The sequence below is a fragment of the Acinonyx jubatus genome, chromosome A2 (assembly GCF_027475565.1).
Source record: "Acinonyx jubatus isolate Ajub_Pintada_27869175 chromosome A2, VMU_Ajub_asm_v1.0, whole genome shotgun sequence".
Classification (NCBI taxonomy): domain Eukaryota; kingdom Metazoa; phylum Chordata; class Mammalia; order Carnivora; family Felidae; genus Acinonyx; species Acinonyx jubatus.
Genome location: NC_069383.1, coordinates 146,881,304 through 146,944,215, shown reverse-complemented (window position 1 = coordinate 146,944,215; position 62,912 = coordinate 146,881,304). Strand labels below are relative to the sequence as shown.

General features: G+C 57.2%; 2 protein-coding genes across 7 annotated transcripts; both read left to right on the top strand.

Annotated features, from left to right (window-relative positions):
* The first annotated feature begins 21,428 nt into the window (after positions 1-21,428).
* SEMA3F (semaphorin 3F) lies at positions 21,429-50,796 on the top strand. 2 transcript variants are annotated; one of them, XM_027038769.2, is made up of 19 exons: positions 21,429-21,566; positions 25,521-25,680; positions 39,605-39,765; positions 39,850-39,912; positions 40,029-40,148; positions 40,856-40,948; positions 42,494-42,587; positions 44,373-44,492; positions 44,686-44,825; positions 44,939-45,053; positions 45,217-45,286; positions 45,456-45,600; positions 46,712-46,934; positions 47,538-47,626; positions 47,763-47,804; positions 47,957-48,114; positions 48,307-48,374; positions 48,667-48,800; positions 49,449-50,796. In XM_027038769.2, exons 2-19 carry the CDS (start codon positions 25,569-25,571, stop codon positions 49,857-49,859), a joined length of 2,358 nt encoding a protein of 785 aa, XP_026894570.1. In that variant the 5' UTR covers positions 21,429-21,566; positions 25,521-25,568; the 3' UTR covers positions 49,860-50,796. The 2 variants fall into 2 exon arrangements, with proteins under 2 accessions (XP_026894570.1, XP_026894572.1); XM_027038771.2 differs by lacking the exon at positions 40,856-40,948.
* A 1,688-nt stretch (positions 50,797-52,484) lies between these two features.
* GNAT1 (G protein subunit alpha transducin 1) lies at positions 52,485-57,495 on the top strand. Of its 5 annotated transcripts, XM_015077117.3 has the most exons (9): positions 53,272-53,405; positions 54,579-54,621; positions 54,729-54,870; positions 54,964-55,121; positions 55,211-55,339; positions 55,607-55,736; positions 56,003-56,156; positions 56,281-56,472; positions 56,857-57,495. In XM_015077117.3, the coding sequence occupies exons 1-8, from the start codon at positions 53,300-53,302 to the stop codon at positions 56,469-56,471; spliced, it is 1,053 nt and encodes a 350-aa protein (XP_014932603.1). In that variant the 5' UTR covers positions 53,272-53,299; the 3' UTR covers position 56,472; positions 56,857-57,495. The 5 variants fall into 5 exon arrangements, with proteins under 5 accessions (XP_053075310.1, XP_014932603.1, XP_053075313.1 ...); XM_053219338.1 differs by having other exon boundaries at positions 55,211-55,736; XM_053219335.1 differs by adding an exon at positions 52,485-52,738 and having other exon boundaries at positions 53,260-53,405; positions 55,211-55,736; positions 56,003-57,495.
* Positions 57,496-62,912: the final 5,417 nt, after the last annotated feature.

Genomic DNA, 62,912 nt, shown 5'->3' with positions numbered 1-62,912 from the left:
TCAGAGTGCCCTGGGTTCTTTCCTACTTCGCCAGAGTCAGGAGGCATCTCTTACCTGCCTGAGGGCTGCTTTCTCCTCCATTCTCCACCCACCCCAGGGAGTCCCAGGGGCGCCACAGCCTCCCTGGTGCTCCAATGACTCTGAACTCTTGTGCCCAGGCCATGCTCTTGAGGAAGGGTCTGGAAATCTAGATTGTGACAAGCCTGCTTGAGGCTAGCAGGCTGGAAAGGTAGATACCCCCCACCTCCTTTGCTGACTATCCCTCGCATGTGCACACACACACAGACACACCTGCTCACAGAGCCACATCTCCAAGGCCACAGGCGGCTCACATAATCTCTTGGCTACACTAATGCATTAATGGAAAAGCCGAGATGCTCCCAGGTGTGTCTAACATGCATCTTATGGCGTCACTGGGATCCCCAGAGACTGACTCTGATGGTAGGATATCAGGCCATGGGGCCCGTGAGCCTGAATGTCCAGCCCCTTGCATGGAGCCTGTGAGTGTGAGAGGGTCAGTTAGGGGGCCCAGTGGCTGCACAAGTCAGTCCTGAGTCTTTACCAGGACGTGTTGCATATGACCGACTGGGCTTCTGGCTGCCAGGCTCTCCTGGGCCTCCTGACAGTGTCCTCGGTGGTGACTGAACAGGAGTCTTTCTGTCCCTCCCTGGATCTTCACACTCAACCAGGGTCCCAGTGATAAGTCTAGAGGCCCAGAGGCTGTAGGCTCCTGGAGGACAGGACTACCACCTTGAGGAGCCATCATCCAGCTATGTGCGGTCATATTCCAGGTGTGTGTAACTGTCCTCCGGGTATCACACAGTTGTCCTTCAGGCCTCACAGAGCTGATTCCTGTCTGTGTGCTTCTCTTTCTCAGGACCAGTAATTATAATGGTGACTCTCAGACTTCCATTTCCTGAGGTTAGGGGCTGACTTGGATGATCTCCAAGCCCCAGGCCCTGCCCAGTTTGGTGCCCAGTTAAGCAGGCTCAGGGTCCCACTGGGGGCTCCTAGGCTGGAGCCATGTGAGATAGGGGGTGGGTGGTGGGGGCTAGGAGATTTCTCCCAACAATCTGTTCTCTGATCCCATGACTAGCTTTCTGGTCCCTGGAATGGGGTGGGGGTGGGGGGTGATCCCAGGCTGGATATCACCCCCAACTGCTCTAACTCAGGCCCAGCCTCCTTTGCCTACCCCCTCCGGCCACATCCCAAATCCCCAATCCCAGCAGCAGACCTTGGTGTTTGCCTGTTGCCATGACAATGGGATGCACCTTTCTGTTACCATGGCAACCAGCCAGGGGTTTTTAAAATTCAGTTGAGGTAATTTCCACCCCTCAATCCTCATCCTCAGACACCTCATTCTTCTTTTTTCTTCTCTGAATCTTAGAAGGTTGCAGGCGGCGGGGGGGGGGGGGGGGGGGGTGGGGGGGGGGAGGGGACACAGCCACCAGCCAGAGGTGGAGGGTTAGAGGGGCTGGTGGGAAGACTCAGGCCCCATTCCTCCCTGACTACCCCACCCAGACTGGACCCCGGAGAACAGGGCAGCCTCTTCCGCCTTCCCTCTCCAGGCCCAGGTCTGTGCATGATTGGACGGGCAAAGGCCAGCTCACCTGGAAAGCCTGGGTGAGGATGCAGCCTGTGTGGCCATGTGCCTATGCAGGAGCAGGGAGAGTCAGCAGAGACCCTCCTGGACCTGTGTCCCTAAGGCTCATCTGAGAATCTCAAGGCACCAGGGCCCAGACCCCAGGACAATAGGGGCAGATGTTGTTTATACTGTATCCTGGTGCTAAGGAGCTTAGCTTAGTGGAACCCTGGGCCGGATTTGGGCAGAGGGCATCTGAGAAGGATGGAGCGAAGGGGATGCAGATACTGTCCAGTACCTGCCTCTCCCCCTCCCTACTAGGGTCCTCTCTCTCTAGGCACCTGCTTCATTAGTCTGGTCACTGTAAATCCATGAGGCCCAACATCCGCTTCCTATCTCCACCTGCCTACTGGCTGGGAGAAGAGAAGCCCTACTGGGCTCCAGGATGGACTGAGCAGAGTAGACTGGGTCTAAGGGATAATGGGGCTCCAAGTCCCATGCACTGTGTGACCTTGCCTCATCTTCATGTAACTCTTTCACACCTTGACTTGTGTCTGCAGCAGGCTTGTGCTCCCACAGGTGGGCCCCCCAAAAGAAGAGTTTTCAAGGAGGAAGAAGTTGGGGAGAGCCCTGCAACAGGGGTACCCCCACCTCCCCTGTTCTCTCCGTAGGCCTGTTCTTCCACCCCATCAGTCAGTTTGGGGGAGACCCCCCCACCGAGGATTGATGCAAAGTGACACCATAACTCCATCAGCCTGGGGCTTGGTTCTCAAAGCCAGGGACTTCCAGGGCCATCAGGTTGGTGCTAAGGCAGAAGGGAAGTCACTTCTGGTTTCCCAGTCCCTAGGGCTCAAGGGCCAAGATCCCATAGCAGCAGCCCTCCTGGGGGCACAAATGGGCAAACTGACCTTAGGGGGCTACAAAGAACCCCCAGATTGAGGCCCAGGCTGTCTGAGGCTCTGCCCACTCCTGCTCCTCCCTCACTCAAGGCAGGAAACTCCCAGAGACAAGAAGGTTTGTTTGGGTAAGGATTGCCCTCACCAAACTCCTTTTTTTTTTTTTTTTTTAGTTTTTTTAAGTTTATTTATTTATTTTGAGAGAGAGCAACCGAGCAGGGGATGGGCAAAGAGAGAGGGAAAGAGAGAATCCCAAGCAGGCCCCATGCTGTCAGCACTGAGCTCGATGTGGCACTTGAACTCACGAACCGTGAGATCATGACTTGATCAAAACCAAGAGTCGGACGCTTAACTGAGCCACCCAGGCGCCCCACTCAGCAATTTCCTTTATTAAATAGCAGTTCCAGGGGCGCCTGGCTGGCTCAGTCTGTAGAGCTTGTGATTCTTGTTCTCAGGGTTGTGAGTTTGAGCCCCACGTTGAACATAGAGATTATTTAAAAAAAAAAAAAAAATAGCTGTCCCAGCCTGAGTCCACTCCACTTGAGGGAGGGGCTCCTGATGCCCTTCCCACCAAGGACCCATAAGACGTTCACAGAGTCCTCAAGTACTGAACACCTGGGTCTGTGGCCCCTCATGTGCAGGATAATAAAGTCTGTATTTGAAACTTTTCATGAGTTATTATTCCCACCAGCCCTGTAGGCTCCATTGGCCCAAAGTCACAGAGTTCTCCATGGCAGGTATGGTTATCTCTTTTCTGTTCTGCCAGCTGGTGGAAGGGCTGGGGGAAGAAAGGTTAAACCAGAGACTTCTGGGAAGGGGTTATGGCCACCCCCCACCCATCTGCCCAAAGTTTCTTTAATCCCTACTACTCCTAGGCTCCCAGACCAGGGAAGCCCCAGGCCAGTCTGGGAAAGAGGGAGACCAGACCAAGCCCTAGGTGAGACCGGGGATGTCCTAGGTGGAAACACCCTGTTCCCTGAGCCTTCCCCATGCTCAGCTGCTAGGCACCTGTGAGTATCCCTGTTTATCTCCCAGTCACCTCTTCTCTACTGGCACGACCCTTCCCAGGGTTATGAAACCCAGGGAAGGACAGACCTCTTCTCTCTCCCTAGCAATCTGTGGCTCTGAACCATACTTCAGCTCCGTCAGGGCCTCCACACTTAAGACCCCGAGGCTGAACTACTGGGGAGCAGGCCTGCCAGAGGTTTCTCATGTGGGCAGCAGGTGGCTGGCTGGCAGGCCTCACTGATGGGGGCTTGGCATCTGGGCACTTTCCAGCTGGGTAGACCCTCCAGGAGGGTCTGCTGGCTCTGGTGGGCTTGTATATCACTGGGGTCCCATGTGGAGTCAGAGGAGGGTGCAGGATAGAGGCGGACCAGCAGGGCAATGCAAAGCTGATGCAAGCCTTCTTCAGGGGCAGGACTAGTGTCAGCAGGATGGGAACATAGACCACCTCATTCTGGGACACCTGAGAGCCTAGATTCTGGGCACCATGGAGACTCCTGGCACCTTCTCTCCTCTAGGGCCAGAGCCAGCACCCTGTCTCTCACACCCTGTGTGCACACGTCATGCAGTGAACAGGCCTCCTACTGCACTGCTGGTATCCCTGGACCAGACTGATACATGAACATCAAGAAACACCAAGTTGTTCTGCCTCAGTGGAGAGGGGATCCCTGGGGGTCCAGGACCAGGAATCAGGGCCCAGAAGCCTGCCTCCCCAGAGGGCATTTAAAAGAGAAGTTGGGGAAATGCCAGCGACTGTTTATAGCCTGTGTGATATGCCAGCCCGAACCCAGAAGGCATGCCCTCATTCTCTTGCCAGCCAAAGGGTAGGTAGGCATCCTGCTCTAGAGCTGGGAGACCCCAAAGGTCCAGAGAGAGCAGGAGACTTGTCTGAAGTCCCACAGCTCATGAGTCGCATTGACCTGGAAGCTAGATGGTGGGGGAAGGGACAATACCTCCTAACCCAGGGCACAACGTCATGGGGCAGGGCCACTGGGATGGGAACACTTGATCGCCAGAGCAGGGCTCTCAGCCCAGGACAAGGGTGGACAGGCCTGGTCAACAGGAAAGGGTGGTTAAACAGGCCTCCTGGTAGGGCAATGAAGAGTCCAGTTCCCCTGCATGGAGCTAAGGTGTCTGACGGTCTGTAGGGGTGGGTGTAAGGGTGGTTGCTAAGGAGTAGAGGAAACAAATTGACTTGTCAGCTGTGTAGGCGACTCAGCCACAGGGCAGGGAGCAGATTAGAGCCTGGAGTACGGGGGGCACTGGGTATCATTGAGGCTCATCCCCACAGCTGCTTAAGCAGACTGGAGATTGGAAGCTTAAGAAGCCCTCCCGCCCGGGGCGCCTGGGTGACTCAGTTGGTTGAGTGTCCAGCTTCAACTCAGGTCATGATCTTGCGGTTTGTGAGTTCAAGCCCCACATCGGGCTCTGTGCTGACAGCTCAGAGCCTGGAGCCTGCTTCAGATTGTGTCTCCCTCTCTGCTCCACCACCTGTTTGCACTCTGTCTCTCTCTCTCTCACAAAAATAAACATAAGAAAAAAATTATTTAGAAAAAAAAGAAGCCCTCCCACCCACCTACCTGATGACAGTACTCTCCATGGAGTCCCTTCAGGAAACACTCTTGACCCCTGACCCCAACAGACCATCCTCTCCTGATGCTGTGACAACCCATCCTTGGCTTCTCTGGGGCCCAGGGGCATGGCACTTACTTCCTTAATCCCAGGCCTGACTTCTTTTAGGAAGATTCTGAGCTCTGGGCAGGCAGAAACCATATCTGGCTAATGTCCGCCCACCACTAGGGCTGAGAAAGAGAGGGGCACACAGGCTATTCCATATTCAAGGCAATGAATGGTTTAAAAAAAATTGTTTTTAAGTTTATTTATTTTGAGAGCACAGGAGGGGCAGAGAGAGAGGGAGAAAGAGAATCCCAGGCAGGCTCTGTGCTATCAGCCTGAGATCATGACCTGAGCCAAAACCAAGAGTTGGACCCATAACTGACTGAGCCACCCAGGTGACCCGAGGCAGTAAATGATTTTGCCTTAAAGTCTTAGAAATGTACTGTACCCTGTGGTCAGTCAGTCAGTTGACTGAGCTGTTACCCAATGCTGCCAGGAACTGGGGACCCTGTGTGACTGAGACAAATGTGGTCTCCATCCTCCCAGAGTTCAAAGTCTCATGGGTAAGGAGGACAAAGCAGAGTGGTTCAGCCTGTGATGAGGGCCACAGGAGACATGGGTTGCCAAGGAAGAGGGACTAGGGTATCTTCTTGGAGGAGAAGTATCTGAACTGAGCTGGCCAGGCCCAGCGTCTCTCTCCAGTCTACAGCCCAAGGCCGGAGGTATGTCAGGACCCAGGCAGAACCCTTCATGGCTGGAGCTGTCTTGACAGGCCTTCCCTCAGATAGGTCTCAGGGGAGGGATATGGGAGGGGAGGTCAGAAGGGAGTGCAGAGAGCACCTCTTGTCCACATGGAGAGCCTGGGAGACATGGAGCTAGGACAAGTCACTACCTGTCAGTTACCTGAAGGACAGGCCAACTCGGATCTCCTGGCAGCCAGTTCCACTGATCGATCAGACTGGAGACTGATAACCCAACCTGGAAGTGACCAGGGAACATTCAGGCCTGGAACACTGGGGAGCACACTGTGGGGATACTTGCAACCTTGGCTTTGTCTGGAATCAGCTGTGTTCCTTCCCAGGAGGCACAGCACAGCTATTGTAGCCGGCACCTCATTCCCCAGGGATGGGTTTGCCTCCCCCAGGGCCTGCCAGGATGACCCCTGATGCACCAGCCAGGCATATATCTGCCCCCCTCCCACAGACACAGGGGTCCGGTTTACCACATCTGGACGGGTGAAGCTGATTTTCATCAGCCTCCAAAACAGAGCTAGCCTTCTTCCTGGGAAACCATCTGTCCAGCTCAAGTCACCTGAAATGGGCATCAACATCTGAACAAACAGCGCTGGAAGCAGGTTGCGGGGTGGTGGTGGGAGGCAGGCAGCCCACCCAGCCCAGCTCTGGAGCTCACATGAATTCCCACCACTGTCCATTGCCCCAAGCTTGCCTGACCATGGCCACATGGACCTCCAACTCCTCAGCCCCATGGCTGCCCACTGCTTGCCCATATCCTGCCAGGCTGAGCTCTCCCAGACCCTCCCCAGACAACCTGTCTTCTCTTCCTGGCAAAGGAGTGGCCTCTGCTTCCCTCCTGGAGAACTCCTCCCATAACCCTCCACTCCTGGCCACTGGGCCAGTAGAGCTGGGCTGTCCTTCCCAGCCCCTACCACTGCCCCAAGGCCAAGGACAAGCTGACACATAGTGGGTGCTTGGGAAGCATTGTTGCCCCATAGTCATGACTCTGGGGTGGGTGCTTCCAGGGATGATCCCTGACCAATTTGGACTAACTGTTCTTCCTGTTCCTCCAGTCCATGTGGCTTTACCAGGCCCTGGAGGATTGACCTGGACTCAGAGCTGGGCCCCTGGGCAGGAACTGTCCCTCTGAGGTCCACACTCAGCCTAGCTGTCCCTGTCCCTGCTCACCTGGGGAAAGGAGGAACTGCTATGACCACCCCCATCCCCCTCACATCTGGCACTGGCCTGTGGAGAAAGAGCAGACTCTCTGGGTCGCAGAGCTCAGCAGATGATAATCCCCCCAATTGTGGGGTGTGGGGCTGCTATGGACACAGGATCTGGGCGAACCCTGTCGGGCACACCTCAGAAGGCTTCAGCCTCCACTTTGCCTGCTGCCTGGGGCTGGGGCTGGGGGCGGGGTAAGGGTGGGGGTGGGGGGGTGGTTTGTATCGACCCTTAATGCATCTTTCTCCCCAGAGGGACTGTCGTGCTCTCTGTCTCCTGATGGGGACTTCCAGATAGTGCAGGGGTGGGGCTGTGGGTCCTGGGCTCTGCAAGGACCCAAGGGCCCACAGGCATTCCCAATGGCCATACTATATATACCCTTGTGATGAGACCTTGAGCCAATGGGGAGTATGAGGTGTGCCAGCCCCTTCCTCTGGGGACTCTAAAAAAGCAGTAAGTGCATCCCCCCAAAGTTCATTTCCCATTTCCTGTAGGTTGGCTCTCAACCTGACAGGCGTCCCCTCTCACCTCCCAATCACCGCTCCTCCCGCCCCTTCCCCTCCCCTCTCCCCACTTTCTATTCCTTCCCCCTCCCCCCTACCTAATCAGAATGCCCCTACCCCCACAGATTGGCTTCCCTCACTGTGTCTCATTTCCACCGCAGCAGCGAGAAGGGGAGGCCATCACCCCTGCCCCCTGCCTCCCCACAGTCTCTGTCCTCTCTCCCCTCCACCCTTCAGGAAGCCCCCACCCCATCCTGAAATACCCCGCCCTTCTGTTCCCTCCTCCCCAACCTGGGATTCGGTGTCCCAGGCCCCCACCCTCAGCAAACTTGGCTCCTTTCAGCTCCCCTCCCTCGCGGGCAGAGGCAGGGCGTTCAAGTCCATTTAATCTTGGCAGAATGCAATTTCCTGCTTCAGGGAGCTGGCGGGTTTAGGAGGCTTAATGAGGGGGGAGGGGGGAGACGGGGAAGAAGGAGGCTGAGCCGGGCTAGGAGATGGAGACAGAGTCCCTGAGAGGGGTGGTCCAGGAAGCCTGGGGATGTGTGTGTCTGGGGGTTGCCTGGGGGGTCTTTGGGATCACACAGAGGTCAGCTTTTCAGCTTCAGGCTCCCACTGATAGGTCAGAGGCCTTTTTGTAAACCACCCCACCCCCAGCTAGGTGGGGTGGAAATGGGGGGAGGGGAGGGGCCTCAAAGTGGCCTGCCCTCATCAAAATGGGGAGGGTCGGGTGTGTGTGTGTGCGTGCGCGCGCGCGCGCGCGCGCGCGCGCGCTCTGTTCATGAGGCACCTATCTGCTTGGCCAACGCGGTGGTGGGGGTGCAGGTCCAAGTGTGCAGATGGGAGGGGTGTCCCGGGGAAAATGTGCAGCTGGGAGGAATTCTAAGTGGATTGTACACTCTGGTTGTGTCCTGTGGAAAGTGCAGCTGGCAGGTCCCAGACCCCCAGGTGGGGGAGTGGGCAGCCAGTCTGGAATTTCAGTCCCCAATAGGATGCTTATCTGGATACAGCCACCACCAAGGCAGAGAAGATAAGGCACAAAGAGGCCTCTCAGCAGCCGGAAGCCCCACACCTGGTGGGGGCAGGGCAGCCAAGAGGCCTGCCTGACACCCAGAAAGACAACGCCCCGGGAGAGACCCAAGCTGGGCATCTTCTGAGCGCCCCTGCCCTGAAACCTCATTTGGTCTTTTCTCCCCATCCTCTCCATTTCCCCTGACCTGGTTCAGCAGATCTGCCTCCTGGAGAAGCCCTTGGAGGAGCCACAAGCCATCAGACAGGGAGTCCCCAGGCAGGGCTGGGGGCGGGGGTGGGGGGTGGGTAGCACAGGACCCTTCCTCAGCCCACAGGAAGCAGGCAAGGGGATGGGTAGAGGGTCTCTCAGGGAAAAGCAGGCAGCTGGCATCCTCCAGGTGCAGTGCCCCACATGGGGAAGCTCTAAGGGCCTTTGGGGAGCCAAGAAGGGAGTATGGAGCAGGTTTCAGGGCTCTGGAAGGCAGGGCTAAGACTGCCAGAGGCACCTCTAAGCCACCCTGCAGTTTGTGCTGGGATTTCTTATTTATGGGGGCCTGGGAGGAAGGCCCATAGAGACAACGGAGGGCTGAAGCTGGGCAAGGCCCTCCTCTTCTGGGCCTCAGTTTCACCATTTGTGAACAAGGGCCCTGGGATAGGGTCTCTGAGGAGTAGCCCATGGCTCCTTGGAAGCAGATGGGCCTCACCCCAGCCTCCATTGCAGGTGTGCTTGAATGGCAGCCCGGTGGTGGAGAGGACACCAGGATGCTGGGGAGGGTAGAGGCGTGTGAGGGACACATCCTGTGGTCTTGTGCCCTTCTGGAAGCCTCGAGGCCCTCCCAACCCCCCAACCCTCATGACAGCAGTATGTTCTCCAGAGGAGGTGTCCTGTCCCTTTGGGGAAGATAACTCATAATCTGCCAATAGACTGTGCTCAGAGCCAGTGAAGGCCCCACAGGCTGGGCGTCTCCAGGAGCCCCCTGCCCCAGCCCCTTGTGTAGGGTTGCCTTAGCTCCTTGCTCCCCTGCTTCCCCTTCTGACTAGCCTGCCGGTTCCCTGGGACCAGCTTTCAACGTTTATTTATTTTTGGGGGGACAGAGAGAGACAGAGCATGAACGGGGGAGGGGCAGAGAGAGAGGGAGACACAGAATCGGAAACAGGCTCCAGGCTCTGAGCCATCAGCCCAGAGCCTGACGCGGGGCTCGAACTCACGGACCGCAAGATCATGACCTGGCTGAAGTCAGACGCCTAACTGACTGCGCCACCCAGGCGCCCCCCCCCCCCCCACCAGCTTTCACTCACCACTTTTCATCTGGCTGAGACCTCCCCAAGGACTATGCCAGGGCCCACATCTCCCCTTCCTCTGCATCTTTGTTGATCTCAGCCCCAGGCCCTCCTGGCTCTTGTAAGCATTGGTCAAAATAGAGCTCCTAGGCCACTGCTCCTCCCCCTGCCCCCACCCCTGCCCCACGCCCATCTCTAGTAGATTCTGACAGTGTGTGAGTCCCACTCCAGACAGCTCCACAATCTGGCCTCTAGGACGCAGTCTGGCAGGTCACACCTCCAGGCTCTTGCCCATGTTGTTCTCTCATCCTTCAAGCTGGGAGATTTCTAACGGGTCCTTTGAAGGTCGGTGGCAGCATCACCTCCTCTACACAGCCTTCCTTGAGTCACCCTCCAACCCTCTGGGTACCCTACACGTATCCACCAGGAGACCCCCGCTGACCTGGGGCTTCATCACCATGCCAACTTCTAGTTTTTAAATGTTTGGAGGAATTGTGGGCTGGACGCTGGGGTCATGGCTGAGGTGGAGCAGGCCTGTTTAAGGAGAAGGCAGGTGCGTGGTCCACGAGTTCCAGGCGGCTGCTCTGCCAGCACTGCATTCCCACGGCAACCTGCATGTAGGTCCTCTTCCAGGGAGGACAGCGAGGCCATCTTTGTGGTGAAGGCTCGAGTGGGTTCTGGGTGTCTGACAAGCAGGGGCAGCGGCAGGATACGGGGTCAAGGTGCCCCATCCTGAGCAGACCCTTATGCTGGCTGAGAGAGCAAACACCTAACCACTGTCTCCCACGCAGAGCAGTTCAGGTGAGCCCTCGTGCTCCCAGTGATGGCGCCTGGGTCTCTCTGTCATCCACTGAGGAGAGACGATGAGTCATAACAAAGATGACACGAGCAGAGTGTGTCCTACATATTAGATATCACTCCCAGCAATCTGCTCTTGGTAGCAGCACCCAGGCGGGGTTGAGAGGGTGGTAGGGGGAGGGACTTGCTCTCATGTCCCAGATGAGGAAACTTGGTCTCAGAGAATGGGTGGCTAAATGCACACGGGTAGGTCAGAGCCGCATGCATGCAGCCAGGCTCGGACTCAAGGGGTCCTTGGTGGGGCCAGTGGGCACCTTCCCATGCATGCATGTGTATGCATATATATCGCATCGCAGTCTCGCTGCCCTAATGTTTGAGTAGGTAGGAGGAGGCACGGTGAAATCAGAGCTCAGTGGCCCTGACTGCATCTGCCCATGTTCCCACCTCCACAGAAGCTCTCAGGGCTGCACAGACAGCAAGGCCGGAGCTGCACGGCTTCTGCCACAGCCCAGGCTGCACCCTGGTTTCCACGCTTCTGTGGGACCCAAGCTTGTCTAGATGACAGGACAAGGACTCCTTTCCCTCCTGGAGTCCATCTCCCAGACCTTATGGGGCCTTTCCAAGATGTAGGGTCTGGGTGAGGCCTGGGCCCTGCAGGGACTTGAGCCCCCCCAACAGTGTGCTATTAAGGTTTCCCGAGGTGGCCCCCACCCCTCAGTCCCAGGCCTATAAGCCTAGGCTACAAGCCTTGGAGACACTTTTGTTGAAATTTCAGGTCACACCGGAGTAGAGAACTAGCAGTAGGGGATGGGAATTTGGTGGCTTCCTTACCCAGTGAGCAGGAACTCAGTGGCAATCTGGCCCATTTGGCCATCTTCTCAGAACTAGCCCTGCACCTTTAGGCCAGTGAAGACTCCACCAGACCCTCTGGAGTTCATGTCCCATAACGAGGATGAGATGTGTAGAGATGTCAGCCTCTGTGGCCTAGTACTTGGCACAGGCTTGGGCACACATGATGTCTGCAGAATGAATGAATGAACGAATGAATGAATGAATAACATTTGACCGAGACACAAGCAGAGTGAGAGGCTCTCTCCTAGAAGCTCAGAAGACAGACTAGCTGGGCAAACAGGGGAGGCTTCTTTGGGGAGACAGAATTTGAACCAGGCCAGAAGGACTAGGAGAGCCTCCTCAGGGAGACAGAAAAGACATTCCTCGTGGGAATGTAGCCTGGACAAGGGCTCGGGAGCAACATGGTACTATGTGTGATGAGCTGATGACCCTCCAGGAACCCTGTAGTGACCTGAGGAACAGTATGGCCCGTGGGGACCTGGCTACCAGGCACCAAGAAGGAGACACCTCTAACCAACAGGCAAACTGGGCCCTGCTGGTTCTGCCTCAGACTTTCTGTGGGACCCTTTCAGGGCCCTCATTCTCTCCCATTTGTCAAGTGATGCCTTTGCCTGAGATCTGGCCTAGTAGAGGGTGAGGGGTTCCTGACATGGGAAGGTATAAAGACACCATCCTGGAGCCCTGTGGGGAGAATATAAGGGTACAGATGTGTTCTCTAGAACCCAAGACCTACAGGATGGGAGGCAGTGCCCTTGGTTAACAAGTGACAGAGGGAGTAGGCACTGGTACTTCCCAGGAGAGCTGGGAGCCCCCCACAACAAACCCCATCGTGAGAAAACACTGGGTCCAGGGGAGCAGATGAGGAGGGGATGGTACTCAGGAGCATTCAGCAATCAGAATTTCTTATTTATTTATTTATTTTTAAGTAAACTATACCCCCAATGTGGGGCTCAAACTCATGACCCAGAGTTGCATGCTCTACCAACTGAGCCAGCCAGGTACCCCAGCAATCAGAATTTCTCCCAAATCTCGTTTGGGGACTCTTGTGCCTTGTGCCCCCACCAGCTCAGCCCTTATCTCCTCCTCCGGGCCCCTTCCCCAACTGAAGATCCCGGGACGATGTGGACCTAGCCTGGACCACCTTGTGTCCACAAGGCTGCAGAACTTGACATCTGAGTAAGCCAAGAATCCAGGACTGGGTCCCCTCTCTGGGTGACTAAAATAGCGGGAAGAAACACTGGTGTTGGGGCGCCTGGGTGGCTTAGTTGGTTAAGCGACTCTTGATTTCCGCTCAGCTCATGATCTCACAGTTCATGGGATTGAGCCCTGTGTTGGGCTCTGGGCTGACAGTGTGGATCCTGCTTGGGATTGTCTCTCTCCCCCTCTCTCTTCTCCTCCCCTACTCACGTGCACACTCTTGTACTCTCTCTCTCTCTCAAAATAAATAAATAAACTTAAAAAAGAAAAAGAAACACCAGTGTTATCCAGAGAATGGGCCCCAGCCAACCTTACTTGACCCAGCCCGGGGAATAGGGCCCCTCATAGCCTAGCCTGGGCCCAACCAGACTCCTGACTGGAACACAGGGGCTTCCTGAGGCTCTGTGTTGACCCAGGGTTTTGGGTTGTTGCCTCAGATCCCATCTTTGGGCTACCCCAAGCGACAAGACCTCTCTCAGGCTGGGGTACAGATGTTCTTGGCTGGGAGAGACCAATTTTGGGGGGTACTCAAGTGTTGTGGCAGCTGCAGAGAGGGTAGAGGGATACCTGAGATGGCCCTCAGTTCAGGGAGGGAAGTGAAGACGGATGGTCTGTGGAACTCGGCCCTCAGGGGAATCAGATGCAGGCTAGGTCTGGGAGCTATAGATCAGCCCTCCCCACATGCCTGGCTCTGCCCCCAGAATAAGTGCCCTGAGGCAGAAGGAGCTAGCAGAAAAGACTTGGAGTTTCCTTTTGGCTCCAGCCACCCAGCTCTCTAGGTGCCTCCTCTCCCCTATAGGCAGGAGTTGGATGCACAGAGGGAAGAGTGAGAAGGCAGCCTGTGGCTGAGGGTGGTGTGGGAAAACCACAGTGAGGAGTTGGTGGAAGAAGTTGGGGTACCTTAGGCTAGAAGACAGGAATGGGGGCACTTCAGGAGAGGACAAGGGCCTGGGCATGCTGTGGGCCTCAGTTTCCTCTCAGGGATTGCAAGGTACCCAGAAATCAGTAGGGAGCGGGAGGGCAACTGCCTCCTTTTGGGAAGGCAGTGTCCCTCTGTGCTCCTGACCAACATCCTCAGGAGTCAGAGCCTGTTGGGGCTAGGCTGACTGGGGATATGGCTTAAGCCCCAGAGACTCTTCTCTCTGAGCCCTGGGGCCATGACTGAGGTAGAGGGGGCACACAATAGGTCCTCAGATAGGCTGTGGACACAAGAATGCATCAGGAGGCAAGAACAAAGTCCCTGAAGCTAGTCTGGAGGAGCTAGAGACAGGCAGGGCAGAGGGTGGAGTGTGGATTTCTGATCTCTCCCCGCACAGGCCCTGCTCCCTCCCTTCCTCCATATATCACCCCCTTTACCTCTCCAACTAGGCTGGTGCCTGCTCCTTCCTTCTGGCAGCAAACAGGAGCTTTGCAGAAACTTGTCCTAGAGTTAAAACTTCAACCACTGTCTCAGGAGAGGGGTGCAGGGAGGCTGGCCAGCCGGGCCACACGTGGAGAGTATACAGGCAGGGAAGGAGGCCTCTCTCCCCACCTCAAAATCCCAGGTCATACCCTATGGATGAGCTCCAAGGGAAAGATGAGGGAACTCTGGCTGAGTTTGAGGACAGCCAGCAGCACTCCCAGTGATCCAGCCAGGCTCCTGCCCTCCCTCCAAGATGCCCTCAGCTTGCTTTTTTTGGCTTCCCAGGAGCCAAAGGAATCCTTTAAAATTTTAAATCCTTTAAAATGCCATGCCTCATAACCCTCAGGCCAGTCCTACTCTTTCCTCAATCTGAGACTGCACCTCAACATTCAAGGGGGCGTTAGTCTGGAGTCCCCAGACAAGCTTGCCCCCGCCCCCTGCTCCTCAAAGTCTCAGTATTCTCTTCTATTAAATGGGTACACAATGATGTTCTGGCCAAGGTGAGTCAGGGGCCTGATCCTTCCTAAGACTCCGTGGGTAGCACAGGTGGAGCCCCCAGTTTTTAGGTGCAGGTCCAGAGGTCAGGTAAGGTGTCCACTCTGTCTAATTATGTTTGGAAATCAAACCCTCACGGGACAGGAAAGCACCCTATCCTGGGGTAGGGAGCATGAGCTCAGCTTTGTCACCCTGCCAACCACACACAGAGAGCAGAGAAACTCATCGTTGTGGATGGAGTACTTAGCAAGCACTGGGCTGGCCAGGGAAGACCAGGCTCCCCTCCACTTACATTAGCCCTGCTGCCCGACCCTCCTCCAAGGCACAGAGGCCATGTGCTGTGAAAGGGAAATAGTCCACAAGTAGTAAACTTCTTGGCCAATCCCAACGCCTTGCCGTGCAGAACAGTGCTAGTCAAGGTCCTCCATTTCCTGGTATTCTGTCCTTAGATCTCTGGTCTGAGGGTCCGGACAGTGACCTCACATCGCAGCCCTTCCTCAGGGAAAACTTGGAGCCAGGCTTAGGGAAGAAGGCCAGGATGGCAGGGTGCCCAGTGTCTGCCCACCAACCCCTCCCCCTTCGAGGGGGGGGGGCTGCCTTCATCTGGGCCCCACTTCCCTGCAGAGAATGAGGGACTAGGGGAGGCCACACGGTGACTGTCACGGAAGGGACATTCCCCAGTCATTTGGAACTAAGTAAGTCCAGATCCCAGCTTGCAGGCCTTGCTGCAGGACCCTCCTTGGGCCTCCCTCCCCCAGGACTGTGGCCACACAGACACATGGATGGGGTGTGTGCAGCAGATGTGAGCCTGAGAGGCAGCCAGAAACCCCACGGATCAGAGCCCATCACCATCATCTTTGTCGGGGGCTGCCCGGGTCCCCCCTAGCTCTGAGGCATAGCTCTGCCTAAGGGGCTATACCTGACCCTCTGGAGTCTCACAGCTGGAGCTTCACTGACTTTTAAGTCAAGGCAGAGTCTATCCCGAGTCCCTGCTGCTGCTGCTTGAGATACTCTCTTCCCAGCTCAGCTCTTCAGTAAAGGAGGAAACAGCAAATGGGCACCCATCCCTGCCCCATCCTCAGCTCCAGGTGAGTGTGAGAAGACGGCCCCAGATGAGGGTAAAAAGCAGCTCCCAGTCTCTGATCAGAGGGCCCTGGGCTCAGCTCTTTCCCATTCAGGGGTGGTGGTGGTCAGCTATTACCTGAGCAGAGACCTGAAGGAGGTAAGCCATGAAAGTCTGTTGGCAGGGCACCCAGGCATAGGGAAAAGTCACTGTTGGAGCCCTGAGTCTGGAGTGGTGTGAGAGGAGGCATGAAGAGACTGTGGCCAAGAGCAGGGGAACAGGAGTCAGAAGTCGGGAAGGGGCTGAGGGGGCTGGCCACTGTAAGGAAATGGCTTTGACTCGCGACAAAGTAGGAGCCTTTGAGAGCTTTAGGCAAAAGAGAGACCTGACCCGGCTTCCATTTTAACAGGGTCTCTGTGGATCCTGGTTGACTAGATTGTAGGAGTCAAGAGCAGAAGATAGGAGCCCAGGAAGGAGACACGTGTACTTGTCAGGAAAGGGACAAGTTTGGCCATGGAGGTGGTGGCTGCATAGGCAATGGCTGCAGAGCTGGTGACCAGGGAGAAGGTGGGCAGCGTTCATCTGATATTTTAAGATGATGTTGCAAGTATTTGACGATGATTTGAATGTGGATGTGACAGGGAGTCCAGGCTGGTTCTATGGCTTCTTGGCCTGTGTAGCTGGAAAGATGGCGCTGCCCCAAATGAGTTGGGCAAAGCCAAGGAGTGGTTGGTGGGCGCTCACAGGTGGACTCCAGATCCAAGGTCTTTTCCACACGGACCCTATCTCTTAAGCCAGGCTCCACTCCCCCCACCCCCACCCAGTGGCTGGGGCTACCCGACAGTTACTGACTCAGCGTTCAGCACTCTCAGTAAAGGCCTCTGCTATGAGGGCAGAGGAAACACTGAATTCCCAACGCAATTCTTAGAGAGGAGGCCTCTCTGGAGCCAGATAAGGATTGAGCTCTAGGCCCAAGACCTGGACTCTCCGGCAGGGGCTGGGCAGGCCCGAGTGGGTGAGGGATGACTATCTGGCTTCTGTCTAAACAGGATATGCTCAGGCTGACCGATGGTCATGGGTCACTTGGCAGCCAGCCGAGCCTGGGCCCACCCAACCCCCACCTCCCTCACCACACACACACACACACACACACACACACAAATACATACACTGGATGAAGGTAGTAAAGTAACATGTGGGGATCTTGGAGCCCTGTGTCCCCCTCTCTTGTTCACTCTGAACTCAGAGAGACCTGGGTCCCAGGCAGCATCTCCTAGGGGCTGACTGGGGATGCAGGACCCACAGAGGCCCAAGGAAATTCCTGACTCAGCCATGGGGATTGACGTCCTGGGAGGCCTGATGGCTCTAGAAGGAAATAAGAAAGCAATGCCAGGTATAGGGGAACAGCATGTGCAAAGACCTAGAGATGCGATAGTGTAGAGCTTCTGCCTGCAGGGCAGGTGAGGATGAGGCAGCCTCCAGAAAGTAGGCTGGCACCTTGTGCAGAAGGGGACAGTGTTTGAGGGTGAAGGAGGTGGCCAAGGGCTCTGGTCTAGAGGAAACTCAGTCGACAGTGGTGCTGAAATCTGGGAAGAACATTCCTGGTAGAGGGGACAACAGCAGAAAAAGCCTAGAGGAGGCTTTGGGAAGCAGCCAGGGAGGTGGGTTGTTCCAGGTTTTGATGGGCTCTGAGCCAGCCCCTGAGACTGGCTGGGCAGGAGGAGGCTGAGCTGAACCCCATCCTGAGCCTGGGCTGCAGGGACTCCTCACTGCCCCCCTCCCAGTGCTGCCTAAGCAACACCCTGCACCCCCCTCCTGGGGGCCCCCTTTCCAACACTCCCTGTCTCTGAGATCCAGTTCCGGGAGGCGGTGAGGGCTGGGCCAGAGATCAGGCTGCGCCTGGGGCAGGAGAGATGAGAAAACCAGAAAGTGGGGAAACCTGAGCCAGCAACGCTGGGGCTGGGCGGGCCAGGGCTTGCTCAGCCTGCTAGGCCCGGGAAACAGGTTCCCCCGAGACTGGGCCAGAGGAGGGGGTGCTGGGTTAGTTGCCACCTTCATCCAGGGGGCATGGTGGGTCCCTGAGGCCCAGGCCTCTCACATCTCCCCTTCCGGATGCTGAGGCTGGAAGGGCAGAAAATCTCTCAAGGTTACCCAGTATAGCAGGCTTCTCTCACCCCACTTGAGGTAGATTGGACAAAGGCAGACAGGATAGACAGATAGAGGATGGACAGGCAGCAGGAGGCCCAGGGCTGCCTTTCAGTCCCCCACAGCACAGTCTGGAAGAGCCAGAAGGAAAAGAAACAGGCATGAGTGCGAGCAGAAACAAAGGCTGGGCCAGGTTGAAAAGCTGGGAGTGTTTGGGGGAAAAACTCCAAAGTGCTCCTGCCTGCTGCCAGCACCATCACCCCGGCTGGGGACTGGGACAAAGGGGGCCAGTTCCCTCCCAGTTGTAACCCCTGTTGGTGGGCTCTGTAGCATCTCAGAAGCCCTGGGAGACTGAGCCATGAGCCCAAGGCTACACATTCAGGATGTCACCCCAAGGGTCTATCTTGTAGGTACTCAGAGCCCATTTGAAAGGGAGAGGGGGGGCTACTCCGGGAGGGGGACCTTAGAGGGGTCTCTATGTCTCTATGTCTGCCCTTACCTCATGTATCCAGACTGGAACCAGGATGGGCCATGGGGGAGCTGGAGAAGAAGCATACCTGAGATCTGAGTGTCCCACAGAAGAGGGAGGGAGGCCCAGCAGGGGGAAGTCAGCCTGGCCTGGCTGTCTCACTTCAGGTGACCCCACAGGGCATCCAAGGTGGCTCTCAGGTAGAGCTAGAAGCTGAGTAGCTTTTGGAGAGGAAGACAGAAGGACTGTGAGTGGCAGGGAAAGTGTTTGGTGGGGGCAGCTAGTCTAGAGGAGCTAGGTGGTAGGACCAGGAGTTGGCTCCCGGCCTCTTGGCTCTTGGCTCCTGTTCGCTCTTGGATCTGGTGTTGCAGGGATTTGCTCTCTTATTCATTCAATAAAGATTTATTAAGCTCCGTTAGTGTTGCGCCGGGCTCCAGAACTTATTGCCAGCCCCTGAGCGCCTGTCTGGGTTGCAGGCCCTTGGCTCCATGTGGGCCCCGGGGCTTGGTCCTTCCGTCTTGGAGCTTTCCAATAACTCCTGAAAAGGCCACCTTTTTCTGACACCACAGCATAGTGGTTACACACCTTATCCTGCTTCTCCCAGGGTCCTCTTCCTCATCTCTACAATGGGGACGGACTGATGGCAGAACCTGCTTCTCAGAGGGATTGTGAAGTGCCTGGGGGTAAATAATCATAAACTCTGCTGGCAGCGTGCAGGGCCTCCCAATGTGGCATCTGGGGCTGGGCTCAAGGCGTCTTTAGACCCCTAAATTGAAGGTAAATTGTAGGAGGGTCTACTGTATTCCTTCCAATAATGCATATTTTATATGTATAATAATATATATCATGATACAAGATGGCCAATCCAACATGGAACCAGGCAGGGGTGCTGTGTGGATTCACTGCTGCAATGATTGCTTTTATTTATATCTATTACTCAGCCTTCTCAGATTGTTAGGAGAGAACTGGCATTCCATTGTGTGAGGTGGGTTCAGCTATAGGTCTCTTCCCTCTCCTTGTGTGCCCCCCCCCACCCCCTCAGAAGGACTCCATGTACTATGTCCATTCTGTGGGTCTAAGTGGAGCTCCATGGAAAAGTCGATTGAGTTTCTTTTCTTCCCAACCCAGCACCCTGGAATCTTTGGCAAGTCCTAACAGTTCTGCTTTAGTGACCATGATGATGATGATGCTGGGGGTGGTGACAGCGATAGCCAGGCTATGAGAACACCAGGGAAGCTGGGCATGGGGGTGGGGGAGTGTGTAAGGGATGGTGTTGGAAACCACAGTGATGGTGGTGCAGAGTGGTGGTGGCCTTGGGATGACCCTGGTACAGAGGAGTAGGGGTGAGGAGGGACAATTATCACAGTATTTTAAATGAGACGTAACAGACAGTAGGGGTGCAGACACTGTCACTGCAGCCACCATAACTCCAGGCTGGTGTTTCCTTGCTTCAAATGGTCTCTGCCTGAAATATGTGAGCCAGCACTCCAAATTGGGGACAGGAGACCCTCACTTGGGTTCTTATCATCCCACTCCACTCTACATTCACAGTCAACCAGTCAGTAGATCAGAGAGAGAGATGCCTTCTCCAAGGGGTCTTATTAGCCAGGAAGAGAAGGGGGGAGGAGGAAGAGGGAGAAGGGGAGGAAGAAGAAGGAGGGGAAGAGAAAAGAGGAAGAAAAGAAGGAAAAATAGGGGAAAGGGAAGAGGGTGAAGAGGAGGGGAAGGCAGAGCAAGAGACAGGAGAGAGGGGAAGAGAAAGGAGGGGGGGCAAGAGAAAGAACAGGAGAGGGAAGAGGGAGAAAAGGAGAGAGGAGAGAAGAGGAAGAGGAGGGAATAGAAGAGGGAGAAGGGAAAGAAGGGAGGAGAGCACAAAGAGGGCCCATGCCCCTTGGGACCTCAGCAAAGTGCATGGGGTAGGGCTCAGACTGTGGTCCTGGCTGGTGAGGCCATGGCCTTGGGGGTTGGGTTGGGTGTCTGGTCCCTTCCTGGGATCAGGGTAGGCCTCTGGCTCAGTTGCTGGGTCCTGGGGTCATCACGAGGCCATTTGAAAGCAAATGTCCCTTTTAGGAGAGGAGGCCCACCCAGCCTATCTAGCTTCTCTAGGAGTATGGAACTATAAGGGATGGATGCATCGGGCTGCTGGCTTGAAATAGGGCTGGACGTTGGGGAATCACAGGGAGCCCTTGAGTGAGTGGACAGAGCCGTGAGGCTGGGTTGCTGACCTGGCCTGGGCTGGAGGCAGCGAGCAGGTCCAGCGATGCCAGTCGTCCCAGGGGCTGCACCGCCACCTGCTGAGCGGCTGGGGCAGTCCTGGGTCCTAAGCTGCGGGACTCACGCGCGGGGCCAGGCGCGGCCCGCAGCAAGTGGGAAGGAGTGACACGGCAGGGGGTGAGCAGGTGAGCGCAGGCTCCTTGCTCCCCGGCGCGCCCGCCCTTCCCGCCAGGGAGTTGAGTGCCCGAGTAAACACCAGACGCGGTGTGCACGGTGTATCCACGGAGAGACAAAGCCAGGGCGGGGCGGGGGCGCCGCCCGCGAAGCCAGGGCGGGGGCGCGGGGTGCAGATTAGTCTCCCCTGGCGCGGGCTGCCCCACAGCCCGGGAGCCCCGGGCCCAGCCCGCGGACAGGTGGAGCGGGGGCGGGGCGGTGGCCGGGCGGGTCCCGCCCCGGGGGTGGGGCCGGGCGGGGCGGGCGGGGCGGGGCCGCGCTATGCAAATGTCGCCCACGGGCGGCCAATTGCCGGCGCTCCCCGCGCGGCTCCGAGCGCCCCGTCCCGCCGGCGGCCGCGAGACCAGAGCGAGCGAGCGAGCGAACGGCCGCGGTCCGGCGATCCCCGAGTGCAGCACAGGGCCAGGGCTCGTCGCGAGGAGCGGCGCAGACCAGCGCGGCCGCCCGGCCCCAGTTCAGCAAGCAGGCGAGCACCACCGGGCCGAGCCAAGCGCAGCTCCCCTAAGCCGAGCGCGCGCCGTCGCCCGCGCCCCGCGCCGGGGAATGCGCCCTCGGCGCGCCGGCCAGGGGGCGCCCGCAGCCCACCCGGGGGGAGGCGGCCCCGAGCGCCCCTGAGCCTTCCCATGGCCCGGGCTGGGGCCCGGGGCCTCGGCTGCTGACGCGCCCGAAGCCCACAGAACCCATTAAAACCCGGGCCGCGGCGTCGACCCCGGCTCAGGCACAGCGGCGAGAGGGCGCGGGCAGGGCCATGGCCCCGGGGGGCCGCTAGCGCCGGCCGGCCCAACCGGGAGCCGCTCTGCCGCCGCCCCCGCCGCCCGGGAGCCCAGGCCCCGCCGCCGCGGAGGAGGTGAGTGCGGCGGGAACCGGGAGGGAGCGGGCAGGGTGTCGGGCCACCCCGCGATCCCTCTGGGACCTGGGGCATTGCAACTCTGCGGAAGTGTCCGGGGCGCGGGGATCGGAGAGGCTGCGGGCTTCCCGAGGATGCAGGGGAGATAGGACTGGAGTGGGCGCCGTACCTGTCCGGGCTGCCTGTTCCCTTATCATCGGTGCGACATAGAGATGTATGGTTGGTGTGTCCTGCGGGGTCACCAGTGTGCAAAGCAACTTTTTAATCATAAGATTCTGAGTGGGTGGGTGCTCCCAAGCACCCCCCACGTTCCTGGAGCAGATACCCCTTCTCCTGGGTCAGCTCTTTCCCACTAACGCCTCAGGCAGCGTTCTTCCCCTTAGGTGTGCCTGTTCTGCCTCAGTGTCCTGATCCAGATCATCTGCTGTAAGGGAAGCGCTGTACTGGCAGACCCCACGTGGAGGGTCCCCCAGATCAGCAAGGCAGGAGGACCTCCAGCCCTGAAGCTTTTCTCTGAACCCTGTGCTAGCCCCTTGACCCCCAGCTGCCAGCTTGGGTTTGCTTTTCCAGCAGGGAATCTTGCTTGAATTAGGGACCTGGTTGTGGGCTGTAGGTGAGGTAGGAGAGCCTGTTAAGCCCTCCCATTTGGGCAGGCTGGGGCCCCAGTGGTGAAATGGGCAGGGGACACTAGGAGCTTGGTGGGCTCGCCTAGAGCAAGTGGGACCAGAGAGTGTCAAGGTAGCCCAGGAGTGAGGCAGGGCTGGCAGGATGGGTCAGCTGGAGCTAAGGCTGAGGGGCTGGCTGCTTAAATAACTTACAGTTCTTGAGATAACTGTGTTGAGAACACCAGCCCATGAACACCTGGGGGAGGGGGATTACCTGAAGGCACTGGTGTGTCCACACTGGAGCTGGGCCAGGTTGTGGGTTACAGTTCTCCTGAATTCACCCAGGTTGTTTCCCAGAAGCCCCTGTCCTAGTTGCAGAGACCGGGGAAACTGTATTCAGGGGTTGGGAGGCTCATCCCAGCCCAGGGAGTCGGATAGAGCTGGGGCCTTTTCTGAGGCTGCCCAGGAAGTGTGCCTAAACCCATAGGGTAAGGTGTGCTGGAAGGCGAGGGCACCAGGCAAGCCTACCCCTGCTGCTTGCTGCCCCTCAGTTCTGAAGGAGCCAAGCCCGGAAGTGCTAGGGTTGGGGGAGAGAAGGCCAGCAGCCTAGTCTCAGTGCCCCCCATGCTCTGTCAGGCATACCTTGAGGGGGAGGATGAAACTGAGCCCAGGTGACCTTGACTGGGAAACCCCTGACCATGAAAGGGGGGTTTCAATCCCAGCTGTGGTGGTGTAGCTCTGCTTCCTGGTCCATGGGTGTTGGGGGAGGGGGAAGCCAAGGAGCCAGAAAGGATCTGTGGCCTGCTTGGGGGTAGAGGGGATATCTTAGGGCTGGGGTGCTGTTAATAATTCCATCCCGTGTTCCCCCGCAGCCCCTGCTCCTGCCTCCCTTCCATCCAGGCAGTTCTCAGCTCTGAGGAGCTAACCTCCCTTCTCTGAGGCAAGCTGCTCACTGCCCCCCACCCCCCACCTCACTCTAAGCCTGAGAGGTCTGGATCAGGCCAGACGGTTCGACCACCTAGCCCCCTGCGCTACCCCCAAGTGCCTCCAGACCCCCTTGTCTGGCCGCCCCTTCTCTGCACCCCTTGCCAGCCCCAGCTCCTCGGTTCTTTGTTCCAACGTCTCTCCTCCGTCCCTCCCTCTCTCCTCCCTCTCTCCTCCTCCCTCCCGCCTGCCTCCCTCCCTTGCTCCCTCCCGCCAGGCTTCTTTCCTTCTTTCTCTGCTCTCCTCCTGGTGGGCTCCCAGGTGGCGGTGGCTGTTCCTTCTCTGTCCACCCACCTGGTTCACCTGACTGGGGGCTTCTCTGAGGCCGAGGCTAAGTGGAATACATCTAGGGGCTGGCAGAGGGGAAGCAGCTGTGGAAGTGCCCTCCCCTTCCTTCTCTCTGTCCCTGTCTTCCTCTTCTTCCTTCCCTCTTCTCTTCTCTTTTCCATCCCTCATGTGGCCAAAGAGGGAGCCTGGACTTGGGTCTGAAGCCCGAGCAGACTTGATCATCCCCCATTCACTCCTTTAAAAGGCCAGGGCATTGTGAGAGGTCCCTGTAGGGGCCCAGTGGGGCAAACCCCTCCACCTTCCTGGATACCTTGGGGGCTCTAATGCTGTCCTTGGTGACCCTGCCCTTGTTACCACCACAACGGATGCAGAAGAAATGAGGTTATTGGGGTGTGGGGGGGGGATGTGAGTTAACCTGAGCCCCCTGATACGTAGGATCAAAGGTTTCTGAGGGACCCAGACTGTATCTTGCCTTCCCCAAGCCAGGACAGTGTTCCCCAGCTTCCTTGAGCCCCACCCCACTAGCAGGTCAAGTTCTTGAGCAAACACATGCTTGTGAGGACGTGTGTGGGCATGCAAGTGTGGACGTGTGTATATCCACAACTGTTAGTGGGGGCCTCCCAGGTGTATCGGAGGGTGATGGTGGCTGTACAGCCCTTTCTCCTACGTGCCCCCTCTCACCAGAGCCTGCTATTCAGTCAGCACCAGCTTTGTGCCCCAACAGACTGGGGGAGGGGCTGGTTCTGTTCTCCCCTCCCCCAGCCAGTCTCCCCAGGAGGGAACTTCTGTGATGGGTGGGGGATCTTGAAGCAACTTGAGAGGTGCATCAGGCACTCTGGAGAGGGTGTTCCCACAGAGGGCACCACCTGGGGAATGGGCCAGGAGGCCTGAAGCTGCACTTCCTGTCTGAAGAACCACCAGTGGTTTGCCCTGGTAGGAGAGGCAAGGGCTCCGGGGCTCCAGGGGAGGTGGGTCTAGGGAGGCCTCAGGGCCTGTTGAGTGGAGCCTGACAGATGTGGATCCTGGGCCTTGCCTCAGCATATGGCAGCCAGTGCAAGGGATTAACAGGCCACAATACCTGTCACCCTACTCCAGGGTCCTAGAAATGGGCCTAGGGTCTTGCCTCCCATGGGAAAAGAGAATAGACAGGGCAGACCTGGAGGATGGGGCTCACACTGTCATTCTTGGTGCCCCCACCCCCAGTGTATCTGGTAGGGGGGGTTGGGAATTGGCGCTGGGTTTTGCCGGGAGGGAGCAATATGTTCTGACAACTGGTGCTGGGCTGCGTTTACCCAACAGCCAGCCTGCCTGGGGAGACAATATTTGAAAAACATAGTATCAAAACTTGGACCTGCTGGGATATGGGGGTTCTGAGGACACCGAGGTTGGCTCAGACCCCGCCCCAGGCCTGTTGGCCATCCCAGCTCCACGTTCTTTGCTCTCTAGAGGCAGAGCTGGAACTCACCTGGCAGCAAGTCCTTCTGTACATCTTACCTGGATCCCTCCTGCTGTGATTTCAGATTTTGCCTCCCCTTTTCTAGCTGCTGTCTCTCCCACTTTGGGCTGTCTGTGTGTGTCTCACTTATCCTCCACTCTCTCCCATGCCTCTACCCCAGTAATCAGGTTCAATTTCCCTGTACTGGGAGGATAGGTTTGGCTGGAGCAGGCAGGACTGGATCCATCTCTTCCTCCAATCCTTGAGGTGGGCGAGGGAAGGAGCAGCCCATTTGGCTGGGGGTGGGCACAAAAGAGAGAGCCTGCTGGGAACTGGAGGGGACTGTAAGATTGCCTGCTTCAGCAGGACCCTGTGAATGGAATGCAGGATGCTGGGGCGGGGGGCATTGTTTGAGTCTCCAGTGGCCCCTGTTAGCTCTGGTGACCCCAGGCTGCACCTGGTTGTTTGGTCTTCAGGCCCATTGGCTACACCTTCCCAGACAAAGGCAGGTACAAAAAAGTATATCAAGTTTGCACACTGGGGCTTTCATGGTCCCAGGCTGAGGGTGTGAGCAAGGAGAGTTGGTAGGGGAGGACGCCCCTATCTGCCTTATACATTTTGATCTTGGTTCCCCCTTCCCAGGTGTCCAGACAGCCGAGCCTGCTTCCTGGGCCCTAGGCCCCTCCCACAATGCCTGTTGCTGGTCTTCTCCTTTGGGCTTCCCTACTGACCGGGGCCTGGCCAGCCACCCCCACCCAGGACCACCTCCCAGCCACGCCCCGGGTCCGGCTCTCATTCAAAGGTAAGAGGCTGCCTTGCCCTGGCATCCTCATCCTCTGTCCACAGAGCTTGGCCCGATGCTGAGGAGACAGGGAAGACAAGGCAAAAAAGACATATTGTGCAGCCACATGGGTCACCCTGGTTGTGTGGGTGGGGAGGGGAAGGACAATGGTAACTTGCCAGGAAAGGCTGGAGAACGGGCCACGTAGACATTTCAAAGAAGTCTCTCGAGTCTGGGCCCCTTCTGGAGGCAGAATGTGGGGTCTCAGGCTGGGTGGCCTAGGGTCTGCAGAGTGCCTTCCTCTGTGTGATAGATAATTGGGGAGAGAGAGATGCCACTTCCTCCAAACTTGTGGAAGCCCTTCCTTGCCACAGCTCTGTGTCTGGTCCTGCCCTGGATGGTCCCTGGGGTGGAAGGGCAGATAGTCAGGCGGACACTGAGGCCTCAGGAAGCTGGAGAGGCAGGACCTACTCTGCTGGGGTGTGGGTCTCTAGATGGGAGAGGTTCCCAGGAATCAGGGAGGGTGCTGTTGGCTGTGAGGGGAGGGCAGGCTACCTGGCGAGTTCAAGGAGAACACATGGTAAGAGACAGGTCTGAGCTCCTGAGATCCCCAATGAACACGTTGCTTTGGAAGTCACTGGAAGGTTTTAATGATGGGTTGGGGTCTGCAGAGTGAGAGGTTCCCCAGCTTCATTGCCTTTGTACCTCACCCACTGGCAGTGAATACACATGGCACACATCCAAATGGCTCACTCACGAGCCACTTCCTCAAAGGTCTGTGTGATCAGAAGATTCTCCCCTCCGCCTGGGAAAAGGGGTGGCAGCCATGCTGGGATCTGGGGGATCTGGGGTCACTGCTGAGTTCTCCTCTGGCCCAAGGTCACTGTGTCCAGTGGGCTGCCCTGGGTGGGGCCCACTCAGCCCTGGCTGGCCAGATTTCCGGGCACACATATTGGGGTGAAAGGCTGGGCTGACTTTTCCTTCCTCAGGTTTGGCCAAGATCCAGCCTCCACCTCACCATGTTCCCACATCCCCATGTCCCCAGCAGAGCCCCTCCCTTGTCCTTATCCCACCATGTGAGTCGATGGGGGGAATGAGGAGTGCATTTCTGAAGATGCACCTGGAAGAAGTCCAGTGTGGGGCCTGTGGAATGGGCTGAGGGTGATGCTTTTGGTTGTAAGAGTACCCCTTGCCCCCAGGCCTGGGAAGGGGAGAGATTTATTCTGCCGTTACCTCCATGCTTCCCTGGTGGATTTCCTTAGAGCAGATTAATAAATCTTGAAGGGCCTGGCCCCCCCTCACTCCCTTCCCAGCCCAGGGTGCCGGCAGGGGGAGCAGAGCATCCCCTCCCCCCACCAGGGCAAGGGGGGTGGGGGCTTGTCTTCATACCTCTGGGACCCTAGAACCCAGACATACACCCTGGGTAGTATTTTTGTCATCACCCTGGAGACCTATGAGGGGAAGCAAGAGAGATAAGACTTAGGGAGTTCCTCTATATGCTCCTTTTAAACCTTCTTAGACCTTCAGAGACAAAGGGCCAAAGACTTTTGTTCCTGTTTTCCAGAGAGAGAAACCGAGGCTCAGGCAAGGGCAGGGCCAAGGTCGGGCAGGAGGCAGAGGCGAGGCCAGAAATAGAACCCTGGTGTCCTGGCCTTGCTGACGCCCACATTGGTCAGGTCGATTCCTTCTCAATTAGCTCTGAAGCCAACACCCGCAGTGACTAAAAGCCCAGCTTGCTGGCAGCCAGCCTATGGTGCTGACTGCTGTGGCAGCCTGGGGTGGGGCCATAGGGTGCCTGGGGCCACCCTATCCCAGGTCTCTGTGCCCTCACACACACAGGCTTCCCGGCCCTGGATGACTTTCCCCATTCCCCACTTACCTTATGTCCTAGTTGTATGCTTAGAAATCACTTAATTTAGCAGATACTTGAGTCCTTGCTCTGTGCCAGGCCCCCATGCTGAGTACCAAGGGGTCTGCAGTGAACAAGTCTCAATCAGACTGGCTGAAAAGATAATGGACATCCAGTTGGTCAGTGCCACCTGGGAATCCAGTGCTTACTGTGCACCAGGCCCTATGTATCCACCCCCCATGCTGGACCGTCTCAGCACAGTCATGTACACAAAGTGGCCCTTGGTGAAGAGTAGGTCCTCACTAAGCATTTACAGAGAATGGATACCATCGGCCATAGAAACTGGGATCTCACAGCCAGGCCAGGGACTAGAAAAGGGGTGGGGGGGTGGGTGAGGGCTTCTTCTCCCAGGCATACCTGAGGTTCATAGAGAGGGTTGCTCTCAGAAGCGCTGGTGGTCACTTTGGCTCTATGCCTCAGTTTCTCCTTCTGTGCCTTGCCTGGATATAGCAGTTGGCATACCAGACCCCAGGGACTCAACCTAGGCCCTCCCCCCACTCCCCCCCCACACCCCCCCCCCACCCCCGCCCTTGGTCTTGCTGCAGTTGGGAGGTGCTAGTTCCGGCCTGGTTGGGCCAGACCCTCCCGAGCCGGAGGTGCTGGCATGAGGGGCCACACTGCTCAGGGCAGCTAAAGGAACAAAGGCAGGAACTGGACCAGGCTTGGGCTTGCTGCCTGTGCATTTGCCTGGGCACCCCAGCCAGGCCAAAAGCTGAGAAAGTGTAAGGGAGAAGGGGCCCAAGGTTCAGTTAGAGTCCAGGTAGGGGGGGCTCCTATGGCCCATCTCCTGAGCTTCCATTAGCAACACAGCCAAGGTCAGGCAGAAGTGAGGGGTCAAGTGGGGAAGATTTCCAGGAGAGATGAGGTGTCCTCTGAGAGCTCATGGATGCTTGGGACCAGAGAGCCTGGACAGCAGGACCCTTTCCTCCACCCATCCTTGTCTGGAGTCCCCTTAACCCCAGAGTCCCTGGCCAAGCCTAGGAGAAAAAGCTTTCCCTTCCCCCATCCTGAGATGACCCAAGCCAGGGGGCACCACCTCCCTCTGCAGCAGGGAGGTGTGAGTGCCCTGCCAGGTCCTTTGTTCAGCTTGGGGAATGTTTACTTTATCCCAGGAAGCCACCCCCACAATATGCAGCTGCCTGCTGCCTGGGCTGGCTTTGGCCAGGACATGGGGGCCAAGAGGTGTTTGGTGGAGGAAAAGGGTCCTTCCTGTGATGACATGAGGTGGCTGGGCTACTGGGGAAACCAAGGCAGGAGTAGGGAGATAGAGCAGAAGAGTCGGGAAAGATGAAAATAATAGAAGTAACAGTAGGTACCCATGATGATAACCATGTGGTGGTGTCTCCAAGGCCTGAGAGGGGTCTCCATGGGTTTTCTGTGAGGTTTCCTGTCACTCAGCAACAGCAGAGCCTGGCTCTGTCTGATGTCTGAGCTTGTCTCAGGACCGAGAGAGTGAAGGGTGGATTGGGGGAAGCAGGTATAGCCCTCTTCCATGAGCTAGGGACAGGGCTCCAGGATCCTGCAGTGCTGGCCTTAGCCTTCCCAGCCTCATTTCCTAAGGAGAGGGTTGAGGTTGCACTGGGCAGGCTTCTCATACCCTCTGCTTACAGAAGCAACAGCACTTGGGTTTGCTTATTTCCTGTAAATCCAGCCCTCCGTCATCCCAGTCCACTACTGATCAGAGTCCCCTAGGAAGCTGTCTCCTTTTGGAGAAGGAAAACAAGGGTCCAGGAGAGGAAAGGGCTCCTGTGTTCAGAGTAGCCCTGGAGTTTGGATCTTCTCTAATTCCAGGCATAACTGGCTTGCTCTGTGGGGAACGACACTCTGTAGGTGGAGGGTGAGTGGGTAGGTGCTGGTCACTGCCTATGCACCCACCCCAGCCCAGCCTCTGAGCCTCTGGGGCTAATGGCCCAGAATAGTGCCACTACTTACGTCATCTGCATGTGGCATCAGAGAACCAGAGTGGCCAGGTCTCCTTGTTAGGAAATGATGAGATTGGAGGTTAGGAGAGGTCATAGCCCGTTTACTTCACCCAAGGGGGGGATGAAGAGTGGGTGAATATGGGTTCAAGTGGAAGTGCCTTTAGTCCTGATGGAGCATTGCCCCACCCCCAGGCCTGACTGCACAGTGAGGAGTGGGGGATGTGCCCTTGCCTCCCCAGGGGCTCCCTGGCCAGCCAAAGGAGGCTAGGAGATTCAGAACACAGAAGAGGAGGTGCTGGGGAGAGGCCAGAGGTGGCACCAGGGAACTGGGTAGAGGTCAGGTGTTTCTGATAGCTACAGTGGGATTTGGAGCTAGCAAACTGGGGAGGGGCCGGTATTCCAGATGAGCCAGGAGGAGGGAGGTAGGAAGACCCAAAGCGTGAACTTGAGCCCAGATTCCTGCATTTAGGCTCTCAGTTTTCCAGGAAATGGGAACTGCCTTACTCCTGAGAGGGGACTTAGAAGTGGCCACTTCGGGAGTTGGGAGGTCCTGGAGGCTGGCTGCCCCTCAGCTGGCCAGCAATTGGCGCGTGGAGAGAATGGAGTAGGTCCTGGTACTTGCTGAGAACCTGTCTCAGGCCCAGCCTGAGTCAGCCAGTTCAGGGCCGGGGGCCTTCAGCTGTGGTCCTTCCAGGTCCAGCCAAGCCTCAAACGGGACCGCCACTAGCTGGGCCTCAGCAGCACAGGCCTTGTCTCTGGTTCCCTGGCATGACGCCCGCCCCTCCCTCTCTGGCTCCAGCTTCCCTTGGCACTGAGTGAGGAGCTGGTGCATGCTCAAGGAGTAAATCATGTTCCTTGGCAGCCCCCGCTGCTTCGTAATCGTAAAGAATTTAAAGAGAAACCGCCAAGATAAAAATCTCATTCTGGCCCATAAAGGTATCTTTCACTCTGTGGCTTTGGAGGCAGTGGCCTTAGAGTGGGCTCCTGGTTGTCTGCACCTGTATGTATGCACCTCCAACCCTGTGACCCCTCCAGGGGTGGCGGGGGGCCCAGAGGTTGTCTTCAGAGCCATGGGTACTTGGCCCCTGACCCCTGGGAGACCTCCAGCTCCTTCCATGGGACTTAAATTTGGTAGAATTCGAAGGTGGTGGTGGTTGAGAGGGCTGTCCCTGAAGGCAGACAAGCCTGCCTTCTACCTTTGTCAGCTGTGTGACCTCGGGCAGGTGGCTTAGCCTCTCCAGGATGTGGCTCCCCCTGTGTAAGGTGGGGACCACAGTGGCTCAGTGCAGGCAGCATCCTGAAGGCTTAGGCTGCTTTGCTTGCATCCTGGCCGTGGATAGATCTTGAGTAGTGAGCCTCTCTGTGTCCCTGCTGCATTGTCTGTAAAGTGGGGATAAGAATGGTTTTGGCCTCACTGGGAGGCCTCACGTGGGAGGATTAACTTTGTGAATGCAGTTATGGCTCCTGTGAAGGAAGTCTCGGGACTTCCTAACTAGGAGCTATGCTGAGGGTGGCAGAGGGGTGAGGGCTGGTCCTGGGGGAGGCCCAAGGAGTTCTGCACTACTTCACCTCTCCCTTGAGATTTCTAACCTTTGGTGAAGGTGACAGTGTTTGGAAAGGACTGCAGAAGGTACCCTGAGCCCTGTTCTGGGAGTGGGGTCAGGCAGAAATAGGATGCCACTATCATGGGCATCCGGTCAGGCTTCCTGGAGGAGGCTGCATCTCAACAGGGTCAGGGAGACTGTGGGAGGGAAGAGCAGGAAGCAGAGGTGAGGTGTGTGTGCCATAATACCTGGGGGAAGGGCAAGATACTGGATGGAGTCCTGCTCTTGCTGCTTTGACATAGCGTTTGTACTTGTTCCTTGTGGTTTTTAAGCTCTTTGTTCCTCATGGCAAAGGCACCAAATACATATGGTGAGGAAAATCCAATGAGAGAGGTGCACTGGGTAGGGCATGCCTTGGAGGGAGCTCCCCACACTGAGATGAGCTCCCCACTCTGTTTGGGACCCATGAGCAGCCACAGTGACCCCTCTTTGAGCACTGTTATGGCTCCTACAGCTTGTGTTAGGGGTGACTGGACCCCTTCCTTGCTCACTTGGGCATCTGTACCACTGGGCTGAGAGCATGGTTGCCTGGCCTGGCCTGGTACTGTCCTGGGAATTTGAGCCCCGTCTCAAGGGAGCCCTTGGAGTTTTGGAGAAGCAGAGAAGATTCCTGCTGCATTTTTCTTAGAAATAGCAAGAGGGCCTTTGCCAGAGGCCTGGATGCCAGAAGGCTCCGGTCTGAATCCAAAGCTCAGCTCACGTGGGTGCCTGAGCTTGGCAGGCCTGTAGCCACCGCTTCCCACCCCGCCACTGCTCCACCCCTCCCCCACTACTGCTCTCCCCCCTCAACATACCCCAGGCTGTTTAGCAGTCTCAGGGAGGGTGGAGGCCTCCTGGGTTCCAGACCCTGACCACTGGTCCTGACCCAGCAACGAATGGGCCTGGGTGGTGGCTGCTGGCCTAGGATCCAGGAGGCCTGCCTGTGGGGGAGGGAGGCCTCAGCTAGGCTGACTTGTGGCGTTCTCACCGGGGCTGCTGGCAAGTACGGGTATCTGCTGCATCTCTGTAGGGCAGGGACAGCCCCAAAGCAACAGGCCCCTCCAGGGACCAGGAAGTCTTTGGGGTGAGAGGCCTCAGCTCCAGATCCCCCTTCCCCCACTCTTCTTCCTTCCTTCCTCCCTCCCCCCATCCCCCCCCCCTTGCCTCCACCCCTCCCATCCCCACCCTGACCCCCTCCTTGGCTTCCTACCCGGACGTGCTCTTTCCTCTGAGGTCTCTGCACCCAGCCAAGAGCCATGTTTCTTTCCACTTAGGGCTTGGTGCTGATGCTCTCATTTCCCTCCAAGGGCAGCGTCCACTGCCTGTGTACTTGCCGGTCGGCCAGCATGGTGGGTCCCTTTGGGTCAGACGCTACAACTGGCTGAGGAACAACTAGAACTCAGGGGCCCTGTGGGCTCCTGCAACACCCAGGGGGCCTCTGCCCAGGGCGGCCTGTGCTATCGCTGTCGCTGTCGTTTGTTTTGTTTAACACCCTCCTGTCCCAGCACCAGGCTTGTGTGGAGAACTCACTGCCCTCCTGGACTGGTGACCAGCTGAGTCCTGTTTGGTCTCCCAATTCTGTCCTATTGCATCCCCTAAGGCTGACCCTAAGTACACATCTGTCTGTTCAATGCCTCAGTTTCCCCATCTGAATGTTGGGAAGGAGACTGAGACTGTCCGGACATCCTGGGACTCTCTGGGTGGGTGACATGAAGGGCTTGTAGGGACCCCAGGAGTCCAAGGAGGGCAACAGAGGTGGGGGCTGGGTGCAGGGCAGGGGGAGGGTCTTGACAGCCACTAGCCTGTCAGTCCCATCCTGGCCTGTCCGTCTGGTTGATTTATCGGAGTAAATGAGCCATGGAGAGTTTGTTGTCTTTTGCAGTCACAGGGAGGAGGTGGCGGGGGAAGGGGAGAAGGAGTGAGGGGTTTCCGGGCTAGGTCTGGAATGTGGGAGGCGGGGTGGGCCCCTGAGGCCAGTGGAGCTGGAGGCCCGATCCACTCTCCCCACCTGAGAAATGGATCAGTGCGACCCCTCCCCACAGGGCCAACTGTCTTCCCAACCCCCTTCATGCTTCTTGGGGCACATTCCTGTGTGAGCTGCTTGCCTGGCCCAGGCTGCTGTCTCCTACCCCATGCACAGGGGCTGCCTGGTCCCTGCAGGCCAGCTTTGCCCCTGCACTGTGTCCTTTCCAAACAGGGGTAGAGCTCTGAGCTCTGCCTGGCTGGTAAATGCCCGAAGGTGTCCTCGTAGGCATCTGCACATGCTGTTAAGGGTCCTACATGGACCTACAAGGGTCCTCCTGGCTCCGTCACCAGCCCAGACCCAGATGATCAGGTGCCATGGGGGTGGGCAGGGATCACTGGAGCACCTAGGCTAGAGAGCTCCCTACCTGCTGGGACAAAACAGTCGAAAGTTATTGGACATCCTCGTGGGAGAGAGGTGTAGAAAACCCTGGGTTTCCAGCCGGCGTGTGTGCCAGGGTATGACCCTGCTGCATCTTCCCTCCTGGCTTTTCCTGGGTCAGGTTGAGCTGTGCCCCCAGCCTGTCCTCTCCTGGGCGGAGTAGGCGGGCACTGGGGCGGAACGGGCGTGGGAATAGCATGGCTGAGCCTGCTGGCCCCAGGCTCCAGCCCTCAGCCCCCAGCCCCCAAAATGGGAGGGAAGCCTACAGTGGAGCTTTAGCCCAGCTGGGTGGCTCCAGCTTGGCTCTGGCTTGGTGTTTACTGAAGAGCTGGGATGTTTACAGTAGCCCTTAAGAGGGGCCCCCTAGTTCCAGAGGATTTCCCAACTTGAGGGTCCCACTGGGGCTCTTCAGACTTCACCACCTTCCCACACCCCTGGGGTAGCATTTCAGAGTATAGCGACTGCAGCCATCCGTACCCTCACCAGGACTGGGCCAGTGTCACAGCACCTGTCCCTCTGCCCTCCACCCTGGTCTTGTGTCCCTTTTCCCTGGAGGAGCCGACATTCCCAGGAAGTGGCTGCTCTAGATGGTGAAATACGGTAACTGGGTCCCTAGTTCAGACTTTTAAATTAAATTCAATCAGAGCAGTTATTGAATATAAACACACCGAGTCATTTACATGTTAATTATGTTGAATGGACTACAAGGCCATAATTAGTTGCTAATTGGGTGAGAGCGGCTGTAATTGGTTTTGTTGGCACCGACCTGGCTCACCTGCCTGGGGGGAAGGGGGGGCGAGTGTGGATGGCTCCTGGGGAGGCCTCTGGGTGTCCAATATGGAAAGCCTGGCTCAGGATTGGGTTGGAGGGGACAGATATTAAGGGGTTTGGGGCCAGAGGAACTGGAACCTACCCCCCAGGGAAGAGGCAGCTTAAACCCTGGGTCTGGTTTCTAGGGATTCCCATTCAGAACATTCCCCGGATAGAAAAGGGACTGAGACAGCAAGCCCCTGGATCAGCTGTGACAGTCTCCCCTGTCCAGCTCCATGTGGGACCTGACCCTGAACTAATAGTAAATGCCCAAGAGAGTCCATGGGAGGGAGCACAAGACAGATGTCATCCTGGTATATATCCCTGCAGATGCTGGGGCCCTGAGTTGGCCTGGCCAGTGTTTAGGTTTTGGCTTTGGGGTATTAATGAGGTGGGTGTACTAAGCGGGGGGGGGGAGGGCGGGGGGGGCGGGGGGGGGAGTGAGGGGGAGGGAAGGTGCATGGAAAGGCTTCAGGGGCTGCCCTGCCCCCAGCTCAGTCTGGCTGGGGCTCCCAGGGTTGTAAGGCTGCGGCCAGGGACTGAGGCCTTCCGGCTGGCCGCTCATTAAAAGAGGATTAGGCTGGGAGCCAGGGGGCCAGCCCAGCCCCCAGGCCTTCCTCTGGGGCCCCTCACAGCTTTGGGGGGGTGATAAGGGTCTGGGGGCCACCCCTCCCTAGAGCCCCCTGGGGCATCCAGTACAGACTGTCTAGGCCCTGCCACTCCTTCTGCCGCCAGTGCTGACATCTCGTCCACCTCAGTTTCGTTCCTTGGAAGGGCAGGAGGATAAAGCACTGACAGAGACCCTGGCCAGCACCCCCACCTCTCACCCCCAACCTCATTTTTCTTTAGCTCAGGGATTAGGGCTGCTCTGGCCCACATGAGGTCAGAGGTCAGGGCTGGGCTTCAGGAACCCTCTATCACCCCCAGTACTCAAGCACAGCCAGGGGAGGTGACACTGTCAGTCAGGACCTGCTGCTTTGTGAGGCTGTAACCAAGGGGGCGGGGTACCACCTCCACTCCAGGACCCCCTTTTTACAGCAGCCCCTGCCTCACTGACAACAGAGCCCGTGTCCTAGAGACGGGCAGCAGGGGTCGGCAGCAGAGGTCAGGGCCGCCCACTTGGGGTCTTCGGGTGAGGGCTGCAGACACACCTCCTTAGTGCTGTCCACACCCACCACATCCTTTAAAGTGAGGCATCGGCTGCTTCCAGCAGGGAGGAAACAGAGACCCCCAAGGCTAAACCCCTATGGACTAAGAATGTTCCTGCCTCTGGACGTTTGCCAGGCCATTCTGGGCCAGGACCTTGAGTGTCTAATGGCCATGGGGAAGTTCTAGAGGCTGGGAACGACTGCGGAAATGAGGTGTCTGATGCCAGAAAAGGCTCTTCCTTCCCAATGACGGGAAAAGCCTTCCCGGATGTCGCCCCACCCGACCTGTGCCCAGCCTGGGTGAGGGTATGGGGGTGGGGTGCCCTTCCCAGGAGGCATTATCTGGGCACACCATACTCTCTCCCCAAGGTCAAAGCTTATCCAGACTTGAGTTCTGACATCCACAGAACCTTTGATTGTGCCCCAGCCCTCCCTCAGTAGTGCCATGGAGATGGGGGAGAGGTGACACTCCTGCTATCAGAGCTGGGCCTGGGATAAGTGGAGCAGAGGAGAGGACAGGCCTGAGGACATGGCAAGGCCAGGTCAACACTGACCCCCACAACAGATGCCCCCTTGGACCTCCAGTTCCCCTTGGCCCAAGTCTCTGCTCCTTAGTGGGGCTGGGGGCCAGGAGGATCTAGCCCTGCTAATGCTACAGGTGTCAGAGCAGGAAACCCAGGACTACTGGCCCACTTCCTGCTCTGTCCCAGGCTTCTTGGAAGAATGAAGGCCTCCAGCTCCTTTGCCCTATGGCAGGTTAGAGAAGGGGGATAGGATACTAGTTTCACTTCTCACCCTATGTCTTGAGGTGAGCACCACTCTCCTCTGGGCCTCAGTCTTCCCGTCTGGAGTTGGGGTACAGGGCTGTCATGGGGACTCTTGTTTTAATTCTTTCCTACAATCTGACATGAGTGAGATGAGCACTGCAGCCATGGACTGCTATGTCCACAGCCCTATACCCAGTTTACTCCGGGGACCTGGAAAAGTCATCCTTCTCCACCTCAGTTTTCCTTTCTGTAAGCTGGGTTTAGGTGGATGATTTCAGGGTTTAACTCTGCTCCTGAGTTGGGGGTGGGGTGGAGACAGGCTAGAGTTAGGGGAAGGCTGGGGCTGAGTCAACAGGAAGCCCCTTCCTGCCCCATGGCCTTCTCTGCTCCTCACCCAGCACTAGGAAATGGTATAGCCGGGATGTCCTCCAAGAGATGGTGACATCTGGGAGCCAGCTTGCATGGGGAAAGAACTTGGGACCACATCCCATTCTCCTGTCCCCACCAAGGCAGAGACACCCCATGAAAGATGGTAGGGGGGAAGTCCCAAGAAATACTCTGCTGTCAGCATTTCCCGGAGTTCAAAGCAAGATCCTCACCTTCAGGGATCACCTTGAGTGTCAGTATTAGGAGGGCTCAAGAGATGGTCTAGATAGGAAAATGAGGACAGAGTGCCTTGACTGGGGTCATGAAGCCCACGCCAAAGTCAAAGATTCCTGACCTTTGGTCCCACCCCTTTCCCACCCCACATGGCCTCATGGGGGCTCCCCCTCAAAGTTTCCACAGTGACCAAAACATCATGTCCTGTGACAACAGAGCCATTGACGCCATATCCCATGGCCACTGGGAGGGGTCCCTGGGGTCCTGAGTCACATGCCCTGTTGACGGAGGGAGAGTTACCTTCAGGCCTTGCCCTCCCAGTGGGTAGTGCTCACCACCAGGACTGGCTTTGCCTGGGCCTGCATCTCCTTTAGCCCCAAGGACCATGGGCCTGGGTGGGAATCCTATCCCTATGCGCTTGGTCCTGTCACTTCTCTTCTCTGTGCCTTGCTGTGCTCATCTGTAAATCAGATGTTGTCAGCTCAGGGTTTTGCACATAATAGGTGCTTGATGAGTAAATGGGAGGCTCCCTCCAGCCCCACCTCCACCCAGGGGTTAGGGAGCAGGGACTGCAGGTTTAGGAGGAAGGATGTCAGATCATAGGGAGTCTCCTGCTCCCCATGTAGGTCTGCTGAATGAATGGTCTCTCCCCTGCCTTTTTCACAGAAGGGGATGGAGCCTGGAGTGCTGGGGCTCTGAGTTGTGGAGGGTTACTTGGATTTGGGGCTTGGGTACTGGATCACAGAAGGGGGTTCCAAATTACAGAGACCCAAGACTGGGCAGGGATGGAGGGTAGATGTCCCTGGGGCTAGGTATTTGGAGCTTACTTTACCCTAGGTAGGGAAAAGTAGGTACACACTTGAACCCCTGCCTCCCTCTCCTCCATTGCCCCCCAAATGCCCCCTAACCCAGTAGAACGGGTAAGGGTACAACAAAGACCGTGCCCCCAGCCAGGGTATAAATAACCCCTGGCGGGCTGTCCCAGCCTGGGGGGGCTCCGCTGGCAGCCCCACTTCCTCTCTGGCTGCTTCCTGGCCCTGGGGGTGGGGGAGTGTTTACTTTCCTGTTGTCACTATGGCTGGGTGGCCAGGCAGGGGACTCCAAGTGGCCCAACAACAGGTGCAGGACAGGTGCCCAGGCTGCCCTGCCTAGGACTTCAGAGGCACCGCCGGACAGGCGGGTGAAGCCGTAGCCAGGCAGGGATCGGCCCTTTGATCCCTTGGCGTCCCTGCGTCCCAGCGGTTGGCCAAGGTCATCACCTGTATTCTCTCATTGCCACATAGGGCCGGGCAGGGCAAGGCCTTTGCTTGCCGCCCCCCCCCCCCCCAAGCCCCTCAGATGTAATTCTGGGTCTGCTGTGGGAGTCCCCTGGCTCCCAGCCCACTTCCCACGCCCATCTCAGCACATCCTGGAGCTCCCGTCCGAAGCTGCTCTCAGGCACAGCCCCTCCAGCTCCACTTCAGGGTCCTAGCACACAGCAGGGGTCATGGTCAGCCAGGCCAGTCCGAGACAGCTGCCTGAGTCAAGGTCGACTTTGACTGATGGGATGAGGCCACCTGCTGGTCCCATCTTCGGATGGCATCTAGGGCCTCAGATCTCAGCTGTTCTCCCTTTCCAGAACTCCCCCTTGATTGCCTCACCTAGGAAATGGGTTACCAGCTGTGATGTGGGAAGATAGTATATGTATGAACGCCTTCATGAGTGCCTCATCTGGTGCAGGACATGTGTGTGCACACGTGCGTGCCTGGGCCACGTGCACACATGCATGTGCTCTTCTGTGTGCCGCCATCTCAAGCCTCCTGTGCTGGTGAATATTCGTCACCTTCACTATAATCTTTCCTCTCCTGCTGAGCTAAAAATAGCTGGGAGTGAGTGGAGGAGGGGCTTGACAAGAAGACCCCTTGGCTGTCCCCATCCCAGAGGAAGGTTCCCAAGTTTTCTAGAGTCCTGTGTTTGTCATTGGCCTGTCACTGGCCAAGTTCCTTCCTGTCCTTCATCCCTAGAAATGAGGACTTTCCCCCAGCAGTCTGGGGATGGGAGGGCCAGGGCTGCCAGACTCATGCAGAAGAGAAATGAAGGACTCAACGGGACCCTGCCCCCAGGCTTGGGACACTAGTGCTAGGGGGAGGGCTTCTTTCCCAGGAAAGACTATTCCTGGCTGGTTCAAAGTGGCCTGAAAATTCCACCTGCAGCAGCCCAGTGGGATCTGGGGGAAACCCAAGTTCTGTTGGACAGTATAGCTCCAGCAGGGCTTTTCAGTGTCCTGGCTAACCAGCTTCAGACAAGGTGGGGACCATGGTGTGTGTCAGCTTGGCCTTCTGTCTGGTGGGCAGCTGGGGTGAGGACAGGGCATCCCAATCTGTGCCAGCGTCAGCAGGCTGTCCTGGATGCACCTGCCCCCCACCCCCAACGCCCCAGCTCATTAACCCTTTTAGGCCCCTGTGGAAAGCAGGCCCCACCCTGAGTGTGGGAGCATTAACCCCCAGCTGAGCAAAGGCTCTTTGATGCTATCACGTGCCCTGGTCCACGCCCACTGGCTTTCATTGGGACCCAGAGACTGGCTGGGGCTGCCCATGAGTCAGGGCTTTAGCTCTGGGTGTGGCTCTTTCACTGGCCTGCCCACCTGTCCCACTTTCTCCTCTCAGCATCTCAGGGACTAGAGAGGGAGCTCCATAAGCTCTAGAGGGGAAGCTAGGGGTTTAAGACGATTGTGTGGTACGGGTCCCCCCCCCCCCCCATCAAAGGGGACATGTCTGGCTGGTCCCCAAGGATCCTAACTGCTGCCCTGACCTCCACCCACAGAACTTAAGGCCACAGGCACTGCCCACTTCTTCAACTTCCTGCTCAACACAACCGACTACCGAATCCTGCTCAAAGACGAGGACCATGACCGCATGTACGTGGGCAGCAAAGACTATGTGCTGTCCCTGGACCTCCATGACATCAACCGCGAGCCCCTCATTGTAAGGGCCAGCCCCGGTGCCAGGTTGGGGGGATGAGGAACATGGGGCCCCAGGGCTGCACCCTCTGATTCCTGTCTCTGGCAGATCCACTGGGCGGCTTCCCCACAGCGCATTGAGGAGTGCGTGCTCTCAGGCAAGGATGGCAATGTGAGTGCAGAGAGGTCTACAGGTGGCATGGGGGGGCGTGGGGGCAGGTGACCTCAGGGAGGTAGTGGGGCCAGTAAGGCATCTGGGCACCTCCTTGGCTTTCCCTCTGGCCCCAGGGTGAGTGCGGGAACTTCGTCAGGCTCATCCAGCCCTGGAACCGAACACACCTGTATGTGTGTGGGACCGGCGCCTACAACCCCATGTGCACCTATGTAAACCGTGGCCGCCGTGCCCAGGTAAGCCGTGCCCACCCTGGCCCTGTGCTGCCCCATTAGTGGCCACGTGCCAGGGTTCTGATGGGAGGATGAGCTTGAGCCCCAGCCCTACTACTTTCCAGCCCTGTGACCTTGGGTGAGTGACTTCTTTCACTTCTCAGAGCCTCGGTTTCCTCACCTGAAGATGGGGCTAATAGCTGCCTTTCTCACAGGTCGGTGTGAGGAGGAGGCAGTGAGCTAACGCTCCCAAGGCTCTTAGCACTGTGCCTGGCATATAGTAAGCACTCGCTCCATACGTGCAACAGTTCTTCTGGCTGTGCCTGTGGACCGTGCCCCTGCAGCCAAGCCAGAGGGCCTGGCAGGGCCTCGGCATCAGGAGGCTGGACACCTGGGTCAGCTTCTGCCACACGGCCTGGGGGAGAGCTGCCCCTTCCCCAGCTCTGCCCCACCCTGCCCGCTTCTGCCTTTTTCCATTTCCATATGGGCATGTATGTAAGCTGGTGTGACCTTGTAGGACAATTGTGAGAGTGATTGGACTTAGGGACACGTGTGTGCAGGTGCTCGACAAGCTGTGTGTATGTGTGCACGCACAGGCACATATGTGTACTCTGGGGGTCCGGGTGCTCGCGTGTGTTCCTGGCATGTGTGGTGTGAGAGGCTGGCAGCCCGGGCCCGCTCCCCCAGCCCCTGCCACCCCTGGCTCTAACCCCTGTTCCTCATCTTCTCAGGCCACGCCCTGGACCCAGATGCAGGTGGTCAAAGGCCGAGGCAGCAGAGCCACGGATGGTGCCCTCCGCCCGACGCCCACAGCCCCACGCCAGGTGGGACTCATCCCTCCAGGCCCTTGCCGGGCAGCACTGCCTCTGAACTGAACTCACCCTGGGCCTGGCCTTCCAGCCAGGAACCTGCACCCCAGGCCAGTCTCCCCAGGGTCTTCCCTGTACTCTGGGAACCCCATCCCACTCCTTCCCTGGCAGTGCCCCCAGGCTCTGAAGGCATTCCCAGCTGGATTCATGTCAGCCTCAGTGAGCCCCTACAGGCAAGAGATCATGAAGGACCAGGTAGGGAAGACAGCCTGAGGACAGCAGTGCCTCAGCCCTCAACATATGTGTGTAGACGTGCATGAGCATCTGCCAACATACGCTTGGGCACGTGTTGTGCATTCTCAAACTCACACCTTAGGTAGCATCCAGAGTCAGAACGTGCCACATGTATGCAGTCTGCCATATTACTCTCAGGTGTCCATGCCCCATGCCTCCGTGGGTCGTGGGTTGACACAGGTGTCCCACATACTCCCATGCTTGGGACTCTGCTCCCCTGGGGTGGAAGGGACAGAACTGTCTGTCCACTAGTCACAACTCAGGACTGGGCTGGGGGGCCTGGGGCTGGGCAGGGGCGGGCAGGGGGGCAGGGGCTGCCAGTGAATGATAGAGCAAGTGGTCACTTGAGCAGGTGTGTCTGTGATGGGGAGTGCTGAAAAGTGGGGCCGTTCAGACTGCACGTGTGCCCAGGGTGTGAACGGTGGGTTCCGTGTGCTGACAGTGATGCGTGCCAAGCTGTGTGTGCAGCCCCATGCGTGCAGAAAGTCATGTGTGCAGAGTGTAACTGGAAGCGGGCCTGTGTACACCTTCCCATCACCATCCCTGCCACCTGCTGCCACCTCCTTCCTGCCTCTGTGCCTCTCTCTTTTCCCTCCCTTTGTCCCACGAGCTCATCCTGGTCCCAGTGCCTTCAACAACCTTTCTCCTAGCATCTTCAGGGCTGGGCTGGGAAGCATGGGGGGCTTTGTGAATCCCATGTGGTCTGGGCTGGACCCCTCAACTCCTTGCCCACTGTGGAGACATGGGGAACTGGGGGCTCTGTTGAGGGGCAGAGGAAAGGCTATGGCCTATTATTCTGTCCTGAGGACCACAGGTAGGACATAAAGCCTGGGGACACGGTACCCTCAAAGCCTTCTGGCCTGGTGAGACCTGGCAACAAAGGTCAGGACCAAAGGCCTTTGGTCAGTACCTCCTGCCCTGGTCAGGCGGTCAGCCTCATCTTGGCCAAGGACAGGCAGCCACAGCTCAGGTCAAGCCCAAGGGGGCCCTGACCAGAGTCATCCTGAACCAGTTGGCATGGAGGGGCTTCAGCCCCTGAGTCCCAGGTCTTATCTGAGACCAGGAAGTAGCTCCCTTGGAACGTGCAGCGTGGCCCTGCCCTGGGAGATCTGGCTGGACAGTTAAAACACAAGGATATCTGGGGAGTGAAGGGGTGGCTTCAGGGTGTCCCTCGGGGCCTGCTCTCACCCTGGGAGCCTGATGACCCTTGCCCTCCCCAGCTGTGGGACCAGCTTGGACGATGCTGAGCTCCCCTCTGCCCTGCAGGATTACATCTTCTACCTGGAGCCCGAGAGACTCGAGTCAGGGAAGGGCAAGTGTCCGTACGACCCCAAGCTGGACACGGCCTCAGCCCTCATCAGTGAGTGCCTCCACCCCACCCTGGTTCTACAGCCTAAGTGCGTGGCCTCTGCCTCTGGAATGGGGGTCATGGCACCAACACTTACCTCAGGGCAGAGACCATGACCATGCCATCCCTGAACCCTCCCATGGGGCCCCACCTGTCAGGGGGAGGGTTATAGACCAGACCCCAGTGTGAGCTGAGGGGTAGAGACTAGTGGTGTGAGCCTCTCTCCAGAGTGGGTACCCCCAGAAGGGGGTACAAGGGGGGCCAGATCCTACCCTAAAATAGTGTCCATGCAAAGGCCAGACCCCTCCCAGCCACAGGACACCTAAGAGAGAAGAGAAGCTTGGTCTGTACTGGGAGAGGTATGAGGGGAGTGGTTCCCTATACATTCTTGGTTTGTCTGGGAGGCTGGGAGAGCCCCACAAGGAAGCACGGATGGAGAGTCGTGGCCCTCTGACCAGCGGGGCGGGGCGGGGGGGGGGGGGGCAGGTTTGTGTCAGGTCTGGCCCAGGAGAGTTGGGAGAGTGTTCTCTGAGGAGGGGTCCTGCCTGGGACCTCATGAGTAGCTGCTGCCCCTACCGCCAGGTTGGGTGAGCCCACCAGGCCCCTGGTCCCTGTACTCTGCCTGTTTTCTGGCTGCCCGACCCAGTCTGCCTCTCAGAGCAACTGCTGAGCACTGTGCCACCTCCAAGCTTGGGAAGGGTCTTGGGGTGGGGGTGGGAGACATTATCCTCCCCGTCTTGGTGAGTGAAAAGGTCAGCCTGATGGCAGAGCCCTGACCAGGGAGTCTGATGGGGGAAGGCAGGGCCTGCCCTGGGCAAGTCTAGAGCCAGCATGGTTATAAATCTGCAAATTTTCAGGTATTTTGTGAGCTAGCTCTTATTAAACACAGTTATTACTAAAAATTAAATTATATAATTTACAAATAAATTACCTTGAAACAAAGGTAAAAATACTCAAAACTCATTACTTCCAAATTATTTTACTACATTTTATCATTATCTTTGTTCTTGAGGTTATTTGCATCTGTTGTATTTGTGGGGTAGAAATACTATATCATAGTGTTGGCAGCTCTCCCCGGCTCCACTGTCAGTGACCCCAAGTTAGTAGCTTGAAATCAGCCATGGTGGGAGTATTTACACTACAGAAATTGGCTCTCACTACTAATCAGAGCTAATTGCTGCTAATCCCAACCCTAGCAGAGCCAGGTTTTTTGTTTTTTTTTTAAATGTTTATTTATTTTGGAGGCGCTTGGGTGGCTCAGCTGGTTAAGCGTCCAACTTTGGCTCAAGTCATGATCTCATGGTTCTTGAGTTCAAGACCCACATTGGGCTCCCTGCTATCAGTGCAGAACCTGCTTTGGATCCTCTGTCTCCCTTTCTCTGCCACTTCCCAGCTCGTACTCTCTCTCTCTCTCTCAAAAATAAATAAACATTTTTTAAATAAATAAATAAATGTATGTATGTTTATTTATTTATTTTTTTTTTTGAGAGAGAGGGGGACAGTGGACCTGAAGCCAGCTCTGCGCTGACAGCAGTGAGCCTGAAGCGGGGCTCGAACTCACAGTGAGATCATTACCTGAGCCGAAGTTGGATGCTTAATTGCTCAGCCACTCAATTGACTGAGCCACCCAGGCAATCCTCAGAGCCAGTTGTTAAACATTTACCAGGACCCCGCTGATGAGACAGTCATGCCCAGGGGAGCCTGAGGGGAAGATCGGACCCTGCTCTGAAGGTCATTTGCGCTGTACCCTGGTCCTAACAGAGGGATCCCCTAACTGACCCACCTGCCCACCCACAGATGAGGAGCTCTATGCTGGTGTGTACATCGACTTCATGGGCACCGATGCAGCCATCTTCCGCACGCTGGGAAAGCAGACGGCCATGCGCACAGACCAGTACAACTCTCGGTGGCTGAATGGTGAGGGCAGCTTACAAGACCCTGGGTGGGCAGCACATCTAGGATGGGGCAAGATCTTCAAGAGGCACTCATGAGGGGTCTGGCGGGGGATGGGGAAGAGCGGGGGCTGTTCCTGTACTTGTCCTGGGATTCTGTTGGGGAAAGAGGCCTTGTTGGAGGAGCACTTGCCCAGCTGACCACTGCCTACCTACAGACCCTTCATTCATCCACGCTGAGCTCATCCCTGACAGCGCCGAGCGCAACGACGACAAGCTCTACTTCTTCTTCCGCGAGCGATCGGCAGAGGCGCCGCAGAGCCCCGCCGTGTATGCCCGCATTGGGCGCATCTGCCTGGTATGCGCTGGCAGGGCCCCATCTCCCCGCCTCCCAACCCAGTGCCAGCTCCAGCAGCCCTACTCCAGCAGGGGGTGAGAGCTGATCTGACCCTGCTCCCTGTCTGTCCCCAGAATGATGACGGTGGCCATTGCTGCCTGGTCAATAAGTGGAGCACGTTCCTGAAGGCACGACTGGTATGCTCTGTGCCCAGCGAGGATGGCATTGAGACTCACTTCGATGAGCTCCGTGAGTAACCAGCAGGCAGGCTGGGTCTTGTGGCTGCTGTGGGAGGGGTGGGGGCTGGATGGGTGGTCAGGGCACCTTTGGTGGGCCCCCTGGGCAGGAGTGGGCAAGGCCCTGGGACTCCTGGCTAATGCACCCTCCCAGTGTCTTCTCCCTCTGCCCGCAGAGGATGTGTTTGTCCAGCAGACACAGGATGTGAGGAACCCAGTCATTTATGCTGTCTTTACCTCCTCGGGGTGAGGCTGGGGCTGGGGCTGGCTGTGGCAGGGTGTGGCTGGACTGGGGGATTATATGACTTGTGGAGGACCCCTGCCTGGTGGCAGGCTGTGGGGTGGGGGCAGGCTGGGAAGGGGCCCTGGGCCGAGGGTCTGCCCTGCCCACAGCAGCCGCCTGCCCTGCCCGCAGCTCCGTGTTCCGAGGCTCTGCTGTGTGTGTCTACTCCATGGCTGATATCCGCATGGTCTTCAACGGGCCCTTTGCCCACAAAGAGGGCCCCAACTACCAGTGGATGCCATTCTCAGGGAAGATGCCCTACCCACGGCCTGGCACGGTGAGGACCCCAGTCATTCCACCTTTCCCTTTTCTATGAGGCCTGCTTTGGGTTAGCCCCTTTGTAGACATGGGCCCCACTATCATGGAGCTCCTGGCCAGGTGGGGGAGGCAGAGCATACAAACAAATCAATCTACCATGTATCCATTCAAATAAAGCTGACATTTAAAACAAAACAAAACAGGCGCCTGGCTGGCTCAGTTAGTAGAGCATGCGACTCTTAATTTTGAGGTCATGAGTTTGAGCCTCATGTTGGGCATAGAGCTTACTTAAAAAAATAAATAAAATGAAACGAAATACCACTTACACAGTGTCAGGCTGTGAAGAACCCAGCCAGGACCCTGAAACAAAGATGACAGCAGGGTGTGGCAGGCTGCTTGGAGGGGGTGCTGTTTGGGAGCCAAGACAAAGCTGGAGGGCAGGCTGGAGTTGGCATAGGTGGCTAATTGTAGCCAGGGAGATGAGGGTGGGCAAGGTCCAGCCTGCAGGGCCTCTGAGGCGGTGGGAGGTGACTCACTTAATCTTGGTGTGATGTGGGCCTCTGCAGGAGTCTAAGCAGGAGAACCGCATGATCTGTTGTGGCTCTGTGGGGGCAGGGCTGGGATGGGGGAGCTGGTCTGAGCAGAGGCCAGGGAAGGCTTCCCCCAATGGTGAACTTGGAGGCCAGAAGGATGGGCTGGAGTTGAGCAGGGGTGCAGGGCAGGCCGAGGGAAAAGTACCAATGAAGGGCAGAGCATGCGTAGGGTGTTAAAGGAACTGGGAGCTGTAGTCCCTTGAGGAGGGGTGGGTTGGGGTGAGGGGCAGATTGGAGGAAGGAGACAACAGGGTGGGGAGTGAGGACGTGGAAAAGGAGTGGTCAGCTCTGCCTAATGCCACAAGGTCCTGGTGCATGGGGCCAGGGAGGTGGCTGTGGAATTTGGTTGTGTGGGACCTTGGGACCTCTGCTAGAGCAGGATCTGCAGAGGGGCTGGGTGAGGGGGAAAATCCTGGATGGGAGCTCTGAGGAGCAGAGCAGGTGGATGTGATGGGGACAGACAAAGGAGAGGCCTCTCCTGAGGTTAAGGGCTCCAGCAAGCCCCACCCGGGCCTGACGCTCATCACCTGCCTGCAGTGCCCTGGCGGAACCTTCACACCATCCATGAAGTCCACCAAGGACTACCCTGATGAAGTGATCAACTTCATGCGCAGCCACCCACTCATGTACCAGGCTGTGTACCCTCTGCAGCGGCGGCCCCTGGTCGTCCGCACAGGCGCTCCCTATCGGCTCACCACTGTCGCCGTGGACCAGGTGGATGCAGCCGATGGGCGCTATGAGGTGCTTTTCCTGGGCACAGGTACCCACTGCTGCTCCCGGTCCCTCCCACGCTGGGCCCGGTGGGTGGAGGGTGCTGATCTATGGGGCTGGGACCTACCTTGCTAGGGGTTGCTACAAGCTTGCCAAGGTCAACTCTGCTACCTTCATCCTTTGGAGCCTAGATAACTGAGAAAAGAAACCCCATCACCATCCCCAACCCCCCAGGGGCTGGGAGAGCAGGGAAACTGGGCATCTGGGGACCCGTGAATGGTCAGGAAAGAGGGGACAGGTGGCAGACACCTCTAGGATATGTGGGTCCAGATACTGACATACATGCTCTCGTGTGCACATGCGCAGGTGTGCCCATCCCAGTTCCAGTCCCTCAACACGGAAATGCCTCCAGCATCCTATGCTCAGCAGTGCCCAAACTGAGGGTCTGGGGTGGGAGGGGCAGACCCTGGCCGTGACCCCCTCCCCCATTATCTTGGGCCCCTGACATCCAGGGGAACTTCTTCAACCTTGGCACAGAGCTCCTGCTCCACTGCCCTTGGGGGGTTGGGGCCCTGGTGGGGGAAGGGGCTGAGGCTGGTACCCCTTCCCCAGTGTCCTCAGCCCCACTGAGGCCCTGCCCGGCCCGTTCCAGACCGCGGGACAGTGCAGAAGGTCATCGTGTTGCCCAAGGATGACCAGGAGATGGAGGAGCTAATGCTGGAGGAGGTGGAGGTCTTCAAGGTGGGTATGACACCCAGAACTGTTCGTCTCACCCTGGCCCTCCTTGGTATCAGCTTCTGACTTCAGACTTCAGACCTCTTGGTCAGGGCAAGGAGGGCATCCCCAGGGCCCCAAACTAATCCCTATCTTTTTTCAGGACCCAGCACCTGTTAAGACCATGACCATCTCTTCCAAGAGGGTGAGTTTTGGTGAGGTGGGCTGGGGGTAGGGACAGAGCCTGTTCTCCCTTGGGGTCCTGCCCTTGGCATAGGGATGGGGAAACTGAGGCATGGAACGTGATGGGGGCTGGCTGTGGGAAGGCAACTGACAAGCCCCTACCCCTGCTCTCAGCAACAACTGTACGTGGCTTCAGCTGTGGGTGTCACACACCTGAGCCTGCACCGCTGCCAGGCATATGGGGCTGCCTGTGCCGACTGCTGCCTCGCCCGGGACCCCTACTGTGCCTGGGATGGCCAGGCCTGTTCCCGCTACACAGCGTCTTCCAAGAGGTGTGGACCCCCAGGCCCTTGGAATTTTAGCCACTGGACCCAGGGCCCTGTCCTGGGGATTTGGTGGTGGATATATTACCCTAGGGGAGTTTATGGATGGGATTCCTGCCTGGAGTCTTGGGGGTACAGGGGCCTGGGGGGAGGGTGGCAAACTTGCTTGAGAATACTTGCTGAGGCGCTATCCTCATCTAGGCGGAGCCGCCGGCAGGATGTCCGGCATGGGAACCCCATCAGGCAGTGTCGCGGGTTCAACTCCAACGGTGAGTGTGCTGTGACTCACCACTGGGCACTCCTCACAGTGTGGAACCCTGTGAGGCCCATGGAGCTGCTTCCAGGGAAGGATTCTCACGTGGTCCATGGGCGTAAGGGGGCTTGGGATTTTAGAGATGGGATGTCCCTAGCCACTCCCTCAAGAAGTGGGTGCCCGATAGTGCAGCCCTGCCTTTATACAGGGTGGATGTCCCTGTATATGCCCCTTGCACCTGCCTCTGGCCACCCTACAGTCTGCCCAGAGGCAATGCTGCTTTCATGCAGCGCCCCCTTGTTCCACAGCCAACAAGAATACCGTGGAGTCCGTGCAGTACGGTGTGGCTGGGAGTGCAGCCTTCCTCGAATGCCAGCCTCGCTCACCCCAGGCCACAGTTAAGTGGCTGTTCCAGCGAGATCCCAGTGACCGGCGCCGTGAGGTGATTTCTTGTACCCCACAGCCCCCACCGCGGATGTGGGAGTCCCCTGTGCAGTAGAAATTCCCTGTGGGTGAAATGTGATATAGGAGCTGACCCAGAGCAGCCCCCATTCTAAGAAAGCCCTTCCAAGTTCCCTTCCCTATGTGGGAATCATTCAGGTGAATCTAGTTATATGGAAACTCTGGGATTTCCGCATTATATGGAAACCGCTTAATGCCTATTTACATGAAAATTCCATGTGTATGCTCCATTGGAAGTATACCTCATTATATGGAAATGTCATGTGGTTGAACTCTAGTATATGGGAATTCTGCGGGGTAGCCCTCATTTTATGGAAATGCCTTCCATGCATCTCTCCTTACATGGAAATTCTATATGGATACGCCAGTTCCCATTAAAAAGAAATTCTTTGTGATTGCTCCAAAATTCTCTTGTTGTACAGAAATCCCCTTATGATCCTGAAATGGAAATGTGTGTGGATGCCTATTCAGATGTTATGTGGAAAACTACTGTGGGATTTTCTTGGTATATGGAAATTCCACATGAGAGCCCCTCCATGGAATGGGCACAGAAGGGGTCTGCTCTGGGAGCTGGCTAGGCAGCCGAGTGGTCACACAACCCCTGAGCCCCCACTCCCTGCCTCTGCAGATTCGTGCGGAGGACCGCTTCCTGCGCACAGAGCAGGGCTTGCTGCTTCGCGCCCTGCAGCTCAGTGACCGTGGCCTCTACTCCTGCACTGCCACCGAGAACAACTTCAAGCATGTCGTCACACGGGTACAGCTGCACATCCTGGGTCGGGATGCCGTCCATGCTGCCCTCTTCCCACCGCCAGCTGTGAGCGCCCCACCACTGCCAGGCGCCGGCCCCCCCACACCCCCTTACCAGGAGCTGGCCCAACTGCTGGCCCAGCCAGAAGTGGGCCTCATCCACCAGTACTGCCAGGGCTACTGGCGCCATGTGCCCCCAAGCCCCAGGGAGGCCCCGGGGGCACCCAGGCCTCCTGAACCCCAGGACCAGAAAAAGCCCCGGAACCGCCGTCACCACCCTCCAGACACATGAGGCCAGCTGTCTGAGCCCTGAAATGGGCCAGCCTAGGCCTTGTCCCTTTTAATATAAAAGATATATATATATATATATATATATATATAAAAAATATCTATATTCTATACACACCCTGCCCCTGCAAAGACAGTATTTATTGGTGGGTTGTATATAGCCTGCCTCAGCGGCAGCACCGTCCAAAACTTAGACCCATGCTGGTCAGAGACGGCAGGAAACAGAGCCCACTTAACCAGGCCCAGCCAGTTGGCAGGGCCAGGCCAGGACCACACAGTCCCCAGACTCAGCTGGGAGTCTACATGCTCAACAGCCATCGCTGGGATCTACAGGACACAAGGAGGGAGCAAGCTCTACCCGGACAGGGAACAGACTGCACACCTTTGCCAGTGTGTGCTATCAGCCTGTGCCACTGGCATAGACGTGGATTCGAGGACTGCTTTGGAGACTGGGAGCGGGGGTGGGGGGCTCAGATGCACTCAGAGAAGGGAAGAAGGGGCCGACACAGGAGGCCGGCCCCTGCCTGGGAGGGGGCACTCAGTCAAGGCCAGCCCCTTCCCGGGTATTTATTCTCTATTTATTGGGGACAGGAGCAGAGGAGCCCTGCCTGGGTGGGGTGCGCTTCCAGCCCCTCCTTCCCTCCCTGCCTGACCACTCTACCTCCTCTTCCCTTTTTCTGGGCCACTGTGACTTGGGGGCTGGGAGAATAGCAGAGGGGCAGGTTCAGGTAGGGTCAAGGGGAGAGGGGGCTATGGTGGAGGCCTGGGGCCTTCAGGGGCTCCCCAGGGCTCCCTTCTGCCCACCACTTCAGATGATGGGTGTAAATAGCTCTTAGGGGCTTCGGGGTAGGTGGGTAGGGGCTCCTGGTGGCCCTCGGCTGCCCAGGCCACAGCCACCCTTGCGTTCCATCTTGCTAATAAACACTGGCTCTGGGACTGGACTTTGGCTTTTCTCCTTGGCGGGGGAGGGAGGATGGGGGTTCAGCCCATGCCCAGATCCTGTCCTTCCTGCCCCCCTTTATGTGGTCTGACCATCATTCCCACACCTCTCTTGCAAGCTCAGCTTCCATTCGTTTGTTCACAGGTTTGACCGTTTGTTCAACACTGCTTTCTTACCTGCCTTTGAGGTGGGCTTTGTGCCAGGCTCTAAGGGCTAAGAATTGGCAAGACAAAGCCACAGCCCTCACAGTCTGGCTGCCCCTGCCCTGAGAATTGACAAAATTCCCATCCTTCCTGCTTCCTTCCAGCCAGCTCTCAGCAGAGGGCCTGGCAAGAGCAAATGTCCAGAGGTGGTGAAGACCAGGACAGGTGGGGTGCCTCTGGAGAGGAGGAAGTGGGGCCGGGGGCCCTGGGCCAAATTGAATGAGTCAAGACCTGGCAGGGGAAGCTAAGAGCTGGGAAGGCCCATGGGTCCAGCAGGGCTTACAGCCATACCTGGCAGGCAAGGGGAGTCAGGTGGGGACTGGGAGGCAGCGAATGGCCCCACTTTAAATAAACCCAATAGGCAGAAACCAGATTTGTGCTGGTCCAACAAACCTGGGCTCCTGCACTGCCCCAAATCCCTGCCAGAGCCCACTTACAATGTGGCGGGTAGGGGATGGGTAGAAGCTGGAAGCTGAAAGTGGCACAGATAATCGGTTGTTCCTGGACAGACCCCACCCACCCACCCCATAGAGTAGATGTGAAGCCATCAGCCTCTGGTAGGAGCCAGTATCCATTTCCCACATGTTTAGGGACAGTCTCTAACACTCAGGATCTGAGGCCCTGGCACCCCCTCATGGTCTCTTGGGTCTGCAGCAGAGTTGAGTACTGAAAGGCAGGTAGGTGTCCCAGAGGAGTCCAGCCAGGAGGCTCAGGGTCTCTGGAGGGAGCCTTGAGAGCCCAGGGTTTGGGTCTTTATATAGGAGGTGGGAAATCTCCAGAGCCTGGGAACTTAACACGTTAGGCTCAGTTGAACCTCTTCTACTTAGCAGTACTTCTTGTGCCATCTGAACCTGAATACAGAATCTAGGCCCCCTAAGCTGAGGGAGGCATGCCCTACAGATGCCCTTAGGCAAATCCTAGAACACACACAAGGAACAGATCAGGAGAAGGATGGGAGATGAGTTCCACTCCTCCTTGTCCCTGGGAGCACCAGACCTGCTCTGGGAATAGCAGACATGTGACAACAGGCCTGCAAAACATTCTCTGGAAGAGCCCGGCCATCTCTGCAAGTCAGGGATCTTGTTGCAGTCAAATACACATGTACACATAGGCACAGGCACATGCAAGTATGCACACATACACATGTAGAAATGCACATGTGCACAGGCACGTGCTTACATAAGCACAGCAAAAATAGGCATGTGCATGCTAATGCATGCACTGCTCATGTACAAGCATCCATACATCCATACACAAATACACAAATGCACATGTTAATCCACATAAGCACAGCAAAGTACACATAGAAGCACATGTGCACATAAGGAAAAACAAAACCATGTCTACACACATGCACACATGTACAAAGGCATGCGTAGGCATACATGTACTCAATGGCACAAACAGGCACATGTGTACACACAAGTATACATACGGACAAATGTGTCATGTCATTGCTTTGGTTGATGCCAGCAAAGGATAGCCGCACACACACCCAGGCACACACAGTGGACATGTACGCCCCCACCCCAAGTCTGTTGGAATCATGGAGTTATGTAGAGGCCCTGCCCAGGTGAGATCCAGCCCTCAGTACCAGGCAAATGCAATTCCCTGCTTTCCTTCTTGACTCTCTGCAGAGCATGGAACCCTGGTCTGGAGTCACCCAGCCCTTCTCAACCACTTCCTTTTATGTGACCGTCTGAGCCTCTACTTGGTCATCAGTAAAATGGGGCTGATGATGTAGGTACCCATTCACCGGGGACCATGTGAGCTTACAAAATAAGGAGCAGCACTGAGTCCAGGGCTGGGCAGGGGCAGGTGCTCCATGCTTGCTTCTCCCTCTACTCCCTGTTGCCCGCCCCACCCCAACTGTCCCCACCCTAGGGACTCAAGGTCCTATTCTCCCCCTTCTAAGCGTGCACCCTATGGAACACAACTCCCTGCTCTGGCTCACGGGCTGGACTGTCCCCAGGATCTCTCTTAGAGGGTTGGGGCAGGAAGAGAGGGGTGCAGAGTCAGCAGTTGAGAGATTGGGGCCATGCCATCCTGATTAGAAGGGCTGGGGGCTGAGCTGGATTCACCTGTCCTTGTCTCTCATTGGCTCTTGGGAACCCCTGGCCCCTAAATCCCACTAAGCAGCCCCACCAGGGCCTGCACAGGTCTGTGGGGGGGCCAGTTGATTGCCAGTCTTGGGGCCAGAAGGGTGTCTGAGGAGGCCTGAGGCTGGCCTGAGCCTGGCTCTGGGGATCCCCTGCATCTAGAGGAACCAACTAACCACCCTGTTCACCCGCTGCCGGGACCATGGGGGCTGGGGCCAGCGCCGAGGAGAAGCACTCAAGGGAGCTGGAAAAGAAGCTAAAAGAAGATGCCGAGAAGGATGCTCGAACCGTGAAACTGCTGCTTCTGGGTACGGGTGTGGGCCCAGGTGGGGCCACTGCCACCAGGTCAGAGGCCTGGGGGGTCAGCAGATAGCCCTTCTGTGAAATAGGGGTGACTTGGGAAGCAGAATGACCTTGAGACAGGTCAGGAAACAGAATGGGAGCCCTGGCCAGGCAAGGCTGGGTCTAATAGGTGATACCCCAACTCCCCAAGGCTGGGTATCCCTTGGAACCCCTCTCCAGAGGGCCCTCCCTCAGCTCCCTCCCCTCTGGAGAAGTCCTGTTAGGCAGGCATCAGAAACCAGGGGCTTTCTTGGGAGCGCCGAAATAGGGCTGCTCCCTTGGGAAGACAGTAACCAGTCCACCTGGGAGTGGGCATCCCCTAGGACTGCCCAAGTCCACAATGGTCCTCAGATTCCAGAGCTTTGTTGTTGGCAGACCTAAAGAGGGTGCAGAGGTACTAAGGCCTGGTGAAGAATAGATAAAATCATGTCAATGGTTTCATGGATAGTGAGGAGAGGTGGGGGGACGCGGTACCTCCAGGTCACTACCTCCTCACATGTGGAAGAAGGAGCTGCTTTGAAAAGGCAGTGTACGTTCCACCCAGGCTCTCCAGGGTCCTGTCAGGCAGCTGGATGTGGGCAAAGGGACCAGGCCAGAGCACCCTAGGGAAGACATAAAGGCTAAGCCAGAAATCTCATTAACTGTGCCCAAAGCCCTGGTGAGAGCAAGCTCAGAGGGGCTGTCAGCTCTGTCTTCTCCCCCACTCAAAGGCGCTAATTCTCTCTGAGCCTCTGAGACACTCCCCTCCCCACACCAGGTGAAAAGCAGGGGTTGACCTGGCTCAAATAATCCCCTGCATACAGTACCAGAACTCTCCACAAAGTGGCGCTCCAGGTTTTCTTTATTTTGGTCTCAGACTCCTCAAGAAAGTGAATACCAGGGGTCTTGGAGGTTTCAACGCACAACTAAGGTCTTTGCCCCCGTCTGTCACTTCTGACATTTACAAATGTTTTTCCTTAAAGGTGTCAGGACCTTACTTTGGGGGGTGGGGGAGAAACAGGTAGAACTGGGGGGGGGAGGGGGGACGGGTTGGACTGGTGCCTTGAGTATGCCTGGTCCCACCTTCTGCCCTTGGTTGCCAGGGGAGTGATGTAGGGAGGTGTGGCCAGTGCAGCTCTGAGGCGGGGCTTCCCTTCCAGGTGCCGGTGAGTCCGGGAAGAGCACCATTGTCAAGCAGATGAAGTGAGTGCCCTTGCCCTTTCTGAGGCCTCTGGGGGTGGGCGTGTCCACGGGGGCCTGTCCTTTCCCACCAGTCCACCTGGCCCTGACTTGGCTTGCCCTGGCCATAGGATTATCCACCAGGATGGGTACTCTCTGGAAGAGTGCCTCGAGTTCATTGCCATCATCTACGGCAACACACTGCAGTCCATCCTCGCCATCGTGCGTGCCATGACCACGCTCAACATCCAGTATGGAGACTCTGCGCGCCAGGTGTGCAGGGAGACTGGCTGAGCGGGGCCTCCGGGGGCTCAAGACTGGGCTCAAGTCCACGGTCATCTCCAACCACTTCCACCCTGCCCTCAGGACGACGCCCGGAAGCTGATGCACATGGCGGACACCATCGAGGAAGGCACGATGCCCAAGGAGATGTCAGACATCATCCAGCGGCTGTGGAAGGACTCGGGTATCCAGGCCTGTTTCGAACGCGCCTCTGAGTACCAGCTCAACGACTCGGCGGGCTAGTGAGAGCGCAGGCGGGGCTCTGGGGGTGCGGGCAGGGCCCTACCACACCCCTTCACCCAACCCACCCACACTCCGCGGTCTCCCGCAGCTACCTCTCCGACCTGGAGCGCCTGGTAACCCCGGGCTACGTGCCCACTGAGCAGGACGTGCTGCGCTCGCGTGTCAAGACCACGGGTATCATTGAGACTCAGTTCTCCTTCAAGGACCTCCACTTCCGGTACGACCCGGCGAGCCCTCACCCTTGCTCTCGCTCTAGGGGTCTGGCCCCGAGTGCAGCTCCCCGAGGCCCCGACAGGTCCCGGAGACCCCATCCCTACGAGAGCCCTTGTTCCTTCTATGATACCCTGCCCGCAGAAAGGCTCGGGCCCTCCACATGCCAGTCCCATCCGAATGCCGCCCAGTCAGCATTAGGAGGCCAGGGGATACCTGTGGGCGCGTTCAGGGGGCTCGATGCGCACGGGTTCAGGTCCCAACTGTCCCATAGGATGTTCGATGTGGGCGGGCAGCGCTCTGAGCGCAAGAAGTGGATCCATTGCTTCGAGGGTGTAACCTGTATCATCTTCATCGCGGCACTGAGCGCCTACGACATGGTGCTGGTGGAGGACGACGAAGTGGTGAGTGCCAAGCAAGGCCTGAGACAGAAAGCCAGAGACGGTGCTGCAGGAGCGGGGAGCGTCTGAGAGGGGACATTCGTTCCAGAACAGTCTGAATGAGGACTCAAGACAGCTAGCAGCCCCGCTGAGGGGGGTAGTGGAGGGGAGGTGACTTGGAGCTGTCTGAGCTGGATGGCTCCGGGTGGCCCGGAGCCTGTGGGCCGCGGCCGCGCAGGGCAACTGCCCGTGCCCCACTACCGGTGCCCGACAGCTTCTGCCCTCCTCAGAACCGCATGCACGAGAGCCTGCACCTGTTCAACAGCATCTGCAACCACCGCTATTTCGCTACCACGTCCATTGTGCTCTTCCTCAACAAGAAAGACGTTTTCTCAGAGAAGATAAAAAAGGCACATCTCAGCATCTGCTTCCCTGATTACGACGGTGAGAGCCGCACCCCCTCGCCTGGCCGCCAGGCGGCGCCCCAACCCCATGATGTGGGCCTGAGCTTCTGCCGTCGCAGGAAGGACTGCGGACATGGAGTGAGCACATTCCCCTTTCCTTCCAGGGCCCAACACGTACGAGGACGCGGGCAACTACATCAAGGTGCAGTTCCTGGAGCTCAACATGCGACGCGACGTGAAGGAGATCTATTCCCACATGACTTGCGCTACCGACACACAGAACGTCAAGTTTGTCTTCGATGCTGTCACCGATATCATCATCAAGGAGAACCTCAAAGATTGCGGCCTCTTTTGAGGTGGGTTCCTGGCGGTCTGGGATGCTCCCCTGTCTTGCCCCTTGGTCTCAATACCTTATTACACGGCCTCCCCAGCTCCTCACCCCACCTCACTACAACAGGTCCTACTGCAGGCCATCAGGTCCTGCCCCATCTCTCCAGACCCATTCCACTGCCTGCTTCTGGCCCCCAATTCCCAGGCCCCATCCTGGCCCCTCAGGTTCCACCCCACTGCCCACAGCCCGTGCCCCTGGTGCATAAGTCCCACCCACCTAATCTCTTTTGACCCGACCCCAATCCCCCAGGGGTCACTGCTTACAAGCCCACCTCCACAGTGCCTCTCAGCCTAAGACCAATTATTTTGGAGCTCTGGGATGTTGACTGGCATCCTTTTTCTGTTCACAGGTGCTTGAACTCACGTGTGTCCCTGACACCCGGTAGCCCTAGCCACCTCGTAGCCCTAGCACACAAGAGCCTCTCAGCTCCCCAGGACTCCTGGGCCCCAGCGTGAGGCCCCACCAGCCACGCCACAGATCCAAAGCCCTGAGCCCCACCAGCCTTGAGGCCCCAGCCCTCCCCCGTGGTTGCCAGGTCTCCCAGAGCCAGGTACCCCCAACCCGACTGCTGCCCTTCACGGCCTGGCTGCGCTGGCCTCCAGGACCCACCCCAGCCAGCCCCAGCTAGGAGCAGGCAGGACTTGGGGCAGCTAGAGCTCACAGTGACTCAGCATGCCCAACTGACCAATCTCCTACAGGTCTCTCCGCAGGGGGCCCATGACTCACCTGGTGGGTCTGGGCTCGGCAAACAGCCCTCCCTCCCAGTTTCCTGAAGAGCAGGGGGGGCAGGCAGGGATCCCTCCTCCAAGCAGGCCTGCTGCTGACCATCAGCCCATTCCAGCCTTACCACCTCCATGTGACAAATCTGACACCTGTCTCTACCCGGTGGCCAGTGACTGTCCCTCTCAGTAGCTTCAGGAGTCCAAAGTCCAAGTCAGTCTGGCCTGTGCAGCTCCTGCATAGATGAATTAATGAGTGGATGCAGGCCTGGGAGACCATGGGCGCCAGGAAGAGACTCAAGCTGTACCCTTCCCCATACAGCAGGCTCAGAGTACCCCCTAGACCCCTCCACCCACAGGCTCTGCCCCCTCTGTCCTTGTCCTTGGACACCAGATCCATGTCCTACCTCACCACCACCCCGCCCACAGTACTCCAGGCCAGCCGGCCAAGGGGACGGTGTTTTGAGGGAGGGTACTGTTGACACCAGCTGTGGCCAATGGTCAAACTGTCCTGAGGGGTGGCTGGGGGCAGAGTCCGGCTCCTATCGATCAGCCCCAGGCTGGGACATGACTGAGGCCCAGGTTGGGCCCAAGAGGGGTCTACCTCAGGTGGGGTCATAAGTAAACCCAGGTAACCCTCTTGTCCCTCTCACCCTTTCCATTCAGGGTCCATTTGCTGGCAGGAAAAACTGAGGGCCATGCCTGAATTTTGTTAGGGACAAAGGCCCAAGTCCCTATATCCCTGCCCCCTACTTCCTCATCAAGCCTCGAGTCCTTGCTGATGCCTGTGGGCCAGGACCTATGCTGCAGTGGGGGATGGGGGGTTTCTGTCTCGCAAGGCCAGAGCACGATCCACACTCCCCTCAGATAGATGCACAGACTCAGCAATAAACCTTTGCATCAGGCCCCAGCTGTCCTTTCTTGTGGGGAAGGGAAGAGCATTAATTATCATGAGTTACGGGCACTTATTAAGTGTCCAGTGTTGGGCTGGACATGAATGGGAAGATCATCCCTTCCAGGGAGAAGTACCTGGCCAGACGTGGCAGGAGCACTCTTGGGGGCATGGGACTAACCTGTGCCTCTTGAGAGGGGCTGAAGGAAAAAGGAGCCCTGGGAACTGTTCACAGGAACAATCTTGGATCAAGAAGTTCTGGGGTAGAAGCTTATTCTGGCAGGGAGAGTAGGGTGTATAAGGCCCAGAAAGAGGGGCTTGGGGGCCATAGTTCAATAGGGCAGGAATAGGCAAAGGGGACATGGGGTGGGGAGACAATAGGCAGGTGCCAAGTGCCAGCCTGAGGGCCTAGGCTTCCTCCAGAAGATGATGGGTCTTGGAAGCCCTTGAAGCTAGGACATAATAGCAGGGCTGGGATTGGGGTGAGGCAAAAGAGGCACTCACCTTTGGGTGCAAAATTTAAGGTGGTGCCAAAAAGTTCAGTGATCAAGATAAGTAATATTTTGATGCAATACGTTTTAAATTCAAAATCACTGCAAAAAAAAAAAAACCCTCATGATAAACAAAATATCAAAATTTTAAATAAAGACAAGACTCAAGAGACCTCTGCCGAGCCATATTGGAACCTGAAGCAAAAGGAAAATGTCCACTCCTATGTATGTTTTTGTGTGTTTTTAATGGTAAAATTTTTATGGAACGTTAAAATAGTTGAAAAAAATTGAAAGTAGGTACATTAAAACTCCACATTATTTTAAGCTTAACTATTTTATCTATATCTAAGACAATTTATAATCTTATTTTCCTGGATTTAATGGAAATAAATCATCAATAATATTTTACAACTCTATTTCTGGAAAAAATAATCATTAAAATTTTTTGGGAAAGCAGGTATGTAGGGACACACATTTTTCCTGGAGGCCAGTATGAGAGGACGTGGGGAGGACAGCAGTGGGGCTGGGGGATCTGTGAGGAAGAGACATGTCCTCGTCACTCCATGGGGCCAGGATCTGCAGATGGGGCTCAGCCACGAGGGTCTGGATCTGTGCTATTTGACCAAGTGCATGTGACGCCCCCAGCAAGCTGGTGGGACTGCAGGAGTGTTGAATGGACTGAGTTTTCCAGACCTGTGGCCACCTGGGGGAGGAGATGTCCAGGAGGCAGACATACCTGGGGCTGGGCAGAAGATGTGGGCAGCATCTTCAATGTCCAGGTGGAGGATGCTGTGATCCGGAAGTGAGCTGGGTACAGGGGAAGTAAGGGTGCCTAGGCCTGAGCACAGGGTGGTGGTGGTGGGGGACACTGGATGGATTAAGGAGTTCAGCCACACTGGTGCTGTTTGGAGGTTTGAGAGGAGGATGGGGCTTGGGCCAGTGGTTTACGGCCCTCACTGGGTGGTCTTAGGCCTGGATGAACCCTGGCTGCTCATTTGCACTAAGGACCCTTTGATTGAGCAGTTTACTGGAGTGAGGTGGGGCAGGGGAGTAACCCTGGGATTTAGTGGGGAGAAGCAAGGCAGAAGACAGGAGGCTTTGAGGAGCTGGAAGTGGAAGTGGTAGGCTTGGGAGGGAGGAAGCTGTCAGGAGAGGTGGGCTAATGGGGTCTTCCACATAGTCACCTCGTCTTGGAAGAAAAACAACGAGCTCCCAGGCTTCTTGGGCAAGGGGCAGAGAGAAGCCCAAACACCAGGCAGGGGCTGGACCTCACCTTCTAGGGGGTCCCCTCCACATGTAACTCTGACTCGAGGCTCTGGGATTCAGGACTGGCATTCCTGGATCCCATGGACTGGGGACACTGCCTGGCCTCAAGTTGCCCTGCCCATGGCCACAAGTATGCTGGGGGAGGGGGAGCTGAGTCTCTCAGCTCAAAGCCTCCTCGGCCCCACTCACCACACCAGTGTAATTACACCTTACAGAGCAGGATCAATGGGAGCCCATGCCTGATTCACAGTTGAGGGCAGAGGATCAGAGCTGGCCCAAAGCCAGCACAGTGGCCACTCCCTATTTCTTGTAGGTAGGGGTCATTTACCCTGGGCTCCTTCAGTCATCACCATCCCTGCCTGACCTGCAACCTCAAGGTGCCCCTGAGGGCCTTCACGGTCTTCAACTCTGGCTCTGGCGGGACTAACCTGGCCCGTCCACTGACCAGAGATTAGACAAGCCTAGTGCACGGTTAATGCCGCTGACGTCAGGGCCTGGTCGGGTGGCCACGGGGGCTTGGGCCCTCCCCACAAGCAGTAGCATAGCCCATGTGACCTGGGCTCATTAAGCCGCTTCAGTGGCCAGAGAAGCTGGGGGCCAGATCTCAAGGGAGAGGGGGAGGGCACGGCCGGACTGTGGGAGCAGGCCTCAGCCAAGAGGTCATCGGCTCTGAGGACCCAGGCCGGGGGAGGGCTAGACAGGACTGTCTGCCTATGGGTCCCTCTATAATTCCACACCCTGTATTACACCAACTAAACCCCTGCTTGTGCCCAAAGAGGAGCCTCCCAGACACCAAACTGGGCAGGGCATAGTGAGGAGCTATGGGTGTGGGCCCTCAATCCTGGGTTGTGGAGGTGAGAACCATCCTCTCCTATGAGGCCTTGAAGCCCCCCACATGACTCCAGGCCAAGTGTCCTGCCCCTGTATACAACCCTCCACCCATTGGTGCTAATCCCACACTCATACTTGCATTTCTCTGTAGCCAGGCTGTTTCCTCCATCCAGATGCCCTTTCTCTTCCCCACCCTGGCATGTGCCCTTCCCCTTGGCAGAGCCAAGCCCACGGGTTGCTTCTCCATCAGACTTTTCCTGATTCATGCCCTCCAACCTGGCTGGAGCTTTCCTGTCTAGACAACCCAGAGAGGGCACTTAGAGACATTGAGGCTGTGTGATAGGATGGCAAGAGTGGCGACATTAAGTACAGAAAGAGCTGGCCAGGGTATTCAGAGGCCTTCTCCTCCTCCTTCTTTTTAATGTTTATCCATTTACTTTTGAGAAAGAGAGAAAGAGAGAGCTCAAGTGGAAGAGGGAGAGAGAGAGAGACACAGAATCCGAAGCAGGCTCCAGGCTCTGAGCTGTCAGCACAGAGCCCGACGCAGGGCTCGAACTCACGAACCTTGAGATTATGACCTGAGTCGAAGTCGGACACTTAACCAATTGAGCCACCCAGGTGCCCCTCAGAGGCCATCTTCTATTTGGGTGTTGAAGGAGAAGTAAGAGACTGCTGAGAAGGAGGGACAGGGTCAGGAACTAGGAGGGCAGAGGGCCAGGGAGGGGAAGGCTGGTGTGTTCTCAGAACAATAGGAACACATGTGGCCAGCCAGGTGCTTTGGGGGTGGAGGGGTGGGGGGGCGTGGCAACTGGGACAAGGATCACTTTGGGAGGATGTCAGGGAGGCCAGCTGGGTGTGTGAGGGGGGACTCTGCACAGTATCTGAGGAGTCAGTGGGTACAGATGCTGGGCTCTGGGGAGGACTGGGTTGGAGGTGAATACAGGCCTCATTCTTGGAGAGGGCTCTTGGGGCACCGTGTGAATGATGCGTCAGGGGAGGTAGTGACATGGTGAGAGGAGGCAACCCGGCTGGAGGCCGAGAGGACATGATTGAAGAGGGAGGAGGAGAGCAAAGGGCTGCCAGTACCCTGGAAGGAGAGTCTGAGCCATCCTGGGACCCTAAGTTCTGTTTCATGTGTCTGGCAGTCTCTTGGGCCTGTGTCTCAGTTTCTGGAGATGGGGGAGTAGATGTGGAGGCTGGGCTGAAAGCTGAGCTAAAGCTCCCCTCAACCCTCCACTCCGGGTGGCTGCCCCCCCCCCCACTGTACTTCACGGATGGACATTCCCTCCAATCTCTGGGAGAAGGCACCCCGGCAGCTCTCAGAGTCCCATCCTGGCTTCCAGCTGTCCTGTCACCACAGGCTGGGCTGGGAGACCCGGCAGGTGGCGGGAAAGGCCTCAGGGCTGTGTTTGCCCTGGCTGGGGCCCAGACCTAGCATCAACAAACAGGCAGCCCCTCCCCCCTCCTGGCCACAACTAGTCTGGTCCAGGGACCCCACATCATGCTGCCTTCGGGCCACCCACAGCAGCTCAGCCCAGCCGGCCCCTGCTCCCTCCAGTCAGGATAGAGGACCCCAACACCCACATGCTGGGTGACCTTGATGCCAGGCCTGGCCCCTCAGGAACTACCAATGGGAGCACTCAGCCCTTTGCAAATACTTCTGTGAGCATCCAGGATGTATGTGGCCGGAAGGTGGGGGAGGCAGACCCTGGTCAGTACCTCTCCTACTGACTGTCCAATGGGCAGTCCTCAAGCCCCTTTGGAGGATGAGAGACTTAGGGTCCCTCATGACAAGGTGAGCTCTCATCTGGGAATTACACCAGCCCCAGATCGGGAGGGAAAACCAGTGCCTTCTTATTTTTCAGCCATCAGAAGTGCAGGGGCTTGGATGCTCTGAGGGATTGCCACCATCCCGGTGCCTTTCCCTTTAGTCCTCCCAGCTCCCTGGCACTCCCAGCCAAAGCTGAATCCCCTGCCCTTAACTCACATCTTCCCCTTCATTCACTCCCCTCAGGCCACAGCCATTTCCCTGTAACACAGAGGGAAACTGAGATAGGCTAGGGCTTGGCTGTGATGGTGCTGTGAGTCAGTAGGAAGAGAATCCAGGAGTCCTGCCTGACTCCCAGCCCAGGACAGGGGAGAGGTTAGGCCTGTCCCCTGAGGGCATTTCCCCCCTACCAGGAGGGGGGCAGACATGACACAGAGA

What these genes read in the sequence shown, in the direction of transcription:
- SEMA3F (XM_027038769.2), top strand. Translation starts at nt 25,569, where the DNA reads ATGCCTGTTGCTGGTCTTCTCCTTTGGGCTTCCCTACTGACCGGGGCC. An exon ending in GCATTGGGCGCATCTGCCTG is followed by an intron (nt 44,826 to 44,938) that starts GTATGCGCTGGC and finishes GTCTGTCCCCAG; the next exon opens with AATGATGACGGTGGCCATTG. An exon ending in TGACCATCTCTTCCAAGAGG is followed by an intron (nt 47,805 to 47,956) that starts GTGAGTTTTGGT and finishes CCCTGCTCTCAG; the next exon opens with CAACAACTGTACGTGGCTTC.
- GNAT1 (XM_053219335.1), top strand. Translation starts at nt 53,300, where the DNA reads ATGGGGGCTGGGGCCAGCGCCGAGGAGAAGCACTCAAGGGAGCTGGAA. An exon ending in CGTGAAACTGCTGCTTCTGG is followed by an intron (nt 53,406 to 54,578) that starts GTACGGGTGTGG and finishes CTTCCCTTCCAG; the next exon opens with GTGCCGGTGAGTCCGGGAAG. An exon ending in ACCATTGTCAAGCAGATGAA is followed by an intron (nt 54,622 to 54,728) that starts GTGAGTGCCCTT and finishes CCCTGGCCATAG; the next exon opens with GATTATCCACCAGGATGGGT.